The sequence below is a fragment of the Schistocerca gregaria genome, chromosome 10 (genome assembly GCF_023897955.1).
Source record: "Schistocerca gregaria isolate iqSchGreg1 chromosome 10, iqSchGreg1.2, whole genome shotgun sequence".
In the NCBI taxonomy this organism is placed as follows: domain Eukaryota; kingdom Metazoa; phylum Arthropoda; class Insecta; order Orthoptera; family Acrididae; genus Schistocerca; species Schistocerca gregaria.
Window position 1 is genome coordinate 210589118 of NC_064929.1, and position 72089 is coordinate 210661206.

The 72089-nt window shown below is 40.7% G+C and overlaps 1 long non-coding RNA gene across 1 annotated transcript; it reads left to right on the forward strand.

The window, feature by feature from the left end:
- Nucleotides 1–25348: 25348 nt before the first annotated feature.
- LOC126293605 (uncharacterized) lies at nucleotides 25349–51957 on the forward strand. The gene is made up of 3 exons (XR_007552317.1): nucleotides 25349–25414; nucleotides 47963–48111; nucleotides 51714–51957. It is a non-coding gene; the product is annotated as an uncharacterized LOC126293605 (long non-coding RNA).
- The last annotated feature ends 20132 nt before the right edge of the window (nucleotides 51958–72089 follow it).

A 72089-nucleotide genomic window follows, 5' to 3' on the forward strand; every position in this document is an offset into this window, starting at 1 on the left:
CATGTAGAGCACTAGAACAACTCATTGATTGATTGATTGATTTTTTTATTAATCCATGTAACAATTTACATTGTATGGATTTCATCAGCAAAATCATATACAATACAATATACCTACAATTTATACACATAAAATTAATATTTACACACATTTTTAAAGTATCTTACATTAGTTTTATATCCCTATGTAATTTTCTTATTTTTTTAATTATTATTGTGCTTTTATGGCCTCATTGGACCACTTCCGTCAATGTCTTTCCGGTCTTCCTAAGATTTCTCATTGTTTTTTCCTTCTTGGCTTTCCAGTATTTCTTCATTCTATCCGATCTTTGTTTTCGTTCCTCTTCTGAAAATACCCTTTTAGTTGTTTCTCTTTTATCAATTTTTGGCAAGAATCTAATATTTCTATTTTTTAATTTATTTACTTGTTTTGATTTGGTTTTCAAGTCCTCCAGCGTTATGTCTAGTTCTTTCATGTCTTCTGTTATTTCCTTTATCCAGGGAGGTTGTTGTTTTTGTTTCCAGAGTTTCTCCAAAATTTTGTGTATTAATCTGTCTTCAGGTGTTCTCAATAGATGGCCAAAAAATGATATTCTCTTCTTTCTCATGGTATCCGTTACTGGTTCTATCTCCTGATATACTACTGCATTTGGGACAATACGCTATTCTTCTGCTTTTTGGTACTTTTTATTGATGCGTGTCCTTATATTTCTATTTTTTTTCTATTTTTCTATTTTTTTCTTTCTATTTTTAGAATTTTGTCTGTGTTGTTCTTTTGATTTAGCTTAAACAGGGCTTCACTTCCATAGGTTATTTCTGGTTGGACAACAGTCTTGTAATGTTTTAATTTTGTATTTATTGACAAACATTTTTTGTCGTATGTGTTTCTGGATACTTTTTGGGCTCTTGATAATTTATTAGTTCTCTCTGTCCAGGACATTTTTTCATTTAAGTTATAGGTTATATTTTCTCCAAGGTACTTAAATTGCTTTACAATTTCTATACCAGTCCCACACATCTGTACACTATTTATTACAAGGGGGACTGTTGTCATTATTTTTGTTTTTTCAAATGAAATTGTTAATCCTACTTTTCCTGCAATATTTTGGAGATTTGTGAGTTGATCCCTAGCCTCTTCAATGTTGTTGGCCAGTAGTGCCAGATCATCTGCAAATCCCAAACAATTTAGGCTAATTTTGTCTTTATTGTACCCAATTTTTATATTTTTTATTTTCTTTATACCATTCTCTCATTATATATTCCAGAGTACAGTTGAACAGAAGGGGTGATAACACATCAACTTGTCTTAGTCCTGTTTTAATTGTGAAGGGTTCAGACATTTCACTTCTGGACTTCACCTTTGATTTAGTATTTGTTAAAGTTAAGCTTATCATCTTCACTAGTTTAGGATGTAATCCAAGATTTTGTAGTATTTTCAACATTAAAGGTCTGTGAATACTATCATATGCTTTTTTAAAGTCCACGAAAGTTATAATCATTTGTTTCTGTCTTCTTTTGTAAATATCCATTACCAATTTTAGTGTTATGATTTGTTCCGGGCAGCTGCGCCATGGTCGAAATCTTCCTTGGTAATCCCCCAATTCTTTTTCCAGATCACCTTTGCATCGATTATAAATCATTCTAGAAAATATTTTATATGTACAATCCAAGAGAGAGATTCCTCTATAGTTGTCCAGATTAGTTCTATCTCCTCTCTTGTGTAGAGGGTGTATTACTGCTGTTGTCCAATGTTCCGGCAATGTTTCATCATTCCACATTTTAATTAAACTTTGGTGAAGTGATTCTTTACTTGATTCTGATGCATTTTTCCACAGCTGTGCAAATGTTTGGTCTTCGCCACTAGCTTTATAATTTTTCAATTCTTTAATGGCTTGATTTACTTCATTAATGTTTGGTGGACCAATGTATTCTGCTGAAGTTTTAATGGGCATTTCTGTGTTTATATGAAGCCGTTCTTTTGGTTCTTCACCATTCAGTAGTTGATCGAATGCATCTGCTAGAATTTGGGCATTATCTGTATTGTTGTGTGCTATTTTTCCGGTTGTATCTTTTAGCATGAGTGTTGGTGGTTCATATTTTTGAAGTTGTTTACTAAATATTTTATAATAATCCCTTGAATTTGTCTTTTTATGATCTATTTCTATTTGTTGAATAATGCTCTTTTGATATTGTCTTTTAGTACTTCTGATTGTTTTTTGAGTTAGTTTCCTTTGTTTAGTCAATTCTTCATGTGATTTCTCTGTTTTCTGGCTTTGATGATTTAACCATCCTTGGTGTCTATTTTCAAATGCTTTATCGCATTCCTCATTCCACCATTGATGCTTTTTCCTTGGGTTTGGTGGGGCAATTTTTTCGGCTATTTCTTTTAGTTTCGGGACTATCTCTTCTAATTTATCAGTTTTCTCAATTTTTTTGAGTTAGTTCTTTATATTGACCATTGTTTATTAGTTTATGAGGGTCATATATTTTTCTCATTTTAAATTTGGATTTTGGTTTCTTTGCAGATGTGAATTTACATTTGATTTTCACCATGTAATGGTCTGACCCCATGTCTATTCCTCTAAGTACTTTAACATTTTGGATTTCTTTATGGTAATTTTTGTCCAAACAGACGTGATCTAATTGCCATTCCCCCTTTTTCCAATCTGGGTGTTTCCATGTCTTTAGTTTATTGGGTTTTCTCATAAAATAGGTCGATTTTGATATCATGTTATGGTTTCTACAGAATTCTACTAATCTTATACCATTTTTATTGGTTCGTTTTTGAGCCGGCCATTTTCCTATTATGTCTCTGTATCTCTTTTCATTGCCCAGTTGTGCATTGAAATCACCTATTAAAATTTTACTATGATTTTTGTTTATATTTGTCACTGTTTGATCTAGTAGGTCCCAGAACTCATCCATCTCTTCTCTGGTTTTTCTCCTATTGTTTTTATCATTCGTGGGAGCATGGGCGTTAATTATTGTATAGATTTTATTTGATGCTTTTACTGTCAGCGTCGAGAGCCTAGGAGATTGGGCCTGGAAATCTGTTATCGAATCAATTATTTTTAAGTTGACTATGAATCCCGTACCAAATTGTGGACAATTTTTCATCACTCTTTCTCCTGGGATGCCTTTGTATATTCTATAACCTTGAGATTCCATGAGCACCTGGTCCGAATTCCTCATCTCTTGTAGTCCTGCTATTAGGATCCCTTGTTTGTCTAGTTCATTAGTTAGAATTTTCAATTTTCCTACTTGTGCCAGGGAGTTAATCTTAAATGTTGCTAAATAATTTATTTGTTTCATTTTTAATTTCTGTTTCGGTCTTTGGCCTGTCTTGGGTATTTCTAGATGCTCCGACTCATCAAACTTATCTTTTAAGTGACTGCCCACCGTATCCGAGTGCGGTCTTCCTTGGGTAGTGCGAAGCGGTGGAGATTTCTTAAAAGATTTCCGTCCATATTTGACTATCGAAGGCATTGAGCCTTGGATGGAGCAAGCTCCGAATTACAACTATGGTTGTGAACCATAGAGGTTGAGTGTTTGGTCTGTGAGAGCTATTATATTTCACTCATATCCACCGGCAAGCCGGTGAGGAGACCCCAATCTGCCACCCGGGGACCTGCCACGTCGGAGTATCACCTCTCCGCCTGCTATGACACCGTAGTAGGTTCGTGGGTAATTTTCTTATAGCACTGTACAATTCTGGATTTCATATTATAATTATTTCTTCATGTATTACAATGCAGGCTACTTTAATTACACTACATGTTTTAATTAAGATAGTCCGTTACTGTGTAATAACTTATTTAATAATTTTTTTTTAGTTTTGTTTTGAACTGTCCAATTGTGTCAATATCTTTTATATTTTGTGGTAATTTATTATATAATTTAACAGCATTGTACAACAAGCTCTGCTGAGTTTTAACTTTATTTCTCCTCTCTAGATGCAGATTGTATTGGTTTCTAGTTTCAGTTCATTGCTAAGTGCTGTTCAAGTGTTTGGAATCTGCACGGAGGCAGATTTAATGAAGAAATCCAAGCAATTCACTACATAAGTGGGAACTCAAACAGGAACCACTGGAGGGAAGGTGAAGTTCCTTTTGAGGAGCATTATTGAGAAAATTTTGAGAACTGGCATCTGAGGCTGACTGCAGAATGATGTATTGCTGCCAATGTACATTTCGTGGAAGGATTGTGAGGATAAGATTAGAGAGATTAGGGCACTTACAGAGGCACATGCACAGTTGTTTTTTTGTCACTTTACTTGCGAGTGGAACAGGGAAGTAAATGATGAGTAGTGGTACAGGGTACCCTCTGCTACACAACATTCAGTGGCTTGTGGAGTTCATATGCAGATGTATATATGGCTGTAGATGGAAGACATCAGTTCTGAAGGGAATGAAAGTGTAATCACTCAATACCTGTTATGTGAGCAGCATCTCCACAAAGTGGGATACATATTTGATTGGTGCCTCATAGTATAGCACTTTTCATTGTGGCCAGTGTATTGCAATATCACTACCACCAGTCACTGTAGCTGGGGTTCAGAGTGCATGCCAATGTGTGGCGCTTGATTCGGAGATAGCTGGTTCATATTCTGTTTGTGGGAACAAGTTTCATCACGAGTGTTTGGTGAACAGGGGAAGCATAGATGATGATGTAAACTCCCTGATCACAAGAATTTGTGCAATGCCCTGGGTTAAATTCCAAGTCAACCCACAGTGTCTGATATACCTTTCTCACCCCCCCCCCCCCCCCCATGCACCTCTTTCCACCCTGCCCCCCCCCCCCTCTCTCTCTCTCTCTCTCTCTCTCTCTCTCTCTCTCTCTCTCTCTCTCTCTCTCTCACACACACACACACACACACACACACACACACACACACTCATCAAGAACAACAGTGTTCAAGAAGTAATTAATACAACACATTTTTTTCTTAGAGCTGGTTGGTTTATTCAGGATTCCAGTACACTATATTGTTCTCCACTCTTTTGGCTACAAAAACTGTTCTGCAACATAATCTTTGTTCAGTGCACTGCCTTATGCCACCTTACTGGGAGACCCTATTTGCTGGCACGGTACCATCCTACTGGTCAATGTCAAAGCCAACATCTTGCTGCGTCAGTAACTTCCCCATCATCCACGTACTGCTTCCCGTAGATTGCATCCTTCATTGGGCAAAACAGATGGAAGTCAAAAGGCCTGAGATCTGGTCTGTACAGTGGATGAGGAAGAACAGTCGAATGAAGTTTTGTGAGCTCCTCTCAACTGTACAGACTTAGGTGAGGCCTCGCATTGTGTCGGAGAAGGAGAAGTTAGTCTACATTTTTGTGGCACTGAACAGGGTGAAGTTGTTTCTTTCATTTCCTGAAGCTAGCACAATACACTCTAGAGTTGATCATTGCACATGAGGGAGGACAGCAAACAGAATAACCTCTTCAGAATGTAAAAAGACTGTCGGCATGACTTTACCAGCTAAGGTGGTGTGCTGCCTCTCTGTGAATTGCCTAATTGTTTCCATTTGGAAGTGACGAACCCGTGTTTCATTACATGTGATGATAATCGACATTGATTGTCATGATCAGCCTCTTAACGTGCAACGAGTTCTGCGCAGAAGACCCTTCGTTCTTCTTTGTGGTCTCCTGTTAAGTGGCAAGGAACCCAGGGGGCGCAAACCTTTGAGTACCCCACCTGGTGGATGAGTGTGTCAGTGCTACCAACAGAGACGTCCAGTTGAACAGTGAGATGTTTGATTGTCATCCATTAATCACATCAAATTAGAGTGTCTGCAGATTCCAACACTATAGGAGTCACAGCTGTGTGCAGCCGATCAGTATGCAGGAGACGAGACAGGTTTGTGTAGCATCATTGCGATGATGACAGGTGCCTCGTTCAATAACTCCCTATGTTTTTGTTCACTGCCAGGTCTCTGTAGACATTCCACAAGTGCCCATGATTGGTCTGGTTTTCTAGTAAAAGACACTCAATTACAGCTCTCTGCTTGGAATGCACCTCCATTACAGACACCGTTTCAAAGGATACGCGTAGTGCTGTCACCTATTGCAACTTCATTAAACTATAGGGACTGAAACGGAAATATTCGATGATGTCCTACAAAAAAGTCTGCATTTTTCAGCTGAAATTGGCTGAGAAAAAAAGTTCGCTGCTTTACACATTGTATGCCCCACGTACATTCATCATACCTACAACGTTGATATACCAACTTGAATCCTTGTATCAGGCACTTAGTATGTTTAGTCATTGTTTAAGTCATTCTTATCAAGATTTGAATCTGACAGTTGTGCTAACTGAAAAGAAACGTGTAACTGAATAGAAATAATGTTTCGGTGGGGTTTAGTGTAGGAGAGCTCACTGTTCAGGGTTCCTGCTTTCAGTAACACAAAGTAAGAGTGCAACATTGTGTACAGCAGTATTCTCTAGCATTTCTGACTGAGTCAGTGACTATTAAAAATATCTTGTCATTATTAAATATTTATTCACTGTCTGATGATGGAGAACAAGACAGAAAGATTTCCTCCGAGTAATGAAGATATGTCATTGAAAAAAATTAATGACTATGGATTTCATGCACCTGTGACTAATAGTAATATAAACAGATCAGATTTACAACCGCTATGGGGACTCAATAGGTATTTTTTCCAGGCTAGTGTGATATAAAATAAAAACAGATGTTTTCTCCCAATTTTTCACCTATGGTTTACACTGGTCTTTAATTTATGGAAATAGTTTGACTGTTGTGTGGAAACCTGGTTCCACATACCTCTGGAAATGTACCCAGGTCATATCGGACCAGTGTCAAGCAGAATTACTGCTGTATTGTCCTCCAAAAGTGGACCAAGACACTAGTAAGCAGGTGTCCATGTTTTGGGCCATTAGTGTGTGTAAAATAGTATGAATGAGTAGTGGTTTTTTAATTATTTTATTTTTTCTTTATCTCTGCACCTACTATTCAAATTCATTCACCACAACGTTTCATTTCTTCCTTCCAGAATTTATGTACCACCATTTTCCATTACATTCATTGAAATCTCCACAACTACTTTACAGAATATGACAGATATCACAAAAAGAAAAGCACTTTTATGTTGGTCCGCAACAATTTTTACTTATTCACATACCTGAGAGTAGCCTAGAAATGATTGATCATACTGTGAATGAGTATTTTAGCAGAATATTGGGAACAGCATTTTCTGATTTTCTTGCTTCTTTTAGGATGCACCTTTAATGCATGGCCCATCACAGACATAATGAATTCAACACTTCAATTTGAGCATTCAGTCTTTGCATTCCACAGCTCTAGCCGAGAAAGGGAACCTTTAGGGAAGTGGAGTAAGTTGAGGTATACATTTATAAAATGCTAGCAAATCATATAAACTTAATCTGTACAATTGTATTCACAGCATACTATTACTATTTGTGCCATATGTAACTTCATAAGTAGAAGGAAAATGGCTGCTTTGAAGAAACCTGCTGTTTCCTTGGTTATATTACTATGGTAGCAGACAGGAATAACAAATTTTCTTGCACCTTATTTTGTATGGCATGTAGTATGAAGCTGATGCTCCGTAAGTAACAGAGATTCTATTGAATCCAGTTCATGCTGTATACAATGACTGACAAGGCAAGTTTTTAAATAAATAATGGGTGGATTATTGTGTTACTTGTGGTATGGAGCATTTGTGAAGGTCACTATACTTCAGATTAATATTGCTGGCATAAGATGAATCCAAATGCTTTTTTTTAAATATTTTTAGTCATATTTGAATGATACTTCAGTATTTTGTTTTTAAGAGAATGTGGGCAACCTCCACTGAATGAAACATCTGCCACTAATGTGTATGTAAAAATTAATGTGGGTGACATTTTCATTAAAATATTGGATGTTTCGCTTTTTCAAAAAAAAAAAAAAAAAAAAAAAAAAAAAAAAAAAAAAAAAAAAAGAGTCTTACATCAGATGCAGTTTGAAGAGATTTCGTGTATTTAATTTGCCGCGAAAATTTTAAATTTCACATGAGATGTAGGATAATTGAAATGGCGTGGGAGTCGGGACAGGTTCCATCAGACTGGACGAAAGCAGCAATCACACCAATCTTTAAACATGGAAACAGAAAAGACTGTAACAACTACAGAGGTATCTGTTTAATCAGCGTTGTGGGTAAAATCTCAGGTATTGTTGAAAGGAACGTGTGAGTATTAGTTGAGGACAAATTGGATGAAAATCAGTGTGGATTTAGGCCTCTTAGAGGTTGCCAGGACCAGATCTTTAGCTTACGGCAAATAATGGAGAAGTGTTATGAGTGGAACAGGGAATTGTATCTATGCTTTATAGATCCAAAGAAGGCATATGACCGGGTTCCTAGAAGGAAGTTAGTGTCTGTTCTACGAGATTATGGAATAGGAGGCAAACTTTTGCAAGCAATTAAAGGTCTTTACATAGATAGTCAGGCAGCAGTTAGAGTTGACGGTAAATTGCGTTCATGATTCAGAGTAGTTTCAGGGGTAAGACAAGGTTGCAACCTGTCTCCACTGTTGTTCATATTATTTCTGGATTATATGTTGAAAACAATAGACTGGCTGGGTAAGATTAAGATATGTGAACACAAAATAAGCAGTCTTGCATATGCAGATGACTTAGTTGTGATTGCAGATTCGATTGAAAGTTTGCAAAGTAATATTTCAGAGCTAGATCAGAAACGTAAGGACTATGGTATGAAGATTAACATCTCCAAAACGAAAGTAATGGCAGTGGGAAAGAGATATAAACAGATTGAGTGTCAAATAGGAGAAACAAAGTTAGAACAGGTGGACGGTTTTAAGTACTTAGGATGCATATTTTCACAGGATGGCAACATAGTGAAAGAACTGGAAGCGAGGTGTAGCAAAGCTAATGCAGTGAGCGCTCAGCTACGATCTACTCAATTCTGTAAGAAGGAAGTCAGTATCAAGACTAAGTTATCTGTGCACCGTTCAATCTTTCGACCAACTTTGTTGTATGGGAGCGAAAGCTGGGTGGATTCAGGTTACCTTATCAATAAGGTTGAGGTTACGGATATGAAAGTAGCTAGGATGATTACAGGTACTAGCAGATGGGAACAATGGCAGGAGGGTGTCCACAATGAGGAAATCAAAGAAAAACTGGGAATGAACTCTATAGATGTAGCAGTCAGGCGAACAGGCTTAGATGGTGGGGGCATGTTACACGCATGGGAGAAGCAAGGTTACCCAAGAGACTCATGGGTTCAGCAGTAGAGGGTAGGAGGAGTCGGGGTAGACCAAGGAGAAGGTACCTGGATTCGGTTAAGAATGATTCTGAAGTAATAGGCTTAACATCAGAAGAGGCACCAATGTTGGCACTGAATAGGGGATCATGGAGGAATTTTATAAGGGGTACTATGCTCCAGACTGAACGCTGAAAGGCATAATCAGTCTTAAATGATGATGATGATGATGATGATGATGAGACGTAGTACATGAAACTGTCATTTGGAAAGATTTTCAAAAAACAAACAAAAAACAGAATAATTTTTCTGAGAGTTTCTCTGATAATATTAACTTGTTTGATTTTACTGAAGTCTAGTTCTAAGTGCTAAAAATTATGAAGTGCTTCCACTCGGCGTTTCCCTATATTGTTGACAATATCCCAGAAAATTATCCATAGTGCCACTGCAATACTTACTGTGAGCACTTTCTTGCATCTACTTGTTTGAAATAGGTTCTCAAATTGAGTCCTTTCTTCTGTGTTAAGAAATTTACTCTACTCAAGCATGTTCAGTCATCTTATTCAACAGAACTTCTAATGTGCAAAACATTATAGCAGTTTCAGGACCTGGGCTGTCTCGTGAACCAATGATTTTGTAGGATCATTATTGACACTGCGATGTGTAGACACATCCAGTCAATTGTAAGTACTGAAACTGTAGACATCACGTGATATTAAAACAGTGGCATTTCTTTCATGGTCCTCCTTACATAAAGAAGCTGTGAGTAGTTTAAAAATGCAAAGCACTGTTCCACAAGGATTATACGGGCTTTCTTAGGTCCATAAGAAAGATGTACCCCTGCGGCCCACAGTAAGTTTACAGCTAAACTATTAGCAACACACAAAGTTTGGTAACAATAAGATGCTTGCAATTTGTTAGGTCAAGCAGTACACTGTGAGAACATGAAGAGTGTAGATCTATGTCTGTCTTATATTAAAACTTCATCAGAACAGGACTCGGAAGGACTAACGGTACTGATTGATCGCCGTGTCATCCTCAACCTATAGGCGTCACTGGATGGAGGGGCATGTGGTCAGCACACCTCTCTCCTAGCCATTGTCACTTTTTGTGACCGAAGCCACTACTTCTCAATCAGTTTGCCTCACAACCGCTGAGTGCGCCCCACTTGCCAACTTGGCAGCTTGGTCAGTCACCTATATGAGTGCTAGCCAAGACCGACAGTGGTTAAATTTGGTGAGCTGACAGGACCTGGTGTTATCACTGTGGCACGACTGTTGGCATTTGTCAAACGTAAATAATTTAATTGTGAGTTCAAAATTTAGTTACAACTATCATGTTTTTTGTACAACATTGATTTGTTTTACTTCCACAACATGAACATATGTTTTCATATAATTTATGAGTTTGATATCAAGTGATAAAAGGAATCCACAATTTACACATTTGTTCTATAATGTGTTTTTGTGAAATGATATGCCTAAGAATAGAAAATAAAATAAATTGGAGAAACATTTAACACACTTTTCAATGATCCTCAAAATAGTGTACAGGTGAACTCGTTGTATGTTATTTTCGGTGTCATTCAAAAATGTACCAAATGTTTCTCATCTGTTTTATTTCTTGCTTTTAAAAACATCATTTTATAAAATGTTCAACCCTTTTTTCCAAAAAAAAAAAAAAAAAAAAAAAAATAACATAGCTCTGCCAACTGTTTGTGAAGTATTTAAAATTTCCTTCAAAGCAGTAATTAGGTTTTGTAATCACCCTGTTTTCTTTTTTTCCCCAAAACTAGACATCACACTGTTCAATTTAAAATGCTATTTATCTATTTCCCACTCTTCAGTTGGCTATGCAAATATGGACAAAACTTGAATCTCAGATCACTAATTAAGTTATTCTTAATTACTCTCATTGATTTCAAGCAAGTCAATGGTTACAGAATAAATATGAACTCTTTTGTGCATTCATTTGATCCTTCCTGGCAGAATAAAACTATGTGATGGAACGAGACTTGAACCTAGGACCTTTGCCTTTCATGAGTGCTAGTCCCACAAGGTACGCATAAGAACGTTTTGGTAAGTTTGGAAAGTAGGAGATGAGGTACTGGCAGAAGTAAAGTTGTGAGGGTGACTTTTGGATTGTGCGAGGATACCTCAGTCAGCAGAGTGAGTTTCAATTAAACTAGATGCCATTCTGGTCAACTTGATATTTCCAGTTCTCACTCCTCATTTAGCCATGAAAATTTGGACAAAACCTGTTGTGTAGTTTCTAGGGAGTCTTGTTTCTGATCCACTCAAACATTTGACCAAAACTTACACAACACTGTTTTCTGTTAATATTTGTATTTAATTTGTTAATATTTGTATTTTGTGTATCACCATATGAACCATGGAAATGCAAATGTAAATGTAAATGTAAATTGACTCTCTGTATAAATTCTTTTTAAAAAAATGAGGAAACTTGTTTTATTCATTGATTACGTCAATTTTAAACAATAACTGATAACACAGAAATAACAATAAAATTTAAAAATTAATTAGTATTGTCAAAACATAAAAAAGACCGCCACATTATTAATAGTTTTTGCAAAGCAGTTATTCACTTCCCGTGGAACACTAGTGTTCAGAGCAACACAGTTTGGTGCACTCCGCTCTAAAGAGCAGTTTGGAGCCTTAGCACTCTTATAGGGATCATATCTTCTTCTGTAGGCGATGGAATTACGGTCCCTTCAATGGTTTTCATTTGACAGCCTCTGACTTGTTTCTTTTTGGACACAAATTGCAGTATTGCTGATGTACACACACAGAAATAAAAGTGAAGATATTATCTGTACAGTTAGAGGGAATGGCAGAATAAAATTACAGAAGGCTGTCCACCAAATTAAGTATAATAGACAAACATTTTAAAATGCATAAAAGACTCAAAATACAATGTTGTATCTAAGCCAGATCACCACATACGATCTTGGTATAATGATGAAAATTTTACATGAAAGCTTGCTCTAAATAATGGCACACACAGTCTGCTCTTGCCAATATGACAGTTATAACTTACCGGCAAATATCATTACACATAACCAATATCGAAGCAATTTGTAAATGTGAAAAATGACCAAACACTTTCACAAATTCTCAAAATAATTTGGATTATGCACTCAGAACAGATTTATGACGACAACATTAACCACAAAAGGCAAGGCTTCAAACAAAATCACTGCAAGAGGAAGCCAGATTGAGACACAAGCCCTCGAGCAGAAAATATGCCACAGTTTGTTTCGATTATAAGCGATCACGTCACTAGGCAACAGGTACAATGTAGACTAAATTTCTTTTATTTCTGACTATGATCACAAATTTTACGTCCTTGGACTTCCAGTTCATTCAGTGATGATTTTCCTCAGATCTGCAGCAAAACATGGGAAATAACACAAATACAACTAGTGGATTGTCTGCATCTTAAAACAATAAAACATGTTGTAATGAAAGATTACTGGCATACATGTGAAAAATATGTACTTTAAATATGATGGGGCATAACTGTTTTAAAACATGTTGTAATACAGGGTGTTTATAAATGAATATTGGGGTTTTAACACTTTATAATATTTATTACATTAAACTTATAGTTATAAATGATATGTCAAATCAAAGAGCAACTCAAACAGTTTTACCAAGAACCTTATAAATGTTCAATGTGAGCACTGGCATAGTGAAGTACGCGATTGGTTGAACTTCACTGTACCCAAGCACTGGATAGGCCACAAGGGGCCCAATGACAAGGCTTGCTATGCATGGCCTCCATGTTCACCCAACCTAACACCATGCGATTTTTTCCTTTGGGGCTTCATCAAGGTTGGCGTGTATGTGTCTCCACTACCAACAGACCTCCCCAAATTAAGAAACTGAATTGAAGTAGCTGTTGCTACAATCACTGAAGACACACTTATGAACGTTTGGGAAGAACCCGGCTATAGACTTGACGTGTGCTGTGTGACAAATGGTGCTCACTTTGAACATTTATAAGGTTCTTGGTAAAACTGTTTGAGCTGCTCTTTCTTTTTCCTTATCATTTATAACTGTAAGTTTAATACAATAAATATTATAAAGTATTAAAACCCCAATATTCATTTATAAACATCCTGTATAATGAAGCAGTGGCAACACCGTCAAAAGGTGCTTAGTATGATTGCACCTATTTGAAATGTGGTATGTACTAGGCCACAGTGTTGTTAACAGTGCTACTCTTCATAAGAAATCCACTAGTGTAGGTGTACACATATTTGTCAATTATATGATTTTATTATACGGCATAAAGAAAAGAATACAACAGGTAAAGTTTACAGAGGGCTTACCACATGTGTAAATCATTACAGAGATAAAATTCAATAAATTAAAAACATGATTGAAGTAAAATTTAAATTTTTAAAAGTAATATGCTTAAGCAACAATAATTCTGGCAAAGTCTTGTGGTGAATTTAAATAAAAATATAATGACATACACAAGAACAAGCTTTTGGAGCCAACAGGATAATACAAAAATGATAAAATAAATAGGGAAAGAAGCCAAATGGATGAAACAACAGACTGTAGCAAGTAATTGATGCCCATTGCTGACACAGTCACCAGAAATAGTAAGTGGAATTTAACCACCAGAGGCCCTCTCGTGCCTCGTTTTATGTTGTTTAAGGTGCAGACAATCGACTAATTGTATTTGTGTTTTTCCCCAAGTTTTGCTGCAGATCTGAAGACGGTCATTGCTGAATGAAACTGGTAGTCTAAGGACTCAATAATTTTCTGATCATAGACAGAAATAAAAGAAATTTATTCTACACTCTTTGGATCACTGTTCCATTAGTGATCATGTCACTGCACTGAATAAACAACACACAGTACTGACGAACAGTGATAATTTTGTAACAGGACAGCATGCACTCAATAATCATTAGTTGCTCAAGCACTAAGTGGAACTGTATGTACACAGAAATATCTGGTCTCTAGCACGAGCACACTACCGATTGTGTCAAGGAGATAATTAACAGCAACTTGAGCTCAATGTATCACCCCAAGCTGTGCCTTCCAGGAACAGACAGGGCAGACAGCTCTACAACAAAAAGAGCCGTAGCTCCACTGCTCAGCAAGCACACACTCTTCACTGGCCACTGAGAGTGTACAGTGGCTACCCACATGTTTCGTCAAACTCGTGCTACTAGATGGTGCTTCCTGGTACCTCTGATGTGCAGTCTTGTGCACTATTCTCTCATGGCTTTCTGGACCAGACAGGACAGAGAGCACCAAAGCAAACAGCACCAGGCATGCCGTACTGCAGCAAATTGGTCGACACCCTCCTCTAATGGTTGCCAACTCAACCACAGCTGCCCACTGTAAAAAAACCGATACTGGTATTTTACGTATTTTTCATTTTTAGTGATAACTGGCTGTCAAACTGCTGTACCAATTTGCCATAGCAGTGGTGAACCTTTGATTTTAGATAAAACTTTCTTTAAAACACGAGTTTGGTAGGGTGCCCTGTGACTTCTGAAAGACTGATATTGTCTTTGAAATTTATTATTTCTGGGGGAAGGAGACAACTTTCAGATCAACACATTATATAACTAACATTTATAAATAGATTGCACAATAAATATTTGCCATTGGCTTAATTCATTATTGAAATTTTAAATATTGTTGTGTATTTATTTATGGTAATGTTATACATTGTGCACTACCTAGATTGTTTGAATTTTTTGAAAGAGCATTTTTGGTTTTCTCAGAAAAAAATCAAATATTTCAAATTCTCATTAAAACGTAAAAAAATGGCTTTTCCATTCAAAATAGTTAAAGAAAAAGAATGGTGCAAAGTTACACAAAAGCTTATAGTTTGTCTGCCATTTCTATGAAATTATAAAAGAGAAAGGAAGCTATGGTAAGAGTGATAAATTTAAAAAATTAACAATTTATTCATAATTTATAATGAAAATAGAAATAACTTATTTGCTGCCTGTATCTACAAAATATCCCCAAAATATCCCTTCATCTGCTTACATCCCTCAGAAGTGGAAAACTTAACACGAAAAACAGAGTTCTCAAATCTGAGTTTTCACCCCTTACCACTGACTGTTCGTATGCCCAAATAGTAGGGTGATCCTCAATTACAATTTACTTTTCAACAGAGATTTAAAAAATTAGAATCAGTTGGAGGATATTGGTGGATATTTTCATAATGTTCAAACCCCCATTACTTTTTGAGAAACACAGTGAACGGTGGATGCACTTCATTTTCTTTTATTTACCTATTTTATCTTATATTCCAATTCTACAAATCTCGAAACATATAATGCAAAAGTCTGAGGGAGTGGTAGAGTTTTTCAACTTCTGTGTGATGTCTCCATTTATCGCTAGAAAATAATGGCAATAAAAAACTAAAAATCGGTTATTTCAAAAACTGGCTATATTGAGCAGTTTTAACAGTTGTGCATTAAACTGGAGACGAAAAAGATCCACGTAACTGAAAACCAGTCATTTCAGCGATAAACCGCCATCCCTTTTTCCCAGGCACACGTCCGAGTCCATCCGGTCTGCTGGGTCAGTGGTGCCTCTGGGTTCCTCGTGACGTGCCCCATCCTCCGTCACAGCGGTCTGCGGCTTCCCTCCTGATCTCTGGATGGTGCTGGTGACACCTCGTGCCTGTGCCTGTTGCCGCTGCATTCGTGTTACAGTGCCGGTGCTGCCACCTCTTCAGTTGTGGGGCCTTTTAACTCACTGCAAACGGTTATGTCTACAGACAGCACTCTACAAAGTCATGATGTAAGTGGCCGTGTGACGTGGGGTATTGTAGTGATGCGGCATCCATGTGTCTGCAATGTCTTTTCTCACTCCATTCGGCGTTTTCCAGAGCCTCTTGAGGGCAACTTTGTCAAACACTTGACTGACAGTTTGTCCCAGAGGAACAAATTCTTTATACCCCTACTGTCGAAAAAGCATATCAGCACTGTTTTGATCTTCAGTTTGCTCATTCGAGCTTTTCTGTTCGAAGAGATGTCTCGGTGTGCCACTCCTCACTTTCCCGCTCTCTCTCAGAATTGTACTCAAAAATCCGTGTTTCGTCAGCTGTGGTCATTGGCAGTCCTCTCTAGAAGATCGATGCGTATGTTTCTTTGATTGTCCTGCCAGTTGTGAGGTTTTGCAGCATCATTTTAGCACAAACCTTTCCTATGTGCAAGTCTTCGGTCAAAATTTGATGTGTGGTGAAAGTGTTTAAATTTAACAGGTACCCATCATCCTTATTGTTAAACGTTGGTCTGATCTCAAAGGAGCATACGGATGTTGGACATTTTTCATCGGTTTTTGAAGCAAAAGACATCATCGAGAGAGGTTCACCTTCGACATGTTCTCACCCTTTCAAAAATCATTTGTGCCGGCAAAAACCCGTGCTCCCGATAAGGAAGGTTTCCCGAAGCCTTGTCTCGACTTCTCCAAGGCCACGCTGGTGGATTCCCCAAGTTTAGTGCAAAACTTGACGGTATGATTTAGCTCTACATTCTGCTGTTACATTTTCGGAACACGTTACAAAAATACAACTCCATTGATGACACACTCAAAAATCACCTGATGGCTGTAAGGAGCTGAAATTCGGCCTGAGCATCTAGAAGGGATGAACATACCGGACTACATAAGTAGAATAACATAGCGTTGCCACATTGTGTTGCCTGTCTCATTATTTTCCTCACTCACCTTGTATCCTAGCTTTTGGAACCAATACTTTCTTCCTCGGAGGAGAGAGGGTTAGAGCGGGAACGATGAAAATGGAGTGCAATGGGCTCAGAGCCATCTGCAGTGAGGGCAAGGGTAAGCACTGGTCACATCCTGGGGCTTGAGTTTGCTGGCCTCCCTTTCTAACCTTCCCACTGGATCCCTCTACCCTTCCTGAGGATATTCCTAAAGGTAGGGTAATGTCTTCACTTTTACTTCAGTGCCTGCCTATCAGCAGTACTTAACATTTCATCTGTTGAAGAAAGTTCTGCTTAGCAACTCTGTCTCATATTTATTAGTTTTCTGTTACAGGGAGGAGACAACGGTCTTAATATGATTTAATAAAAAATTAATGTAAAATACTTTTTATGCTTAGAGTATAATTCTTGGTATTCTGTTTGGCAAGATGATGATTGTCAGTTGTTTTCTACAACCACCTTCAGATTGTTCAAAAAGCAAAAACCAAGTGCATGTGCATTGAAAAACATGATTAACTACAGTCATGCAGTGAAATATATTCATACTTTGGGCCAACAAGGTTATGACAATATGTAGTTTACAATTTCTTTACCACTTAGCCAGGTCGTAAACCGTAATCTCGCAAGATGGTGTTTATGAGTTACATTTGGAATGTCTTATGAGACAAGTTGGACTTGTGACATTTTGCTTCTAACCTTCAACTTGTGCACATTTTATGCAGATGACTATTTTATAAGCTATGTTGCATTATTCCTTTGTAGGCCAGGCTATGGAACAGCTAACAGTACTTGTACCGTTGCATATACTGTTCTCACTATAATACCTTCTGTAAAATTGCAAATAAAGTTTTACTAATGCTACTGGCAATTTTCTTTCTTTATATCTTCATCTTGCAGGATTATGGTTTAAAACCTGGTTCCCTCATGAAGAACTTTTTAACTACATTCTGTCATAATCTTGTTGGCCCACAATACGAATGCATAATTCCAGTTAATGATGTCTTACAGGACACGTGCACCGCTATTTCACAGTCTGAATGATCTGATGATGATTGAAGTAAACAACTGAAACTAGTCATCATTATGTAATTGTATAATGAAAATTGTGGTCTAGGCATTAAGAAGTATTTTGCATTAAAAATTTTTATGTTGTAATAAGTTTTCTATAATTTCCTGAAATACATGAATCACTGCAATACAGCAAATAGCTTATGCATCTATTCTCATAGTCCAGTGTAAGCTGAAACTAAACAAAAACCATAACCTTTTGCCAGTTAACTGTATCCTACATCTACATCTCTTTCAATACTATGCAAACCACTGTGAAGAGCATGGCAGAGGGTACATCCCATTGTATCAGTTACTAGGGCTTTCTCCCATTTGATACACGTATGGAGTGCAGGAGGAATGATTGTTTAAATGCCTTCGTGCATGCAGTAATTAATCTAATCTCGTCCTCACGATAGCTACAGGAGCAATACATATAGGGTTGTAGTATATTCCTAGAGCCATCAATGAAGGTGAGTTCTCGTAACTTCGAAAATAGATTTTCTCCGGATAATTTACGTCTAACTTCAATAGGCTTCCAGTTCAGTTCCTTCAATACATCTGTGACGTTCTCCCACAGACCGAACAAATCTGTAACCAATCATGCTGCCCTTCTCTGTATACATTCAATATCTCACATTAATCCTATTCAGTACAGGTCCCACACACTCATGCAACATCCAATCATGCTGCCCTTCTCTGTATACATTCAATATCTCACATTAATCCTATTCAGTACAGGTCCCACACACTCAAGCAATAACCCATCATGCTGCCCTTCTCTGTTTACATTCAATATCTCACGTTAATCCTATTCAGTATAGGTCCCACACACTTAAGCAATATTCTAGAACCAGTTGCACGAGTAATTTGTATGCAATATCCTTTGTAGACTGATTGCACTTCTCAGTATTCGTCCAATAAAGTGAAGTCTACCACCTGCTGTACCGACAACTGAGCCTATGTGATCATTACATTTCATATCCCTACAAAATGTTACACCCAGGTGTGGTACAAGTTGACCAATTCCAGCTGTTACTGACTGATACTACTTTCATACTATGCTCTGTTTTCTCATTGTGTGAAGTGCACAATTTTACATTCCTGAACATCTGAAGCAAGTTGGCAATCTCTGCACCACTTTGAAATCGCTTCCAGATCTGACTGAATACTTGAGCAGCTTCTTTCACACGGTACTTCATTATATATAACTGCATCATCTACAAAAAGTCTGACATTAATATTAATGATGTCTGCAAAGTCATTAATATATGATATGAACAGCAAGGGTCTCAACACATTTCCCTGGGGTACATCTGAAGCTACTTCTTTCTACATCTGTCAATGATTCTCCATCTGAGCTAATATGATGCACCCTCTCTAGGAAAAAAAAAAAAAAAAATTCATTTCCATCACAAATTTCACTTGATTTCCATACAGTTGTATATACATAACAAATTTAGGTGTGGTACTGAGTCAAATGCTTTTCAGAAACTAATAATACAGAGTCCATCTGGCTACATTGACACAAGGTTTTCAGTATGCTGTGTTAGAAATGAGAGTTTAGCACAATCGATGTTTTCAGAAGCCGTGCTGACCAGCGTGTAGCACACCATTCTGTTCGAGATAACTCATTAGTTTCATCTCGGCACATATTGTAAGATTCTACAACAAACTAATGTCAAGAATAATGGACAACAGTTTTATTTATCATTTCTGCTTTCCTCCTTATAGATGGGCGTCATCTGTACTTTCTTGAAGCTACTACACACATTTTTTTGTTGAAGGGATCTATGAAAGATTATAGCTGAAATAAGGAGTAACTCTGCTGCAAATTCAGTATACAATCTGTTGCGAGTTCCATCATACCCTGGAGCTTTGTTGAGTTTTCAATGTTTTAGTTGTTTCCTGATGCTACATCTACTATGCTCACCTTTCAATGGTATGAGAACTGAATTGGGCCAATACCCTTGGGTTTTCCTTTGTAAAGGCACATTTGAAAATGGAGTTAAGCATTTCTGCTTTGTTTTGGTACCCACAATTTTAGTTTCAGTCTCATTGGTAACTTACTGAACACTAACTTTGGTGCCACTAACAGCCTTCTCAATCAGTATTTCTTTGGATTTAATGGAATGTCCACAAAACTATTTATACAGAACAATCAGTATTAAACTGTAAATAATTAGGCTTCACTGTCCAAAGTAATCCTCAAATAATTTCTTCTCACTATGTTATTATACAAGGTCATTGAGGAATGTGAAGCATCACCTCTGAGGTCAGAAAACTGACAATATCTAGAACAGTGATGTTCATTTGATCAGATCATTTTGTCTCATAGGTACTGCCTTGAAACATAACCTTTGGGAATGTGGAACGAGTTGAGGTATACGTTAACACAACACGAGCAAATCGTGGACATTTAGTGACTATGCAACACTGACAATACAGTACCACTTTACCACTTAATGGTATTCGAGTCTGTGGCAGTTAAATTTAATTGAGTAAATAAAAAAAAAGTTGTCAGTTTGAAAAAAGCTGTGGTACCTCCTCAGTTTTGCTAAATGAATGCTATTTATGTCCTACTAGTTAGGCTTAATATTTACTGTACTAATAACCATTCTATTTTTCGAAGAGAATACTTACATCCACCCTTTTGCTGAGTTCTGCTCGCAGTACATTACCACTTGTTATGCTGCTCTACAATGAACAATGTAGCTATCAGAACTATTAGTTCCTCAACAGATTTTAGATATGTTACAGAAAGAGTGGATAATGGGGCAAGTTTTTATTCTTTAATTGGTGGAAATTCCCAGTTTCTCGCTCTCTGTTGTCTGGGAGCCTGATGCGTAACTCATCACCAGAGAACATAACTCTGTTCTGATATGAGGACAAGGAAGTAAAGTCAATACGAAAATTAATTTTGTTTCTTGTACTGTGAGTGTGTATATCACAGTTCAGTTGTAACTGATTTTTATGAGATGTAGCTATAAAATAACAGGACTACTGTCGTAAAATACTTTATTTGAAAAACTTACATATTTAGTTACCTCACTGTCAATGTACTTCCCTCCACTATTCCTAGAATCCTCTGTGCAGATTTTCCACTGATGGAAACAGTGCCATAATTATTTTTATGTGAACTTGAGCTCTCAGTTTAAACGACTTCAATTGCCACCAACATTTTATTGGCATAATAAACAGCCCTTAATGTCAGTGAGATGAGGAATAGAAGGAGGGAGAGGGGGTGGGGGGTTGAAAATGGACATAGAGAGTGGGAAGGAGGAGACTGACAGAAAGAGGGGGCAGAGTAGGAGGTGAGGGGAGGAGGAGATGAACAGGAGGAGGTGGGTGAAAGAGAGAGTAGGAGGAGGAGGAGATAGACAGAGATAGGGGGAAACGGAGAGTTTCCATAGATATTTAGCAACAGCAAGGCATTGCCGGATTCACTCGTAATATAAACAGGAAACATTGTTTCCAAACATTCAGACAGACATGGGGTATGTATATTTGTAAACAATAAATTATAAATTTTCTGTCAAAACTAACTGCAAGAAAGGAAATGCTGTGCTCTGAGATGTGCAGTTTCATTTTCTTTCTCACTCTCAGTGTGACCTCAGGGCATTTAAACCGCCCGGCAAACTGTTTCTCCCACGTATATTATGTATAATTTTAAACAAAAATTGTATACACAGTAATGTACTGTTTTGTTTTCTTCATCAGAGTTGGTTTCAACATAGAACACGAAAACTGTTTTTATGGCTTATCAGCTCATGATTACAATACAGCTGGAGAATCTGAACTGTCCAAAACTTGGTAATCCTATCTGTCTGCAGGTTAAAACGGTGCAACAGCTGGAGAGGACTATCTCATACCCTGTATACAATGATCCTAGTCAATTTATCCATTCATTTTAAGCAATTTCAGTTCCCAGCCATAGTTTTGTTTGCAATAACAATATAAATATGGCTCAAGGTCAAAGAGAGGGTGGAAGAAGAGACAGACAGAGAATGGGGGGACACAGGATATTAATTTCATACTCTTTCCTTTTTATCTGTTCGTACAAAAAACTATCCAAATACTTTTAAGTAACTTTTCACACAGATGGAAGTACAAGGCCTTTGCCTTGAAAAGGAAAAGTTTTAAGTCCCACAAAGTTACATGAAAAAAAGATGCATAACGAACAAATTATCTGTATGGGGCAGAAATTAGTAGGTGTTATCTACATGTAAAGGCAAAAAAGTGATTAAAGTTTCAGAAAAATTTCACGATTTGTTAAAGAGAAAGAGTTTCACAAACTGAGCAATTCAATAACACATTGGCTCACCTCTGGCCCTTATGCAAGCAGTTATTCAGCTTGACACTGACTAACAGAGTTACTGTATGCCCTACTGCGGGGTGTCATGACAAATCTGTCCAACTGGCGCATTACATCATCAAATTCCAGAGCTAGGTGGAGGGCCCTGCCCATAGTTCTCCTCACGTCCTCAGTTGTGGAGAGATCCGGTGACCTTGCTGGCCAAGGTCGGGTGTGGCACGTACGAAGGCAAGCAGTAGAAACTCTCGCCGTGTATCGGTGGGGCAGAAATTGCTGAAATGTTAGCCCAGGACGGGATGTCACGAAGAGCAACAAAACGGGCCACAGAGTCGTCGACGAACCGCAATGCCACGAGAATGCCCCCGATGACAGTGAAAGGGGTCATGCTATGAAACGAAATGGCGCTCCACACCATCAGACCTCACTGTCGGGGCGTATGGCGGTTGGTACCCCACTGCGGTCCTGAGCGTACATTTCAGTAAGATAATTCCCGGCTGCACACGGCGAGAGTTTCTACTGCTTGTCTTCGTGCTTGCCAAACCCTATCTCGGCCAGCGAGGTCGCCAGATCTCATCCCAACTGAAAACGTATGGGGCATTCAGGGCACCGCCCTCCAACCAGCTTGGGATTTTGACGGTGTAGCTGCTAGCATAAGGACCAGAGGTGAACCAACGCGTTACTGACGTGATCGGTTTGTAAAGCTCTTTTTCTTGAATAAATCGTCCAATTTTTCTGAAACGGTAACCATTTGTGTATGTACATGTAGATCACACCTACTAATTTCTGTCCCATATGCATATATGTTTCGTGGTGCGTCGTTTTTAATTTTTTGGCTGAATGTTTTCACATGGACGTCTCTGGTTCGGAAGGAAACTGAAGCCAGATTCTGTGCCATCAGCCTTTCATTTTCCACTGGATTTAGCACGTAAAATAAGTGGAAGCCACCAATTCGGAGAAATACGCAACAAAAATCTACGTAACAAACTGAAGAATAAGGTGCATTTCATTTCTGCTGTTATCGACATGTGACTGAAATTAAATTCAGTTTATATGAAAATCGGTTAAATAAGGAATTGCGATACTAGAACCCGACTTTGACCTGTGAATATGCGACAATGTCGTAAACAACACGCAAACTATAACGTTTCGATTCCAAGAATTTGGAAAATCGGTGGGAAAAATAGTTCGAACTACGGCTATTACGACCAATAACGCATAAATAAGAGGACAAGATAAAGAAGTGTGTATCGTAACAAGTAGTTCTATAGATGTAACAGATATAGCTAGGCACAGTTCGGTCTAAAAAATTATTTATCGTAAATAAATGATAGCTTAGTGGACAGTACATTTCAGCAAGGTAACCGAGGTTGGAACTGCGATGCGCCGTTCCGAATACGTATTTACTTAGCAGTAGTCATCGAAATAGTTATCAAAAAAGAACTGTTTACCTCAAGAAATCGAAGCTAGTGTTGGAAAAAATTCTATTTAGACATACATCTTAGGCACAGACTGTGATAAACAATTAGTAATAATGTGTGTATCATGAGTAAATCAAAACAGTTACAACAAAAAGAAAAGAATTAGAACAATTTATGGTGAAGGAAATGAAAGTCGTAAAATACAGCACTATAGCTGCGGTGGAGGTCAAGTTCAACACTAAGAATTAAAAAAAAAAAGAAAACGGAAGATGTTAAGAAAGACTGATAACTCCACTAAATAATATAATTTCCTCGGAGACAGAAGAGACAGTATTTGGTTCCTGATCCAAGGCACAGATAAAAATATATAATTTCTCTCGAAACCAACGATAATATGACAACAAACTACGCTATAAAATGCAGCTCAAACTGCGTACCAAATGACGTCACAGCGGCTATTATGATTACTGTTACATTGCATCGCAAATTCTTCTTGAACTGAGGATCAATAAGAAGCACCGTGACGAAGAAGAACTGCTATTTTCCAAGACACCATTACGAGGATGGGCGGCATAAATTAGACGGCCGCAGTACTCGCAGATATTCCTACCTTCTATTCTGTCAGACACTATTCAATCATTGCTGCGCAATAAGAATGACTTTTTTCTCACTAAATATCCACCACTTCTTTTGGTGTTCCTCCGCTTTTACTGCCCCTTATAGTTTACTATCAATCTTTATGTCCTTATCCGTCAATTACGCATAAATTCGATCATCTCCTTAAGGTTTTAATGTTCGGCTAACGTTGCGGGATTTTATTCTTGATGACGAATGCTACGAGCTTGTTCCTTGCCTCATTATCTTTTCTGCACTGAAATAATATATGGTTCGTATCTCCCTGAGTAGTATCATCACAATGACTGGCTGGTGTTTGGTTTAAATGAAGTCGCTATAAATCCTCTAGGAATTCGCACGATTGAGCATTACTCAATGTCGTTGTTGCTTGTCGGGCTCAATAAACCTTCTGAAATCGAGGTCGCTTCGGAATTCGTGGTTGTATTTGCGCATATTCCTGTAATTTGGTCCATTCTTCCTGCCAGGATTCGAATGCCCTTTTTCGAAAAAGTTGTCAATATTCTGTATAGGGAAGCTTGCTCGTAGAGTGCTTTGCTAGTTGACCCGCTTCTTCATTGCCTCTGTGTTCGACACGGCAGAGATAAAGGGAGTGAGCGGTCCACGAATATCTGTGGTCTAAGAGCAACGGTGACAGTTGAATACAGAGATTTGGCTTATCCTTTGGTGTATACGTTCCCTGGACTCGGACCGAGTAGAAAAGAACGGGAAAAGAAAGGACGATGTCGGCTACTGGAGCCGTTTGCCTGGTGGTGGCGGTGTGCGCGATGTACGCTACGGCCGAAGAGGTGGACCCCAGCCTGGAGTGGTCGCCGACCCGCGTGCTGCGCGGGGGCGGAGGCCGCAGCGAGCGCGCCGTGCTGGGACTGCTGGCCGGCGGGGGCGTGCCGGACAGCGAGCTGCAGCTGGAGGCGGAGGCGGAGGCGGAGGCGCGCGTCGCCAAGCGGCAGGCGGCCGGCCTGGACTGGCAGCTGCTGGCCGAGGAGGGCGGAGGGGAGGCCAGGACCCGCGTCAAGCGCGCCCAGGTCAGGCCCAGACTGCATTAGCTTTTCGTTCCATCCTCGTACATGTGGAACATGCCATTTTTTTAAATTTTTTATATAAAAAGCTGAAATAACAACACTAATAGTATGAATATATATATACAATATATCATTTGTTTCTATTAAAAAATTCGTCAATGTTGTTTCTATTAAAAAATTCGTCAATGGAGTAGAAGGAGTTGGCCACTAGCAAGTCTTTCAGGCTCCTTTTAAACTGATCTTTATTTGCAACTAAATTTTTTATGCTTGTTGGCAAATTATTGAAGATGAGTGTTCCTGAGTAGTGGACCCCTTTTTGAACTAAAGTAAGTGCTTTTAAGTCCTTGTGCAGATCATTTTTGTTCCTGGTATTGTATGTATGAACTGAGCTGTTTGTTGGTAAAAGAGATATATTATTTAGGATAAATTTCATTAAGGAGTAAATATACTGAGAAGCAGTAGTTAGTATACCCAGTTCTTTGAAGAGGTTTCTACAGGACGTCCATGAATTCACTCCACAAATAATACATATTACACGCTTTTGCTCTCTGAAAACCTTTGTTTGACTTGAAGAGTTACCTCAAAATATTATACCATATGACATTATGGAATGAAAGTATGAAAGCTTTTTCATTTCTATATCGCCTATGTCTGCTAACACTCGAATTGCAAATACAGATTTGTTAAGGCGTTTCTGCAGTTCTGTGGTGTGCTCCTCCCAAATGAATTTATTATCTAGTTGTAATCCCAGGAATTTAAGACTGTCAACCTCTTCTATCTGTTCTTCTTCTTACTTTATGCATATGCTGGGTGGAAACCTCTTACAGGTTCTGAACTGCATGTAGTGAGTCTTTTCAAAGTTTAATGTCAGTGAGTTGGCTTTAAACCATTTATTAATATCCATGAAAATATCATTAGCAGACCTTTCTAGAGCTACACTCGGCATACTATTTATTTAATACTTGTGTCATCTGCAAACAAAACGAACTCTGCTTCTGGCAGTGTAAATGATGAGAGATCATTAATGTACACAAGGAAAAGCAATAGCCCTAAGGTGGATCCTTGTGGGACACCACATGTAATTTCTTCCCATTCTGATGATGACTGATGACTTAATTCACTAGTCCCTTACACTGACACCCTTTGTTTCCTGTTAGCGAGGTATGACTTGAACCATTTTGCAGCACTGCCCGTGACACCATAGAATTCTAATTATTTAAAAGTATGTTGTGGTTCACACAATCGAATGCCTTTGACAAATTACAGAAAATACCTGCTGCTTGTAACATCGTGTCGTGTGCTGCACTACTCGACAAGTCGTTGGAAGTCCCCTGCAGAAATGCTGAGCAGTGCTTCCTTTACAGCCGACCATAATTGCGAAAGTGTGCACGCACTGGCTCCTCCATTATGTCTCATAAATGTTATATGGTATTCATCCGAGGCAGCCTGGGCGATCAAATTGTCCGGAATGCGGAATGTTCTTCAAACCAATCGTGAACAATTGGGGCTGGTGACACGGCAGAACATAAACATTTCTAGTTAATGACTAGTTCAGCTGGACCAGAGGACCCAGTCCATACCGTGTAAACACAGCCCACATCGTTATGAAGCCACCACCAGCTTGCACAGTGCCTCGTTGACAACTTGCGTCCGTGCTTTCGTGGTGTCTGCGCCACACTGGAACCCCACCAACAACTCTAGCCAACTGAAATCGAAATTCAGCTGACCAGGCTACGTTTTCCAGTTGCCTGCGGGACGACCAGTATGGTACATTTTGCCACACTGCCCTAACAGATACTTTCATCGTACGTCCCACATTGATTTCTGCGGTTATTTCACCCAGAGTTCCTTGTCTGTTAACCACTGACAAATCTACGAAATGGAACATCTTATACGTCTCCTGGTACCATTCCGCGTTCAAAGTCTGTTAATTCCCGTCGTGGGCCCATAATCACGTCGCAAACCTTTTCACGTGGATCAGCTCAATACAAATCACCGCACCGCCGGGTCTTGTTTAGCAGGGGATACACCTCGCCGGCTTTGACCAATGACGTCAGAATTGGTCAGAGAGCATGTATTTCAAAGCTGAAAGAGTTGAGAAGAATGTTCAGAAACAAAGGAGTGCAAGAGAGAAAAACTGTACTTCACATATATATAAGGGCCAGTAGTATTTTCACGTTAACGATATCGCGTGTTTGTATCTTAGTATTTCTCCGCAAAATACAATGGAAAGAAATGAATGAAATATATTATTAGCAAAGAATGCATCACGTTACATGTATGTCAGTTGTATCTCGAAACTCTTTCGAGCTGTATTGCTTAAGTGCAGTTCGGGATACAAGTTCAGCGTACGTCGATTTCTTCGTTTCAACTACCATTGCTGTCCTGCTGTTCACTTGAACTATGTATCCCCTGCTTCACTAAACCGTAAATGAAGCACCGGATACAAATTAAAAGCTCATTCGAAGTATGTTGCTTAGGTACAGTATGGAATACGAGTTTGTCGTAAGTCGACTTCTTCGTTTTCACTAGCATTACTGTCCTGTTCTTCACTTGAACGATGTACCCTCCGCTTCAGTAAACCCTAAATGGAACACGGGATACAAATTGTAGATGTGTTGTTTATTTCATCTCCGCTTTTAGTAAGTCTTTTCTTACGTACATATCACTACTACTGATGACAGAAGGACCTACGTATGTAATACATGTATACCAGACTGCCGTTGACCTCTATATATGTATACTGGTAACGAAAAGGTGAAAATAGACATACGTTACATTAAAAAAAAATGGTTCAAATGGCTCTGAGCACTATGGGACTTAACATCTATGGTCATCAGTCCCCTAGAACTTAGAACTACTTAAACCTAACTAACCTAAGGACATCACACAACATCCAGTCATCACGAGGCAGAGAAAATCCCTGACTCCGCCGAGAATCGAACCCGGGAACCCGGGCTCGGGATACATTTGCAACTTGTACCTCAATTGAACTACACGGAGACAAGAAGACGACACATGTACAATTTGTATCTCGTACTTCACTATCGGGTACAGTTTTCTTGTTGCCTTGGACGCTAATAGTATCCCATTCGTTACTTGAGCAATATAGCTGTACGCAACATTTGTATCTTGCTCGCCAATTGACATATATAGTGTCAGTGTAAAGGAGAGGTGAAGGACGGGGTACAAATCTTAGTTGTGTCGTCTGTGTAAAGGCGAAGTGAAGGACGGGATCAAATTTTAGTTGTGTCGGGGGTTTCGACTGTTATATAGCAAGTACACATTCGAAAATGTCGCACTGATATTAGTGCTGGGAAACGAAAGAAGATCTACAGCTGAGAAATTTCTATTACGTACTTCACAACACGAAAATACACATATTGGTGGAATAAAACAGTGAAATATCAAAATAGTGAAATACCGTGGAAGAATCAAATGGAAAAGTTATTTTAATGTACAGTGATAGCGCTTATCCGGAACACAGAACTGTTTTATTATCTATGCCTCGAAGTGAAGACATTACTATCTATGACTAATGTATGACGTCATTGGTCAAAGCCGAAGGGTTGTATCCCCTGCTTCACTAGGCCCGCACCGCCAGTGCACCTTGTGTACGCGATATTATCGCCTTCTGATTACGTGCATTTCGCTACATGACTTTTGTCACCTCATTATATAACACACACATATTACTGCCTTATGTCTGGTTTATTCATCCATTTAAACAAAACACTTTGTGGGCATGGCCGTGTACGGTTAAATTTTACTTGCGGCAGCAGCGGCGTTGTCTGCTGACGCTGGCTTTTTCTACCAACCAGAATTCGTTCAAAATTACAGGATATACTCACTGGGGTATTGTGCTTATTTTAACACAAGGATTTTCTTAGTCTTTAAATCTCAGAGAAATTAGCCTTACATACATAGAAAAGTGTGGACAGTTTCCTTATGTCCACTTTTTACAAAAATAATTATAATCTTAAAACTAACCAATACTTTTAGAAATCCATTGCTTGAAGTAGTTAGAAATGCAAGTAATTTTTTTTTCAAGTTTTTATTCCCAATAGTTTTGATAAAAGGTGCCTGTTACATGAATAAATTTTCCACCCTCTCTGGAGCCCCATATCGATGCTGTGTGCTGTTGTTGACAGTTCGTTTCCCTTGGCCGCAACCAGTCGGTTGGTAGTATAAAGCAGCCAATGACAATTGCTGAATCTAATGATTTGTTTCACTGGGAAATATGAATTGATAACTTTTGTTTTCGACATTGGTTGCACGGGAGAGGCAATTATTGATCTGGCTATTATGGATTTTAAGTTGATTACAGTTTTCGTATACATTTCTTGTTTGTATGTTTCTCGGCTCGGAATGTGACAAGATTTCTGGGGATGCTGTGTCATATTACAGTATTATAGTTTGGTTGTGAGTTAGCAATGCCAATGAATCTGACGACAGGAAAACTGGCTCTGGTGGCGGACTGGTCTGTTGCGTGGCCCAGTGTTGGTTCCGAAAACTTAGTCTGGCACTTTACAAAAGTCCCAATTTCCAAGATTGTGGTTACGCAGATTCCTCAGAGCACATTCTATTTCATATGACGTTCTTTACAACATATTCCATTATGCCGCCACATAATTTCTTGTACTCCATACGACGTTTATCAAACTCAGTTTTCTCATTTGTGCCGCCATCCTGTCCGATACTTTACAGAGTGGCAGTGTTTCTCTACTGGTCATAGATTGGTCACGCGTCAGCTTCGCGTAACCAGTGCGATGGTACTTTCAGGTAACCAAATAGAGGTAAAATTTAAACAATTCCGTTCTTCGTTATTACCGTTAAAATTTGACGGCATTTTTCTGTTGCGACCTAATGGCATAGCTTCAATTGCTGCGAGTGAAATGAACTGCAATTAAATTTACGGTCTTGATTGTCTCGAATTAGGATGTTGTGTTTAGGTTCGAATGGGGCAGATTGGATGTAAAGTTGGCGAAGATAACGAATGTGAAAGCCAAAAGACTTAGTTGTGGTGGCAGACTGCTATGTAGCATAGCGCAAGGTCCCGGTTAGGTTGACATGTGAAAGTTTGTGAGTTGGTTATGTCATCGAATGTGAAAGCTAAAATACCACGTTCTGGTGAGAGACTGATCTGTGCCTTAAGCTCGACGCCAATGTTACGTTGGAATGTGAGCTGCATTCGCAAAAATTACATTAATAATCTTTGTTACCACATATATTTAACTGTTTTTTCCAAATATGTCGCGAATTACGAAGTTGTGACTTAAAATGCTACTAGCGAAACGAGCAACAATTGAATTTATAATCTGGTCACAAATATTTTACTGTTTTTTTCCGAATTTGTCATGTTTTCTTGCGAATGTGTCGCGAATTACGAGATTATTGTTAGCACAAGTTAAATTAAATTCATAATCTTGGTTGACAAAATGTTTGCCTGTTTCTTTCATACCTGCTATGGTTTTGGACGTTGTGACAAATTCCTTCGAAACATGTCGTCTGTCCGCTGCTCTGTCACTGGATGCGTAGAACTAAGGTCTCAATCGTACATGTACGATGATAATTTAAGGTCGTGCACGAACACACGATCCACCCTTCTGCTCGGACGTCTATTGTACGATCTTTTGAAACACTTACTATTGTTTCGATTTCATCTTTTTTATTATTTTAAGTTTTGTGGTTTTTTAAAATTGTTCACAGTTTATTTCACAAACTCGATTTTTATCAGGCTACATACCATTCTGACCAGCTGGAGGATTCCCCAATATCCAGCCGGGGGATTCCCCAATTTTATAACGCAGCAGCTTCATTAGTCAACTTACATTATTCTCCAAGATGACTCCCCAGGAATTCACCGTACTGTTGCTTTGCATCCTGCGCAGTGCTCATACGTAAGAGAAAACGATTACAGTTAACTTGTTGGCTCAGGTTATGTTAATGAGTGATTTATAAAAAAAATGCCTCTGAGCACAATGGGACTCAACTGCTGTGGTCATTAGTCCCTAGAACTTAGAACTACTTAAACCTAACTAACCTAAGGACATCACACACATCCATGCCCGAGGCAGGATTCGAACCTGCAATCGTAGCAGTCGCACGAGTGATTTATAAGGCGTTAAGTAGTGCAAAATTTTATCAGTGGGAACAGAAGACAGTGATAGTGGTCCTAGTACTCAAAAGTAATCTACAGAGGGCATGTTTAAATGTAAGAGGCGAAAACAAAAATATTAAAAAATCTGGGAAACTAGTCGTGAATTTAAAGTTTCATGTTTGCTGATGAATCGAACTCTGAAAGGGTTAAATGCAGAATCCGTAATGTAACTTTAGTGTCTGAATTGGAATGTGTTAAAAAAATTCTAAAAGTGAAAATATTCTCAAAAAAGTGCCATCTAAGAGCCATACAATTCTCAGTACATTTGTGAAATGAGCTACAAGTGATGCGTCTTTAAATAATCAGTCTCACATTACTGAAAAAACAAAAATCGGCAGAATTCGTGGCAAAACACAGTCATCGTTTTATTGTTGTAGATCAACTGGAGGGCATAGTTAAAAGTTGCTTTCCTGATTCTAAATTCACCGACGCTATACATTTTCGTCGCACCAAATGTTCCAACATCGTAAAGGATGTGATAGTAGAGACTCATAAGAATGAACTTGCAGAAAAACTGAGACATAAAACATTCAGCGTTTTTACCGATGAGTCAACAGACGCCGTATGTCGTAGTTAGATATTTTGATAAAGACGCAAATAAAATTGAGAGTAAATTTTTCAATCTTTGTGAAATTTTTAAGCGGGGTAAATATGATAAGGTAAATGAAGGTGCAACAAGTAAAAAGTTTGTTCTAATCCAATACTTTCATTTTATGAGTGCAATGTTGCTGCAAACAATATTACATGATTTGCGTTTGATGGTTGTTATTCTATGATGCGCTCAAGGAACTCTGTTGCTACTTGGTAAACAGAAAAACATCAAGGACTAATTATTCTCAAATGTATGTGTCGCTCGCTTCACATATGTGTCAGTGAACTTGTAAATGTCTTTCCTGACTTTGTGATAACCTAGCTAGGAACATTTACAACCATTTTAAGGCAAGTGCAAGGAGAGAGACACAACTGCATGAAGTTCAAGAGTTCTAGATACCAAATTCATAAATTGTTGCATCCATCACAGAAAAGATGGCTATCTTTACGGGCCTTTGTAGTCATAATTTTAGAACAGTGATTTTTTATTTTAAGTAACTAGAGGAGAGGCTGACTGCCGCAGAAGAAACTTACTGATCACTCAGTGACAATTTTTAAAAATTATTTTATTAGTTTTGGCCGACATTTTACCAAAATTCACAGATTTAAATAAGTATTTCCAGAGTGGCAAAGGTGTTATTATTGACTTACATGAACAGATGGTAGAAGGTTACAAGGAAATGTTGCTTTGCTACATGGATGGGGAGTATGTTCTAACCAATAAACTGACACTGACCCCCAACAACAGGCCAAAGTTTCTTCCTAACAGCCAAATGAATTTAGGAAGTGAAGATCAATTCAGCAACCAGAAATATACAGGGTGTATCAAAAAGAATCATCCGATTTGGCACGTCTATATTTCTGAAATTAATAAACGTATATAATGTATTTTGTTTTTTGGTGAACGGGAAACTCAAAAAGATTTTTTTCATAGCTTTTCAAATTGTTCAGTATGGCTCCCTTGACATCACGGCATACTTCAATCCGGTATTCAAATTGTTCCTATACTGCAGGGATCACGTCTTGAGTTACACCTTCCACAGCTGCTGTTATGTGATGTCTCAGTTCATTCATTGTTATTGGTAACGGAGGCACATAAACAGTCTTTTATAAACCCCCACAAGAAATAATTACATACAGTCAGGTCCGGTGACCTTGGAGGCCAGTAACGTAAGGCATCCAGCATCCAGCATCCAAATGATCCACATTTGGTCTAGTGCGACCGATCCATCGTTCAGTAGTCCTTTGATTTAAAAACTCTCGCACTTCCAGACGCCAGTGTGGCGGTGCCCCATCCTGTTGGTAAATGGAGTCTCCAACTGCCCGAAAAGGAAGTTCTCAAGCATATCGAGATATGTGCTTCCTGTAACAGTGTTCTCGGTAAAGAAAAATGGAAGCTGCACAAAACAGATTAAATTTTAGAGAGTTCCACTCCTGTTGTACAACTTCATGTGGTTGTTCCGTACCCCATATTCTCATATTATGACGGTTCACCTTTCCATTTAATTGGAATGTTGCCTCGTCGCTAAACACTAAGCGTGGAAAAAATGTCATCCTCCATCTTGCCAAGAACGAAATTACAGAACTCCACTCGTTGTTTTTGTCACCTTCTCAAAGACTTGCAGTAGCCGAATTTTGTATGGTTTCATGTGTAAACGTCCACGCAACACACGCCAGACGGACATTGGGGGGGGGGGGGGGGGCATGTTAAGCTGACGAGCTGCATGGCGAACGGATTTCTGCGGACTCCTTGTGGAACTATGGCGGATGCGCTCGATGTCTGTGTCAGACGCTCGGGAAAGGCCCGGCTGTTTGCCTCTACACAAACAGCCTGTTTCCCGGAATTGCTCATGCTATCGTCTAATGCTCTGTGCTGTAGGAGCATCCACACCGTACCTAGTACGAAAGTCACGCTGAACAGTTATTATTGACCCGCAATGCGCAAAACGTAGCACACAAAACGCTTCCTGTTGTCCCGACATCATTTTTACTAGAACTGAAGTGGGCGAACACTGATGTTGCCTAGCGGGAGCCATTTAAAACTCGAGAGTTTTCTCTTTCCAACAGTACGTTGTTCACCCACATATCTCAAATAACACAATAGTTATGATTTTTTTTAAAAATCGGATGGTTCTTTTTGATAGACGCTGTATAATGAATGGGATGTCGTGAAATACTTTTATCGCAGGCGGGATGTCCAGAACTGAAATGATGATGATTTATTGCCACTGCTTGCAGTTTTCACACCTAAAAGGACTCTTTCAAACAAAGAAAGAGAAAAGCTCCCTGTCTTATACCTGTTATGTGAAAGGAGAGATGATTATAAGCATCTACAACAAATCGATGATGACTGGAAGAAACTTCCTATCGTAAAAATAGACGAAATGTTAAGAACTTTTCTAAAGTTGGCGTATTGTGGGGCATCGTACTCAACATAAGAACTTTATTTAGCAATAGAGTTCCCAGCCCCACCAGAGCTCGCCCTATCGTGCTTATCCATTACATATTCAAGTGCTGACTGCGAAGGAGTTTTTAGTATGATGAATCTTATAAAAGTGAAAAATAGGAATAGGCTCGCTACTTCTACATTGAATGGATGTTTGCTTGCTAGCCAGTGTGTGAGGAGCAGCAGCTCATCCACTGTGTGAGGAGCAGCAGCTCATGCAAAAAAAAAAAAAGCCATCCACTTTCAGTTCTTCTGATCCTAACCCTCCACAGGAGGAAGAAGATGATGTGATGATGCATTCCATTTTTAGGTTTAGGTAAGCAAATAACTTCGTTGTTTCTCTACATAATTTTATGAACCATATTATTTAATTGTTATAAATTCTTTCCTAATTAAAAATTTAAAAATCAATCGCATTAAAACGTGGAGAAGTAAGTGTGAAATAATCGGACGCGCCTATTTTTTATGTGGTACCACTATAAAGCCCCGTCCGAGGCCAGTCACGACCACTCCCCAATACACTGCAACGATCATAATAGCGCTGTAATTCCGTTTTTCTTGGCGGTAAGCATGTAAGTGAGAAAAGTTCAGAAAAAAGGATTAAAATTAGCTCACATTTGTTGGCCGTCGCCAAGTGCTTTCATTATGAAATATTGGATGATTATAGATTAGGTAATTTGCGCTGACTTTTAAGCAGAAGCGCGTTTTTGACGCATCTCATTATTTTTGACCTCTCATCTCCTGAAGTATTTGCTGTACGGTGATAATATGTTGTGGGTGTATCCGGTGATATAGGTACATACTACATACAAAATGTGTTGCGAATGGCATTAGTGGTAAGAAGTGATAAATGAAAGCATCACGGCTGATTCTCAAGTTTCACTGCACGCGCAATGCAAGCAGATGGTAGTTTTTGATACGTTTAAGTGTCTATCTCCCCTACCTCCCTCCTCTCCCCTCCCCTCCCCACAGAAGAATCTGCCGTACAGTGATATAATTTAGGACGTGCACTCAGCAATATATGTACATACTGTCTGGAAAGTGTGTTGGCGTGTTCAGAATAGCATCAATAACAACGAAGTAAAAAATTACATCATCTTGGCAGATGCTGAAGAAGTTTGACCACATGAACAGCGCACATGTAGTTGTAGTAATCGATAAACTTTTTCCTTCTATCATTTTGTGGGAGCTGTCGGCGAGAAAAGATTTCGTAAAGGTTTGAAGCTGTACGTGAAGTCTGTTGGAAGTCTGTAATTGTATCATTTTCGAGTAACAGATGAACAAAGTTGGAATACTTTAGCACCGTCAGCTTCGAGGCAAATGCTTTGTCTGTAATGATAATATTCATTTCATCGTGTTAAACTTAGGTTACTCTTAATGAGTAGATTACGACAGCGTGTTAAATTCGTAAATTCGGTCAATAATTACGCGAAATATCGAAAATGAACTTTTTGTTACCCATGGAAGCCGTTAGATCGGACACTCAAAAACCGGTTTTAGATTGTAGATGTGTATATTCCCTTAACGAAATTTATGGTAATTTCGATGTAGTTATGCGATCCAGTAACGCTGAAAGGTTGTCAACGCTGCCCTTCATACCTCACGGCGTGCGCTGATAGCATTGCTGCGCCGAACACGTGAATTTTGGATAAGAAATAGAGTTCGAGGATCTAGAGGAATTTGCAGTACTAGCCGTCTGTTTCGACCAGTAAAATAAAGTAGTATGGAACGGATGGCTGGAAGATCCTGAAGGGCAGGCTCAGCTGCCTATTAGGAAAGGTTTTCCCTATCCTTCGCGCCCGCAGACACCTTTCGAAGTGAAGTATAATCTGTATTAGCAAGAGGATCCGTTAAGTGTAGCTGACGGTGATGTAAGTGTGTGAAGTGTAGTATCATGTCCGTGTTTGAGATGATGGGAAGAGGGAGGCTTTTGAAATCCGCTATCGTGACAGCCGGCTCTTCGCGAATAGCACCGAGGGGCCGCCGAGCGTTTAAGTTCCCATCCGACAAACCGGGTCACCATCAACCGAATCAGATACCCTCACTTCGGGAGACACTACCGAGAGGTTTGGAATGTAGCTCAGGATTTCGGCGCAAAGACTGGCGATCAGCAACTTTACACCACCAGCTCTGCTCGCCTTGCCGGCCAAATACGAAGGTTGGAACTTAAATAGTGGCAACTATTTTTCACAACCGAAAGATTTACGTGTTTGCGCCTGTTACGCCGGCCGTTGTGGCCAAGCGGTTCTATGCGCTTCAGTCTGGTACCGCGCCACCGCTACGGTCGCAGGTTCGAATCCTGCCTCGGGCATGGATGTGTGTGATGTCCTTAGGTTAGTTAGGTTCAAGTAGTTCTAAGTTCTAGGAGACTGCTAACCTCAGATGTTAAGTCCAATAGTGCTCAGAGCCATTTGAACCATTTTTGCACCTGTTACTGTGCTCCAAAGTAGTCACCAGCGTTATGTAGAAGTCGTTGCCAGCGATGTTGAAGCCGTAGTATACCGTCAGCAGAGACTGGTTCGTCGATGGTGCGAATGCAGCGGTCTACTGCCTGTCGAATCTTCAAATGGCTCTAAGCATTATGGGACTTAACATCTGAGGTCATCAGTCCCCTAGACATACCTAAACCTAGCTAACCTAAGGACATCACACACAGCCATGCCCGAGGCAGGATTCGAACCTGCAACCGTAGCGGCAGCGCGGTTGCGAACTGAAGCGCCTAGAATCGCTCGGCCACAACGGCCGGCTCTGTCGAATCCCTGGAACAGTTCTGAAGCGAATGCCACGAAGTGGTTCCTTCATCTTCGGAATCAAATCAAAGTCACAAGGACTTAAGTCGTATTACTGTTAGTTTTTGGAGCATCACCTACGACCAGCTTTGCGAAACAAGCGGCGACACTTTCTACGCAACCCACCCATGATTTTGCACGACAATGCTCGGACGCGTACAGCGCAAGCTGTGACTGCTCTGTTCGGTCGATGGGACTGGGAAGTACTGCACCGTCCACCACACTCCCAGGACTTAAGTCCTTGCGACTGTGATTAGTTCCGAATATGAATGAACCACTTCGTTGCATTCACTTCAGAACTGTTCCAGAGATTCGACAGGCGGTAGACCGCTCCATTCGCGACATCAACAGAACAGGCTCTGCTAACGGTATACTACGCCTTCCACATCGCTGGCAACGGGTTCTACACAACGCTGGTGACTACTTTGATGGACAGTAACAGGTGCAAACATGTAACTCTTTTGTACAGGTTGTGAATAAATAGTGGCCACTGTTTAAGTTCCAACCCTCGTAGGAACTTTTTGAGAAAAGCATATTTGTCCTGTCAGCTAGACAGTTGTATGCTTATGCCCTACCGGTTTCGATTATTACAATCGTCTGTACTGTTGCTGGTAACTGTGACATCTTGGTGCGTATTTTAAGGTGCATTTTGATAAAAGTGCAGCTTTTCCTTTGCGTGCTGCACATAATGAAGATGAGAACTGAACACAGTGAATCGTCAATCAGGTATGGATAGACAGTCACGTTGTTCGTTCGTAATTTTGCATACTTCGTAAATGAAATAGGCTGCTACTTTGCTTCACTCGCAACAGTTTGAGCTGAGCTATTGGGTCTCGCCATAACCAGCAACAGGAGATCGCGACGCATCGAAACGTATAGGATATGACTGTAAACATGTGTGCTGCTCAGGTTCCGTCCTAACCGCAACTGGGAAAATTCGAAATATCTGGAAAATGCACCGAATGTCATTGGCTACCGTGTACTGTCACCCGGTTGGCTACCAATTCGTCCAGCGATAAGGAGTTGCAGAGCGCATTTCAGTTATACTCCTAAAGCCTATTTTGCGATACTATCTTCGATTTATTTGCAGTAAGTATGATTTCTTTAGTTCCAACTGTACGTCACTGTTTATATGTTTTTTATATGTTTATTTATTAGCCAAGCATGCAGTTGTTTCTAGAGCTGTGCAAATGTAAATTGACACTCTGTATAAATTGTTGTATATTTTCTTTTACGTATATTTAGCAGTTATACATATAGAGACTTGGGAGGGTCATTATGTTTAATAGGCTGAAGTTCTCCTTACAGGTTTCTCTAGGACCCGATCCTTGTATACATCTAATTGTTTTTTTTTTTTTTTTTTTGCCATTTGAATACACAGTTTGTACCTGTTGAATTACCCCATAACAGAATCCCATATTGTATCTGTGACTGAAAAAATGCATAGTAGCAGAGCATCAGCAAACTTTTACTGACAGAATATCTTAGTTTATACAGCAGGAATATCACGCGTGCAAGTTTGCCTTTGAGAGAGCTTATATGATCATCCCATGAGAGTCTTTAGTCTATTTTTAGTCCCAATAGTTTGACACTGTGGTTTTCTTCTTGCCGTACCTTCAGATTAAAATAAATTTCCTTTGTTTCTGTTACCGCTGTAGAATTCTTTTTGTAAAATCTTTACTCGATTCGTATTCTTTCTGATGAATGTGTCCCTTAATAATCTGTGAATACGGGAGTCTTCTTCTCCCGAGGAAGTAAATTTCGTAACTAAAACTGACTGTTTTATTTATTTTCCAAAATATCGCTACGGATGTGATGTGTTAGTCGCCGTGTTCTTTACGTCGCCTGACGCTTGTTGACTCCGTCACTGGTCAAAACGTGCCGTCTGACATCGGAAGGTGTCACTAGTATCACAATTTTCGTCTACTCCGAATTTGCGATGGCCTGCTAGATGTCGGCTTCGACCAATGACGTGATGGTAGTGCCTGCTCTGACATGCCGATGCACATTTGGAACTGTGTTGCCCCATGCCCTGCAGCGTTGTTCATTTTCATATTTTCGCTGGTTCTGAAACAATTTTTTAAGCTCTGCTATGAATCAGAAAAACATTGTGCTCTGCCTGAAAAACTCTTCTGTAGTTTTTATTTTGTCGTTAATTTTAACATTTCGTCGAGTGAAATACGAAGTCAGCTGGCGCGCCTCATTTTGCCACATTTTTTTTGGGATGCCGGGGGTGTCTGTCGGCTGTGGCATCCTGGAAGTGCATGTCACTGTCCCGAATTCGGTTGAGGAGATTACGTGAGGGTTTTCTTGAAAATTTGGATCCTCTCCCAACTCTTGCTGAGATGCGGTCCAAACCCTCCTCCCCCTTTCCCCCATATTTGACATTTATCCTGCCGCCTGGTGAAATACGTAAAAATGAATGTTTTAAAATTTGTTTTAACATTGATTGACACACTTTAATAAAACCATGTTTTATTTACAAAGTGCATTAAACAGTTTCTTTTAGCATCTGATTAAAAACACTTTATTTTAAAGATGCCAATCCTGAAGAGTATTCTGCCGGAAAGCACAGATAGAGACGGACAAACATACTCTGCGGCATATAATGTTAGACGTTTAGAAGTAACCCTAAAACACTGACCTTGTATTGGTATATTATATATATACATATTTTAAATGTCGGAGAACCTTTACTTGCCTTTGCAGATGAAGTACAACATTGTTTGTACCTTCCTTTGCTTCGTATGATTGCGTGGCTTTTCCGTCTCTTGATTTATATGATCACTAAGAGAACTCTTGGTGAACTTCAGCTTAGCTTCCTTCCACAAACGGTTCACTTTTTGCTCGCACACGTGTTTCAACTTGTCGCGTTGTAACGGTTTTGATACAAATTTGTGTGGAACAGAGTCACGACTGACTCGCTGACGGACTTGGCGGGCAGCAGGGAAGCCGCCAGACAATATCTCGTGCGGCGCGTGTCTCATACCGGGGAACCCTCTGTACCCACACGTGTAGCGTATTCAGTTCACTTCGAAGAGCCCATAAAGACAGATGGACACTTCAATTATGTCTGCGCTCAGGATTAATTATACAAAAAGTTATCCGTTATACTAATGCATGGTCTCTGAATTAAGAAGTTGTCTTGGGATTTTCATTTTCTCCTTCCCCCCTTTAAATGAGACTTGGTGAAATTTTGCCAGGCACCTCTCCAATCCCATCGTTTTGAGCTGACGTAATTAATTGGGAACTACAGGGTGATGGACAAAAATATTGCTCAGATTCAGGATTTTTTTTTTCTCCATACTGGAATGTTGTAGACGAATGGGGTTTGCTGCAACGAATAAAACACACGTAGAAGTTTTTATTGAAAAATATTGATATTTTCACTGTGTAACTTGTATTTTCCCGAAGCAGCTCTGAAAGGCGTTAGATCGACGGTTGTTATAAGTACGGTTGTGGTTATCTGAAACATGCAACTAACACATCACCCTCATCCTTACAGCTGTAATTTTAGTTCATCGTAAGGACTTGGAAAAAAATACCCCAAAATTTTTTAAAAAACTGGCCATTTTTGGACATTTGACCGAAAAAATATCAACATAAAAAATGGCTTCAAGGGAGAGCAAAAATCATTAAAACTGGATGAAAATTGTAGCGTATACGACGACAACCATGCCGAAAAACGTGGTTTTGAGAGAAAAGGCATTTAAAATTTCATAAGTATTTATCATATAAAAAACGGACAAAACTTGAAACTTACTGGATATCATCGACGCGTGGTCCAGAACAACTATCGCCCCGGCTAATGGATGGTCGCTTCGTGCTACTTTGACCTGATAAGCCTTCATTTTCGTCCTTAAAGCTCTTTTCGTCGCTGATCGCATCGCCGCTGGCTTCTCTTATCTTCACAACATCGGCGCATTGATTTTGACTTGGAGGGCATTTGCCACGTGCATTAATGCAGTATGGCCTACATTGAATAGACATACGGCCAAGTCTGAAGAAGACAGTTTCGCTTCGGCTGGGTGTTAGTTTTGGAGCGTATCTCCAAATGAAACTATTGAAATTTTCGTTCTCGTTTTGAAAAAAACCGCCCAAAGAACGCTCCAGCAAATCAGGTTTAGTCAAATACAGTAGGTATAAATAGGGGTGATGGTATCGGTAACGACTTGTGGTAATGGTGTTTTGTGTTTATAACTTTTCAATTCACTGTTTGCTTTAGCCCACAGAATCGTTACTTTTTGGAGTTTGAGTATAATATTTTGGGGAATAATTCTGCAATGTACATACATTCGAATTCGACAGTAAAAAAAATTTCGTCACTCTGTCTTCCCCCCTTAGTGCACGTCTTCTTAGATATCCGATATTGCGCACTAGCTTCTTCGAAAGGTGTAATAACATGTTGTAGCAATTGTTTCTATTTACGGCCTACTCTTGAAATTTACAAACATAATTTGTACGAGCGTAACAGTATGGTATGTTCTACTTGAGCTATATAGTTAAATTTCAGTATGGGTTGCTAGCTTCATTTATTAACCACAAAAGTGTTTTTCTTTTCAATTAGTTCCGAGTAACGTTGTCTCCACGCTAGTAGTAGAGTTTTATTTTTTCTGTTCTGACGGATACAGTTACATTTTTGTTTGTGATACATAAGCTCTGCGTACGCTGACGAGCCGAAACGTTGTGACCACCTCCTTAACAGCACGTTGGTTCACCTTCGAGACGCAAAACAACAGCGATTCTGCTATGGATTCGACAGGCCCTCTGCAGGCTTCTCGGGCTGTGTGGCTCCAGACGCCTGCGCTCATGTCGTGCAGTTTCCGTAGAGTTAGAGCCAGTGGTTTGTGGCCGAGCTCGTGCTACCCGATACTGTCCCAGACGTCTTCGTGCAGGTTGACGTCAGGCGACTTCGGTTGCTGTAGCGGCAGCAGCGTTTAGGATAGGGAAACTTAGTTTTGTTTGATATTTGGACCACGAGTTGCAGCCATGTGCGGGCTGGATTGCACTAAGTTATGCGTGCCAGCAGTGCGAAGGCAAATGAAGGCCACAGGGGCGTAGAGCTGCCAGAAAGGGCATACAGAGCAGTTTCCATGGCGCAAGTCAGAGGCAGAAGTGGGCACTGCCCAACCTAAGTGCTGTGCATACGTGACGCAAAGCGGCGTACTTGGCAAAACAGAGGCGCACAGCCGAGTATAAATAGGTGCCGTCTTCTAAAGAGATTCACTGAAGTGTGACAGCTCTCCTGGACGGCGGGGCATGTCACACAACCGGCTACACGTAGAGCAGACGGGGCGCCAGCATTCCAGTCCACGGCAGGTCACTGGTTCGACCCTCTGAGGCCTACGCAGGGTCCGCAGCTAGCCAGCGGCTGGCCACTCTTCGGCTCACTGCTGCAGGCAGTCGTATCGGCTGCCGACACACGCCGGATACTTCCTGAGGCGAGGGCCGCAGATTCGGATTCGGATCGCGGGTGGTCGTAGCCACCGCGTTCTCAGCTGCGCCAGCGAGGAAGAAGCAGCAGCGGGGCCGGCCTACGGCTCGCGGCAAAGCAGCGCGGAAACAATGGGGGCGGTGGTTGCTGAGTTGGCTGCTGGTGCACTCACGCTGATGTAATTAGAACTCTGCAGCTGGCGTACAAGGCCGGCACGACCCAGCGTTCCGCTGCACAGGCCGCTGGGCTGCTTCCTCAGCATTGCTGGGCCCTGTGACGCAGACCGAGGTGAACGGAGCGCTGTAGTGGAAACGAATGAATCATTCGGAAAGTTCTCGCCGAGTTTTAATACGGCACCTCCTAGCACACACCGACTACAGTCGCCGAGACATCGACGTCACTTCACTATGGTGCTCCTCAAACCACCGTGGCAGGATTCTGGCCTCCTGGCACGGACAATTGGCCTGCTGGAAGATGCCATCACCGTCAGGGGGGCATCCAGCGTGAAGAGATGCACCTGATCTGCACTAATACTCACCAAGTCCACAGCTGTTATGGTGCCTTCGATTACCACCACGGGCCCTATGGAAGCCTGCACGACTGTCCACCGTAGCGTAGTGTGTAAGGATTGTAGCAGGGAAGGCGAATGGTCGACTTAGGTTCAGTGGGAGGTTTTTAGGGAAGTTAGGTACAGGACGCTAGAGCGACCAATTGTTGAGCACTGTTAGAGTGTATGGCATCCGCTGCAGGTCGGATTAAAAGAATACATCGAAGCAATTCAGGGGTGGGCTACTAGATTTGCTACCGGTAGGTTCCGCCGACGTGCAAGTGGTACAGATATGCTTCGGGAGCGCAACTGGTAATTGCTGGTGGGAAGAAGACATTCATTTCGAAGAACACTACCGACAAACTTTAAGAGAACCGGCATTCGAAGCTGACTGAACAATTCTACCGCCGCCAACGTACATTTCGCGAAGGAGCACCAAGAAAGGTAACAGAAATTAAAGCTCTTACGAAGGCATATAGATAGTGTAAGTTCAGTCGTAGGTAAAGCGGGCGGCTGAGTTCATTTTATTGGCAGGATAACAGGGAACTTCATAGATCTAGAAAGGAGATTGCTTGCAAAAGATTCGTGCGACTCATCCTAGAAGATTGCTCAAATGTGTGGCAACTGTACCAAGTAGGACTGCAAAGGAGGCTGTTTAAGAAACTTGTTTTTCCCGTCAAAACAGTGCTCATTTTTTGTGGAAACCCGCATTACATGAGGAATCTAAGAGCGTAACACAGTCCCCTACGTATCATATTCATAGGAACCAGGAAGACAAGTTTAGCATAATTATACGTGGCACAGAGTCATTTAAGCAGTCATCAGTTCTGCACTTCGTACACGAAATCTAAATCTATGGTGCAATGGGAAGTGCCCTCTGCCATACACTGGAGAGTGCCTTGTAGAGTATAAATGTAGACGTAGACGTATACGAGGTGATGTCGGTGCTTTTTCGCTCAGTGCACTGATGCTGTCGGTTATCGGAAACCTTACGCCTCTACTTCCGTTGCGACTGACGAGAACACCGCAAGTGCTGTAACCCCATTTCCCAGTGACTTCGCTAAGTAGACCCAAAATATGCGAACACGTCTCTCGGCTTATCCGTGGATACTCGGCCGTTTCTGAGGAAACGACTGTCAGAGATTCCGACGTACTTTAGATGCATTTTAGCGCAGTTTAGGCTCAGCCCAGTGGCTAGCGTCACAGCCTCTTACTTTTGCGGTCCCTTTCCGAAACCCAGTTACTGTTTTTTTCTAATTTGTTTATTTCTTTTCGTGTATGTCCATAGAAAGTTACTACAGGAATGTTTTGTCTCAAGTTAGGGGCTACAAGGGCGTTATATTAACCGTAAAATTACATCTAGGTTTGTCAGGGCGCTCAAAAAAAGTCTAGAATACTTTGAGAGGAGGTAGTACTCATCGAAACAAGAAAAATAAGTCCAGTAAACATGGATACCGAAATACATACTTTCTGCCATAAACGCGTGTTTACAGGACGTGTTCAACGTGGCGTCCATTCATAACAATGCACCCCTCTGCTCTCCGGCACAAGGAATGACTCACCCTTTGAAGTATACCCGATTGTTGTTGTACCAGCTGGCACACGTCGAAGACGTGACCCTGTGGTGTCGACACATTGTTGACTGTCGTGGCGTAGACCAATTCCTTCAAGTTTCCCCATAACCAAATGTCTTGGGGACTGAGGTCTGGGAAAGAGCAGGCTAAGGTGTGGGGCTGCCCCCCCCCCCCCCCCCCCCTCCCAAACCAGCGGTCCTGAAACGCCTGCATCAGATGTTCGCACACTGACGAAAGTGTGCTGGTGGACCATCATTTACGAACTACATTTATATTTCCTATTTCCAATAAAACAATACCAATCGCCCTTACTTAGGGTCGGCCGTAGTGGCCGTGCGGTTCTTGGCGCTACAGTCTGGAGCCGAGGGACCGCTACGGTCGCAGGTTCGAATCCTGCCTCGGGCATGGATGTGTGTGATGTCCTTAGGTTAGTTAGGTTTAAGTAGTTCTAAGTTCTAGGCGACTGATGACCTCAGAAGTTAAGTCGCATAGTGCTCAGAGCCATTTGAACGTTACTTAGGTTTTATTTTTAGGCTACCAGTTTCGACGATACACTACGTAATCTTCAAGCCTGCTTCAATCGAGTAACCTTCGTGTTACAGAATACAGCAGGAATTGTAACTGGTCTCGTAACGATTATTACGGGCATACGTGCTCCTTGGACAACTGTTGTTTTCTTGGATATTGACCAGCTATAGTCCCGTACTCCAGACAGAAGATACATTTGCGTTTGCTGCTGCAGTGGCACACCCTCCAGCTAGGTAGGAGATACATTAATGAGAAAGTCGAGGCAACGGGTCCCAGTGAAACCGCGTGGTAGTACGTATGGCCCTATTACTCTGTCGCCAAATACGCCCGACTAAGACTCAGTGTTGAGTGCGTCTTTCCCGAATTGCTTGGGCATTTACATCTGCTCATGCATGCTGATTATGGAAATTCACAACACCATCTCTCGTGAAGGTGCCTCATCAGTAAATAAAATGTTGGCTGGGAACAGTGGACCTGCAGCACACTTCTGCAACAGCCATTGAGAGAACCGCCGTCTGCCGTGACGATCCAGGGCCTGAACGAGGTGTAGATGGGCGCAGCAATCTTAATGAGATACCGCCAGATACGAGAGTGAGAGACGCGTTCTGCTGCTGCTGATCGTCGCACGCTGGTCCCAGGGGTTTCTTCCATCCTCCGTGTCAGGCGGCGCATTCCACTGTCAGTCTACCGAGGTGCGAGGGCTCCTCTCAGGTCCTGGAAAAGTCTGCCGAACAGTTTATCAGAGGGCACTCTGCGTTGTGGACATTTTTTCAGCGTAGAGGGAATGGGCTCGCAGGCTACCTCCATTTGCTAAACCGTAGCACAATATCATATCCGCCATTTCACTGGTCGAGTAGTAGACTTCCATTTCTAAAAGTGGTAGAAGAGAGAAAATGTAAATGTATTGCACCATTTGTACGTACAAACATCAATAAAAGTAAACACATAAGTAAATCCGCGTGTGGAAGATGGTAAAACACTATGATACATACCCAGGGCTGACAGCACTGTACAATAAGAGTCATAGACACGACGAAAACTGACGTACCCTCGAACGCATAACTGACAGCAGGCCACCTAATGGTAGGCAGAGCACCGTGAGTAAGACAGCACAATACGCTGGCGACACATTTGGCGGAGCACCAGCGCAAGCGTCGCGCAGCGCCTCCTATAAACACGTGTCTACCTCGGACCCGGACCCATCTTTATTGGACTTATTTTTCTTGCTTCGATGAGTACTGCCACCTCTCAAAGTATCTGGCTTTTTTTTGAACACCCTGTATGATACATGTGTGTACGGTATTTTCAGGAGTTGCAACATTTTTGAAGTTCTTATATTCTTGTATTTCGTTCTGGTATCAGTTGCCATATTTTGTTCTTATGTCTGCTCTCGAGGAAGATTTGGTTCATTCCCTTTATGATACCGTTTGTGAAAACATTCGAAACAGAAGTTTCAACAGCACGAGCACTGCGCCAAGCGGGTTTACCACAGAGACACATCTTCGTATGGATGTGACGTGGGAAAGAAACGTCGTTAACATTGCTGAAGATTTCACCCGTTGGCAACAATTTCGCGGAAAACCACGCATAACGGACAACTTTTCCGAAAAATGTCGCTTGCTATTGATTGAGAAACAAGACACGATAGAGAAATTGCAAAGGGAACAATATGACATAAATTTTCCATTCACTTATTTTTCCCTTTTTTAAAATTCATTGATGAGACATGCCGTCACTTAACGAATAAGAACAACGTTATTTAAGTATCCACTGGAAAACATACGCATAGTATTCTTTTAAGGACCGGGAAGATGAACGAAAAAAAAAAAAAAACAATGAAATAGCCGCCGGAGTGGCCGTGCGGTTCTAGGCGCTACAGTCTGGAGCCGGGCGACCGCTCCGGCCGCAGGTTCGAATCCTGCCTCGGGCATGGATGTGTGTGATGTCCTTAGATTAGTTACGTTTAATTATTTCTAAGTTCTAGGCGACTGATGACCTCAGAAGTTAAGTCGCATAGTGCTCAGAGCCATTTGAACCATTTTTGAACCAATACAATACAATGAAATAAAATAAAATAGAATAAAAATGCAGTAATCGGGTTTCGAACACGGGATGCAAAAGTGAAAAGCTGCGACGCTAGCCACTTTGCGACTAGTTGGGCTGAGCTTATCGCGCGCTAAAAGGCATTGGAATTCGTCGGAAACTTTGGCGACGGTCGTTTCCTCAGAAGCGGTCAAGTATCTACGGATAAACTGAGACACTTGTTCGGTTGTCTTGACCCCTTTTCCACTGAGTGAAGTTTCTGAGAAATCGGGTTACAGCACCTGACGTGTTCTCCTCGTAAATTGTGAAGATAAGAACGTATTGCTGCACCAGGATTTGAGGCCACTGCTTCCGCGCTGGTGTGCATTTGACGCTGCGGACACGGTGGGAGCCGTCATTTCGATAATACTGCTAAAAACCGGTGTTTATTGTTTTGCAGTTGGTGGTGAACTCGGAAGAGGATGCAGGCGACATCGAGGCGATGCAAGAGGAGTCGGCCAACGAGGGCGGCTTCGACGTCAGCGTCGGTGGCGACGGCGCGGAGGAGGGGCAGGCGGAGTGGGTGGAGCGGCGCGGCGTCCCCGCCAGGTGGGCGGCTGTCCAGGGCTCCAGGCGTCCTGGAACACAGCCACGGGTAGTGGGGGGCCGCGAGTCATCTGCGTGTCGCTCGCACTGCATTGAAAGACGACTGGAGCGAGTCTCGGCGCACTGTAACACAGTGCCTGCAATGCCCCTTTCTTTAGTTAAACTTAATAACTCTCTATTGCAATATGCTGACATGCATGTGAAGGGTCAGCCAAAAGTCCCTTAGCAGCTGAAAATGCACTAATCCGCAGACTTATTTATTTCGAAAGGCTCACATGTAGTGTAAAATATACATTTGTATATGCCTACAACTAGAAGATAGAAAGACAAAACTAACTAAATGTCAATATCTAAGTTCTTGAGCCGTATAAGAGCTGTATCGTCAGGTTTCATGAGGTCGCTGCAACTCCCCTGTTAGGAACGCAAGGGGTATTCATCCCTAATGTGCTTGACTGTCTGGTTCGGAGCCCCACAGTCACAAACCGGAGACGGTGCAGCACACCATTTGTAAAGTGAATCTCGCTCCCCGGCCGAGCCCAGTGCGAGTTCTGTTCAGTTAGACCCACACCTTCCTGTATCACAGTTATACTTTCGGAACCACTCACGCTTTGCAGGATTTTCAATAAGTTGGAGCTTCTGACCAAACAGGTGTCTCACCTCGATATTTCTGGCATCTGGCTGTTCTATTTGGTTTCTTAAACGGAATCTATTTCGTCGTAGGGGTAATTCCAGATTCTCCTGTAGATTGCAGTATTCTGTAAGCGAGGCCTCACTTTTGTGGATTCCTTGTTCATACGTGTTCCTCACCAGAGATAGTCAAGAAATAGGTGTTGGCTGGATTGTCCCAGTTATTAACTGCGTAGTGTGGTCCAACTGGACACCTCATAAGCCGCACCAGGGCGCAGTACTGGCTGCTGGCAAGACCAGGGCAATGGATGACATGCTCCCCATGTTGTTTCACAAAATGTTTTACTAATATTGTTACGAGTTTTTATCTTGGCCGTATTTGCAAGATGTCTTTTACATGAAAGGATGCGGTCAAGGGCGACACCTACGTACTTACGATACTCGTATGGCGAATGGAATGTGTACTGGGATGCGGTAGACAAATGGGGTTTACTGCAACGAATAAAGAGTACATAGAAGTTTACATTCGTATTTTTTATTGATAACTGTCTAACTGAGATTTTCTCGAGGCAGCTCTGAAAGGAGATAGATCGACGGTTGTCGCTGTAACTCCCGTTGTGGTTATCTGAAACATGAAAACAACATATGTCCTTGAGCCTTACATATGTAATTTCACTTCATCATAGGGATTTGCAAACAAAAAAAATGGCCATTTTTTGAACCTTCTTTTTTGGCTGAAAAAGTACTAAATATTAGCATAAAAAATATCGGCTACGGTGACCTGAAGAGAATTCAATTAGATTCAACAAAACTTGAAACTTCGGGAAATCATCGATACCAGGTCCATAATGGCTACCGCGCTGGCTAGTGGATGGCATTTCAACGCCGACTTTGATATGAAGAGGATTTGCCAAGTACACTTACGCAGTGTGGACATAAGGCCAAATTTGAAGCAATTTTGCCAATTTCGCTTCGGCTGGATGTTATTTTTGGAGCGTATCTACAAATGAGGCTATTGAAACTTTCGGTCACATTTTGAGTAGAACCGCCCAAGCAACGATCCAGCAAATCAGGTTTACTAAAATCGGTATAAATAGAAGTGATGGCGTCGGTAACGAGTGGTGGCAACGGCGTTTTGTGTTTATAACTTTCCAGTTTGCTTTAGCGCGCTTCCAACTGGACAAGGATTGCTCACCAGCAGCACGGAAGTGATGTTGAGGATAAAGTAGAGTGGCGCAAATAGCAGCAGAGTCGACGTTAGCACGAATAGCTTTGCCATATACAAAAATGGTTCAAATGGCTCTAAAGATTATGGCACTTAAAATCTGAGGTCATCAGTCCCCTAGAACTTTTAGAACTACTTAAACCGAACTAACCTAAGCACATCACATACAGCCATGCCCGAGGCAGGATTCGAACCTGCGACCGTAGCAGTTGCGCGGTTCCGGACTGAAGCGCCTAGAACCGCTCGGCGACCGCGGCCGGCCTTGCCATATACGGCTGACAGCGCCTGCCAGGGGTCAACATAAGAAAAGTATGAGTCTACTACGTGTTCGAGACACTGATACACGTTTGCACTATTAGTATCGGCCCTACACATCTGATTGACGCAACGAAGGAGTGTGAGCGCAGAACCGGTTCTGTAAAGTTGAGGCGTGCTGTCCACCCTCGGCTTCAAACGCTCACAGAATCGTTACCTTTGGAAGTTCGCGCATAGTATTTTGGGCAATAATTCTTCAATGTATTTACATTCGAATTCCGTAATAAAAAATTCGAGTTTTTTGGACCGTCACCTTGTCGTTCCCCTTTAGCCAATTCTGATTGCCGGCCGCTGTGGCCGAGCAGTTCTAGGCGCTTCAGTCCGGAACCGCTACGGTTGCAGGTTCGAATCCTGCCTGGGACATGGATGTGTGTGATGTCCTTAGGTTAGTTAGGTTTAAGTAGTTCTAAGTTCTAGGGGACTGATGACCTCAGATGCTAAGTCCCATAGTGCTCAGAACCATTTGAAGCAATTCCGATTGAAGACGATCCAACGGTGTATCAAGTACTTGACGTGATGCTCTGCAACTGTAAAATCTGGTTGCGGAAACAAGGACGACCGGCGTTAAGTAGTGCAAGTGTGTGCAGCCACTGCGCTAGCCGTGCCTACACAGATGGGATACACCTCCCAGACTGACATCGAAGACGAGATCGAAAACTTACATAAAAACGGTAAATAAACGTAAAATATCCTTTCCGCTGTTATCGTTCATTTTTATAGAAGTACTTCTAATGCTAGTTTTTGGGGTAATGTCTTCCTGTCATTAATTTTCAGCCAGTGAGTGAGCATCATTTCGGCGAATAATTCGATCTTTAAATAGCTTTGCCCAATTTCATAAAAAACAATGTATTTTTGTTGCTGTTTCTCCCGTCTTCTGTAAATTATTTAAATTGCATTTTGCTTTTATTCTACGTTGCTACATTACTCGTAGTTTTTCTTTTTTTTTAAGAAATGGTAACATACGATCAATAGTTGCAAAATATTAGGTCAATTTTTTCAATCCTAGCTGAATACATATTTTTGTTTCTTGAAAAGTAAAACTGGACCAAAGTAGATCATTTTATCGTTTGGACCAAAGCAGTGCGTAAATTCTTAATTTAGCGCGAATATGAACCCAATTGGACACTTATCCGTTATTGACACTAAAACTTTTGAAACTTTTGAAAAATAGTGGCAATGTAAACTGATATCTTTTTGTAGCGTTTTTTTTTTTTTTTCTAAGTAGGCTGGCTATTGCAATATAGACATTCCTTCCAGCGGTAGACCATTACAGAGTTTTGATCTAGTTTCGTAGCTACATTTGGTTCGTTAGCTCTATTCTAGATGAGTATTGGTGTTGACTGGAATGGTGCGAGCACGGTTAGCGTGTAAATCTTTTGTATTGTGATCACGTGCCAAGCAGAAATGCAGTCTTTAAGTATGATTGTTGTGATTCCAGCGTTGCAGGAGACGAAGGTAAAGAAGAGAAGTGCAGCGATGACGAAGAGGAGAGGGAAGTGGCGCTGGGCAAAAGCGATGCGAAACCGCCGAAGTAGCGAGACACGGCGGAGTTTCCCGGAGCGCCCAGCCGCGGCCGGGGCGCACCCGCGCTCCCTGCGGCGGGCAGAACTTATGTTAATGTTGATCAGTTGTTGCAACGCTGTTTCTCACTTTCGATTACAATAAACGAGTTAGTGTGGACGTCACGCATAGAAGCACTGCCAACGTTTAAAATTGTGACATGACGAAGGCGGCGTGCAACAGACGTCACGTTGGTGTTGAATGTACGAATACGCAAAAGACTTATCATTTCTGTGCCGAGGCAAAAAGTAAGCCTGCGTCCTGTACATAATGAAATATCGTACGTCAGGTTCCTCATTGTTGATCGTCGTTTGTTTGTGAGAAGGTAGCGTTGCGCGTCGTGTGAGGAGGGGAATCGCCCGCCGCCGCGGAATCCCGGGCCGGCCTCACGGCGGCGCTGTCGCTGGAGTGCGGAATCTGCGGGTTCGGGAGGACGCCACTCAGCACCGAGCAGGATCGTAACAGCCCCGCGTGGCTAGCCCCCCGACGGCACAGCCACATCGTTCACTCGGCCGTGCAGGACTACCGGCAGCAGCTCGACCTTTGGAAGTGGGTTGGTTTGCAGCGAAACAAACAAGTATCGACACGGCCCCGGTCACATACTGTATGGCTGGCAAAATTACTGATTTTTGAGTTGATATGCGAACGAGACATACATTGTTCTTTATGTGGAAATGAGGCAAAAACAATTAAGAACGCGATTAATTATACCACATCACCAGAACATTAGTAAACGTAGCTGCTGACGTCTTTGAAAAAATGCGTATTTTCTTGTGTGTGAACTGTTAGGAACGCCTTGGGCATTTTCAAATGAACACTAGTTCTCCAGTAAAGCATGTTGAAATTTCCAAATAATATTTTTTTTTGACTAACACTGAATCACGCACATCACAGCCGGTTATATTCACACAATTTTCTGTTACCGGCATAACTTGGAGAACAAATTGAGTGACTTGAATTTTTTTTAATAGAATTCCTTTTGAAAAGACCTCCAGTTTAAAATCATTATCCGTCACGACATGCACTAAGTAATGGCACTGCACACACAGATCTATACACATAGTAAAAGTATAGTCTTCTTTCACTGTTTTTACACAATTCTTCTGTTAAGATATTGAATTAACTTTATCTTTCAGTTCCTGAACGCTGCAGTATCAAAGCCTTTTTAAATCCTCATTATAGCTGGCTGCACCAATCTTGATGCTTTACTGCAATTCTGCTGCCTCATTTCTTTCTTCTGGTCCCATTGTGGATGGTCCAGCATCTGAGGATAGGCAGGCTGGACACACCTGGAAAATGCCTGGCGTGACATTTCAACCAAGCCTATGTTTTGAAAATGGAGCACTTACAGTTTTTCCGTCTACGGGAGATGCTTCCCACAAAATGTCGCTAGCTTTGAAATGCCTGCGACATGCGCGAGAAACGAGCAGTTAAGTATATTAATCGGTATGCATGTGTAAGCATGCGCACGTAATGTGTCTCATAACGCAATCCATAAAAACGGTTCTTCTGGTGATGAAAAGGGAGGGTCAAGTGTTTTGGACAGTCCTTGGGCTAGGGACGGTTTGTATAACCAACAGAGTGATCGCCTCAGTGTCACTATCCTACAGTTCAGGGTCGAAGTTTGATACTACACACTTCCTCCTCCTTGGAAAATGGAGCAAATCTGTTGGTTCTTTCTGCATTTGATGTGGTCTACGGTGGGTTTGATGGGACGTATGAAGGCACCAATAGTTCACGGGCTGTTCATTGGAAAACTGGAAAAAACATATTTTATTTCTTAATATATTTTCACTTACAACAGCGGACCAAAACCCAGTCGATGATTCAGAGACTGGCATGCACAGCAAATGGTTGTAATTTTTACGATGTATTCCTAAGATTCCGTTCTCGATCAAACTAGAATTTTTTTGATGTGTTTACTCGTTTCCGAGACACAGAGCTTCAAATTTGCCCTACTTGTAAACGTAAAATGCAGTGTAAGACGAAAACGTTCTTTACGAAGTGACGTAGCAGGAAGGAATGTTTTTTGGCATAATATCCTGTAGACTGGCAATGGCAAGGAAAGCGTTTCTGAAGAAGAGAAATTTGTTAACATCGAGTATAGATTTAAGTGTCAGGAAGTCGTTTCTGAAAGTATTTGTATGGAGTGTAGCCATGTATGGAAGTGAAACATGGACGATAAATAGTTTGGACAAGAAGAGAATAGAGCTTTCGAAATGTGGTGCTACAGAAGAATGCTGAAGATTAGATGGGTAGATCATATAACAAATAAGGAGGTATTGAATAGGATTGCGGAGATGAGAAATTTGCGGCACAACTTGACTAGAAGAAGGGATCGGTTGGTAGGACATGTTATGAGGCATCAAGGGATCACCAATTTAGTATTGGAGGGTAAAAATCTCTTCAATACACTAAACAGATTGAGAAGGATGTAGGTTGCAGTAGGTACTGGGAGATGAAGGAGCTTGCACAGGATAGACTAGCATGGAGAGCTGCATCAAACCAGTCTCAGGACTGAAGACCACAACAACAACATCCTGTTTGAGGTAAAAAATTAGTCTTGCGTTATCTCAGTTTCACATAAGTAGATGATATAAATTTTACTGGCCTGTTTTCATATGGGTTACATGCCCTGCAGCAGCCGGGAAAAGGAAGGAACCAGCGGAAAAATGCTCCTATCGGAGCACAAAAAATGCTAAATGTTCTCACTTATTCAGAAGACTGCCTAAAAGTGGGTAGAAGGTACCTCATTTCACCTTCCTTAGCCTCTTTAAAAATTTTCCCAGAAATTTAGTCATGTGAACACATTTGTGCATTTTTTAACATGCAACTCCCTTGAAACCCCCAAGCTCCCATAACTGTAACTCGCTTACACCCACTAGTCTATCGCTGTAAGTTGCTCCCAGTCGGCCTTTCTCACTCACTCGCTCATTCAGCACCACTCACTGCCATTACCTCTCTGTCACTGTCTCTTGTATCACAGCCACGGTGCCCTTCGTTGTGCCCCCTACTGCAGTCTCCTCTCCCTGTCACTGTCTCCCTCTTGCCCTCTCTCACTGCTACTCTCTCATTCCTTCCTTACCACTGCTGCTGTCTCTTCTCACGTTCACTATCTCTCTCTTCCTCATTGTCATTGTCATGTACTCCGTCTCTCATTTTCACTGGCTCTCATCCACTTCCACTTTCTCCTTCTCCTTGTTGGTCTCCCACTGGCACACTCTCCCTCACTCTTTTCCTAGCGAAGTCCTGTCACTGCCAACTACGACTGTGTCTCTCTCTTTCTCTCACACTGCCTTCGTTTTCTTCATTCTTTCTATAACACAACCACTGTCTAATGTCTTCCAGTATTTATTACTTTTCCTTCTCTTTGCCGTTCCACTCTCTTCTTCTCTCTCAGCTTAAAGAAGCAAAATATGTCAGCGTGCCAACATTTTTGGGAAATTTTTGAAAGGTGCTGATATAGGTAGAATGAGGCAGCTGGTACTCCACTTCTCAGACAGAGTCTTTAAAACAAACCGGAAAATATTCACATTTTTTGTGCTCCAGCAGCAGCATTTTTCTGCTGGTGTAGCAATATTCGACGTGTCTTCCTAATGTGCAAGACTGATTTCAACCAAACATGGTACCCAATTCATTTACTGTCTGTCTGGAAAGAATTTCGATGGTGGTGAGAACCAACCCACGCCCTTCCCCCCCTCCCCCCCCCCCATCAAAGGGATGGAGGTGTGGGTGAATAAGCACATAATATCAAACCTTTACGTGACTTTTTTCTCGGTCACGACCACTGCAAAGTGATACGGGAAAAAAGTTTGTCGCTTTCTACATTTTTGCTGTTCGTGCAGTAAAACTGCCACTTGAAGCACAATGTGTTAATCTATGACTTCTTTACTGCTAACTGTATTCGTGACACATTTTGCAGACAGTATTCATATATACCACTGAATGTATCAGAAATATTGCGCCATTGTACGACACATTAAGTCTGCTGCATGGGAGGAAAGCAAATGAAACAGACCAGTTCATTCTTACTTTCAGCAGACAGAAAACAAGGTAAGCTTACAGACATTAATGATGTATTCTTACGTCAATAATTCATTCTATCGTCGCATGGATTTGTTTCCGAAATATAGCACCTAAAAATACAGAACTTGATCGCTTTAGTATGTAATAGCAGACGGGGGTAATGATGCACTGAAAGAATACAGGTGTGCACCTCCGTGAAAAAGAAGCTGGGTGAAGCTAAAATGAAGAATAAAGTAAGCAGTGAATTAGAAACAACAGACTTGGCTGTAGAATAAGTGTGGGAGAACTGTAAAGGAGGAACAGAAAAGCAGAAGAGAAGAGGAAACACCGGGGTATTGGAGGCTTGCAGCGCTTGTAACGAAGTGGATTTACAAGATTACGACAGCCAGTTCCAGTGGCGGCTTCTTATGATGTCCTGATGTGCTACAGCGTACTACAAACATCACACCAAAATTACGCGATTTCGCTTCGGATGCGAGCCGGAAACCACTCTAAAATTATACCATTACTTTTCAAACGCGGGACAGAAATCGCACTAAAATTAAGTCATTTCTCTCGAAATGCGTGCTCGTGTGCTAATATAAAAGACGAAAACATGTTCAGCAGCGTTCTCTCCGCAATAACTAGAATCCAGTGTCGAGTGCTGTACCGACGGTCACCGCACTACGATGAACTCACACGTCAGAGATGCGACGCAACTGTCCGGTTTCTGCTCTGCTTGCTCTGTTGTGACGTCATCCCTTCCGGCACTGCAACTGCTCCGTCGCTCACAGCGACAGGTCAATCTATTTTTCTTTGAAATTGCCTGCAGCGTACTGTGAAAGCACAGAGCATGATCACTTTTTTCAAGAGCTATTGTCTTGACGTCACTGTGGATGAGTGGTTCAAACCACAGACTGGTAGCGTGCGGACCTCGTTTCGGCTGCTGATAACAATATTTTTTCATTGTGTCTTATCCTCGCAATTTGCCTCTAATTAATTACATAATTTAAAAACCACAGTTCACTTTACATAACGTAACATTAGTATATTCGATTTAGCTACGATTACTGCCGTTGTAAGTAAAAAGTCTATGTAGGCTAGATATGAGAAAATTCAGTATGAACGTGTTTTCTTTAAGTGATCTGCTCTGAAGAGACCCTTTCCCTGTACATCTTTGGAAGAGACAATGTAGATGAACTTCACATGTAAATGTAACAGTGTAGGGGCGTGGAACGAGGTTTACCAATTTGGCTTGAGTAACTCTGAAAATTTCGAAATACTTGCAAAATATGTTGATCAACTTCTTAACTGTCCAGAAACAATCCATAAGCTTGAATACTGAAACACTCGCGAAAATCTAGAAGTAGATTTATCCTCAACTATTAGAAAAAATGAAAAAGTTATTAAAACCTTGTAAAGTTAGTGGAGGAGACTATTACAACTGAGCTTTTTGTACTAGTCTCTGCGAGAAACAAAAACTTGGAAAACAGAAAAGCATCCAGGAGAGTGGAAGGTGGCCTTGATACATCCGCTTCATAAAAAAAGGTAATAAACAAGATTTTAAAAACAACGGAGAAATTTCTTTGCAGCAAGTTGCATATAACATATTTTCAAAATTATACTAAGTAACAGAGTAGAAGCAACACTACAGAGTAATTCAGGTGAATATCAGGGTGGTTTTAGGTTGGAAATTCAGGTGAATATCAAGGTGGTTTTAGGAAGGACAGATCGTGTTATGAACAAATATTCAATCTCAAGTCAATCACTCGCAACAGGTTGCTGGTTTCAAAAGGTCAGTATTTTTCTTTGAAACTTATTACAGCATACTGTACGAGTGTAGAGTATGAGGGATTTTTAAATTGCCATTGTCAGGTTTCCATCGTGGGCGATTAATCCAGGCCATAGGCTGGTAGTTCTGAAAACTGGGTTCGATTGCTGTAGATACCAACAGTTGGTTCTCGAGAATGTTAATGTATTAATTATATATTGAAACAGTTCAATTTATTTACATAAAATTAAGAGATTAAATCTAGTTATAATTCTACCATTATAAGTAAACAAATTGTAGCACATTGGTATAATTTTGCACTAACCACCATTGACCAGTTCACTGCGCCTCATTCCTTGCTTATCAGTCCACCTAATTTTCAACGTTCGTCTGTAGCACCACATCTCAAATGCTTCGATTCTCCTCTGTTTCGGTTTCCCCACAGTCCATGTTTCACTACCATACAATGTTAAGGCCTGTGTTTGATGCTAGTTGACTGCTCTTGGCCAGGAATGCCCTTTTTTCCAGTGATGGTCTGCTTCTAATATTCTCCTTTTTCATTCCCCATGGGTTATTTCGCTGCCCAGGTAGCAGAATACCTTAACCTCATCTACACTCCTGGAAATTGAAATAAGAACACCGTGAATTCATTGTCCCAGGCAGGTGAAACTTTATTGACACATTCCTGGGGTCAGATACATCACATGATCACACTGACAGAACCACAGGCACATAGACACAGGCAGCAGAGCATGCACAATGTTGGCACTAGTACAGTGTATATCCACCTTTCGCAGCAATGCAGGCTGCTATTCTCCCATGGAGACGATCGTAGAGATGCTGGATGTAGTCCTGTGGAATGGCTTGCCATGCCATTTCCACCTGGCACCTCAGTTGGACCAGCGTTCGTGCTGGACGTAAAGTCATGTGAGTGGCACTAAATTGCATATAATTTATCAGATTTTACACAACTGTTACTTAAGATGGAAGCACTTTTCTCTAGCAAAAGGAACATTTAGTCACAAAATACTACCGGCGCACAACACTGACGTATGTCTTCTATTAAAATAGTTCATCTAAATCGTCCGAAATAATTTGGCTTCATACATCAGCAAATAAGAAATTGATATTACGTGACGTGCTGTGAACACTATTTTTAAAGATTCAATCTGAGTTGAATTTTGTCTTTTAAAGTAGATTCGGGACCACCGGTGCACATTTAGTTCCATTCATTTATATCTAACACCATTTATGTTTGTTAAAATTCTCGATTCAAAACTGCCGCGGAGATATTTTTGCTAAGATGGCGGCAGAGAGCGATAATCAATTTGTCTATTGTTATTTCCCAATCCTATTATATCGAGGTAATATATTTAGATAAAACTCTTTAAACATTTTATCTCTATTCTTTAGCATTTAAAATAATTTTGAATGATAAATACCGTCATATTTTTTAGACCAGCTACTAGTAAACTCCGCTGTAAGTTACTAGCACTAACGGCTGCGCTCCTAATTGCGGAGCTGAAAATTAACAGTTAAAAACATTAATTAGATTGGATTACAATAGAAATAAATACAAACCCACGTCTAGACAGTAGCGACTATTTTTCAAATAATAATCAACAATATATAGTTACAGGTTTTCTCTTTACAGACAAATGCTTACCCAGGATCTGAACTGTAAAAATAAAACAGTAAACCAATGAAAAACTTCTTTTAATAAACATTTTAAATACAAGAGTGCATTTGTACAATCCGAGAAAACATGCAGCATTTCTTATTAAATAAAACAGTCAACTAGTGAAAACTGCGAATATCTTCTAGGTTCATCCGTTAGCACAGGAAGAACAACTGAACCACAATTATCACAGATAACAGAAAAAGATTATAACTGTCGTTGTCCATGAGTGTAGTTCTCTGATAATTGTAATTCACGCAGAAATTAAATTATTACAGAAATAATGAAATAATTATCGTCATTTTTACACTATACAGTCCTTTTATAGTAGTATCGATAATATTTGTTGAAGTTTGTTCACTTAGTTCATTTTAACATCTTGTGGCTAGAACATATTGTCGTGGATATTACACTGAATAGAAACCGTCGTAAAACAGTACGTTTCCCGACATGGGTTGCTGACCTAAATGTTTGAACCCATTCTCCTCTACAAGTCCTAGAAGTTTTTAACGGTAATTGTCGAACACCCTGAATAGTATTATGCATTTGAAAGATAAAAAATGGCTCTGAGCACTATGGAACTCAACATCTGAGGTCATCAGTCCCCTAGAACTTGGAACTACTTAAACCTAACTAACCTAAGGACATCACACACATCCATGCCCGAGGCAGGATTCGAACCTGCGACCGTAGCAGTCCCACGGTCCCGAACTGCAGCGCCCAGAACCGCAAGACCACCGCGGCCGGCTCATTTGAAAGATATTTAAGAACCATATATATATGTGTCTTAAAATACAATACTATAGTACATTCTTAAATACAAAAGGTGTTTAAGAAGAAGCCTTAAACATTTAATTTACAAAGTGGATGAGTTAAGTGATGAGCTTTCGGAGTGTTCTGAGACAGCTAAGGTGGTGACTACTTTGTGTTGAATGGCGTTCATGGGATGTGCTGGGAAAGTAATCCACACTTCAATCTACTGCCTTTCTTGCGTTTATCAACTTTAGAAACCATTTGTAACACTCCGAGTTGTAATTTCGTTATTCGATCGTCGTCAAAACAGTCTGAGGACGGAATTAACGCACTGAAAAGTGACGCAGAAATGGCACCAGTTACTTCGTGGTAAACTGGGTCTGGTTTTCTTCCTTTCGTTTTAAGTAATGTGTTGATTTCTAAAATGTTTCAGCGTGCAACGTCCGTAATGATAGAAACAGGTATACCTTCGTATGAAAGGACACAAACTACAACAAACGCCAGATAGACAAAATTGTAAACGCTAACAATGCTTCTCAATCAGCCTGTAATATAAGCAGTTTTACAATTTTTTTTTGGAAAAATTAATGCAGCAGTCAACGTAAATCTTCTTGCACAGTATTCATTGATCCTTGGACAACATTTTCTGACTTTTTAAAAAGAAATACAGTGATCATTAAGCCCCCCACCAGGGGAGTTACAGCTGCTCTGTTCAAAATGAGGTTTGTCCATGAGGCAACTACTGCAGTCTGTAAGTCTTATCTGAAGTAATAATAACAAAAAAAAGAAACAATTTTATTAATCTATAGGATATTGCACGCGGAGTAATGGCACAGTTTCGTTTTTTGAAATTTGAAAAAATAATAAAACGGCGGTCGTTTGAAGCAAAGACGTTGGTCAAGTCGTTTTTTTATCAAGCTTTTTGCAACAACTAAAATAATCTAAAATAAAAAATAGCCTATTACTGCTTGCAGACAGCTCGAGGAGTAATTCAGCCAAATTTCAGATATATGAGTCTACCCGTAATCCATTCTGCCGCTTGGAATACACTGCAGTGTGAGAGTGGTCTACTGTCCAGAAAGAAGTGAGATGAAAGTGAGATTGAGAGGCACCTTCCTTTTTTACGAAAAATCCGGTATGTAGCAACAGAGTTAAGTGACAAGCACTGATAATAGAATTCGTTAACGATTAAGAGAAATTACATGCTGTAAGTTTGGGACAAATGTCGTACTAGAACGAAATCTGCCAGGAAGTTTCAAATTTCGTACTGTACATTCTCTACACTCCTAAGCACCGAAACAAACATTTCAAAGCGTCTACATTTATTTCCTCGAAAAGTTAATATTTAGTAACATATCAAACAGTATTCCGTCATCTATCAGGATTACATCCGGGATATTCTTAATTCTCGTTCCGCTATTTGGGCTGACAACCTCTCAGCCATTCTCAAGGTGAGTCGCATGCAGGATTTTTAAATTACTTTATACAATACTGTGAAGTAATCATGTGCGAGTATCCCACTGAACTGTGTGTAAAGTGATTTAAAAATCTTGTAAGCAACTCACCTTGAGACAAGTTGTAAGGTTGTCAGCCCAAATATAGGACCAACTTTTAGGCCCTAACTATATTCAGAATGCGCGCCCGAAATATTCGATCCTAAGGGCAAAATTAAAGAAACAAGTAATACAATATTTCGAAGCCAGTAAGCCTTTTAACTTTGTCCTTTGTTTAATTTTTTCATTCTAAGTGCCAATTAACATAGAAAATTATTTTTCTCATAAAGTAGATCTGACTTTTTCAGTGCTGAAACAATTTACATTAAAAACACCTTTATCTGTTTACATTCTTATTTATGCATAATGTTGTGGGCTATTAATTCGTCAGAGTACTGTAAAACGTAAATAAATACCTTTTTACTTCCAATTATTTCATATTTTTTGCGGTAGAGCACTAGCATAAAAAAAATCACGCTCGCATGCAAGTAATATCTAATATATTTTTCTTGCGCTAAGTTCACAGGTCGGGCCTGCTGGTCTAGCGGTACAATATGTGCCCCACAGCCGAGAGGTCAGCGGATCGAATCTCGGTTGAAGCATAATTTTTTTTTTTTATCTGTCTGCCAATTACGTAACCTTTACCTCTCAAAGACGTGCAAACCACGCTTAACGATACATAGATAATATGGCGATAGATTTTATACCATACGCGTTTGAAATATAATTAGTTAAAATATTCTTCAGCACCGTATATTACAGTATTCATACAGTTTACAAAGACGGGTATTTTAAGAATTTTAATAATTCCTGTCGGGTGCAACAACCAATATACAGAAAAACGGACTCTCCTTTTCCGGACGGACCCTGCCTGACAGCTTTGGAATGGGAAAACAAATCGTGCATGCTATCGCGTGTCTAAGGCAAGAGTTTGAAGCGGCCAGGGTTACAGATGTTGTGAGGAGGTGGCGGCATGCAAGGTTGTAGCGGCATCTCTTCGCTATCCCTGGTACTAGTTTGGAACGAACGCGCGCGTCGAAAGTGATGCCATCTTTTGGAGTTCCCGGTACTAGTTGCGACTGCGCAGATATGCCACCTCCTTGCATCTTCTACAACCCTGGCACCACATCGTCTCACGCTAGCTGACGTCGACCGAGATGGAACGAACGCCCGCCGCCATTGTGATTCTTCTTAAGAAAATAAACAGCTAATCAAAACTGTAGTAGATAACTTCTTTACAGAACTCGATATTTTTCACGTTAATATTGCCAGAGGAGGAAGATGTGGCAGGTGAGAGGTAAAAAATTTTCTGCGACGAGGCTTCGAACGCAGAACCCCCTAGTTGAAGATCTAATACTCCAGAACTAAGCTACACACGCACGACCGACTGACATCAGTCCCCGCTGTATACAGGGTGTTACAAAAAGGTACGGCCAAACTTTCAGGAAACATTCTTCACACACAAATAAAGAAAAGATGTTATGTGGACATGTGTCCGGAAACGCTTAATTTTCATGTTAGAGCTCATTTTAGTTTCGTCAGCATGTTCTTCCACCTACGCTCAATGGAGCACGTTATGATACTGCTGCTAGAACATGTGCCTTTACAAGTACGACACAACATGTGGTTCATGCACGATGGAGCTTGTAACATTATGTGATTGCCTTATCATTTTAAATCATTCACTAATCGAGCAGTCGCTCGGCAACAGCTACAGTTAGCAAATAATGTTGCGAGAATGTAAAAGGTGAACGACCTGTGACGTAACTTGTTTATTGTCGAAGCGCCGTCAGAGATGCAATGAGTTATTGACTTTGAAAACCGCGGCGCGAAAAACGGACAGAAGAAGAACACTTTTACACATTTTTATTTTATGTACGAGATATTCTCGATGAACAGTTACTTATTCTTCTCTTGTCTCTTGTAACTTGTGTCGGACGCGCATGTCTTGGCGCCGTATTATTATTATCGTTAAAAATAATATTATTTTAGTGTAAAGTAAAAGTGCAATACTGCATAGCAGTAAATTTATTGTGCGACGTGTATGTGAAAACGTCAAAGGAATTATTGTCATTACGAGAAGAGAAGTGCCAGTCAAAACGGCATCCATGTTAAAATTCTTCATTGTAGTGTAAGTTCATCTATTAATTGCCATAAATTCAGATTTAAATGGATTTGGTGTATGGACTATTTATTTAGTGTAGAATCTATGTCTAACTCCTTCATGAAGGTATTTAATTTTCTTTATGTTTCTGCCAAATAGAGAGTTCACAGTCACGAATTCTTTCGTCGAAATCGGACGGAAGTTGTATGCGGCGAAATATTTTCTCCGCGCCACATTCTACTGGTAAATGCATGATAAACTACGGTCCCTTAGGAAATTCATGTTGAGCTATCCAAAAGTAATTATATTTTGAATAGGCATTTACTCTCTCCGCAATGCAACTTCCTACTGATCAGATGATCCAACAAGAGGCAGCAGCACACGGTCGGCGTTTGCAAATATATTTCCACCGCTCCTGGAAGCTACGGAGATACCGTAATGTCTGAACTCGGTAGCATTAGGCGTACCCTTCAGCAAGAATTACCAAATTGGAAATTACCAAATTGGAAGCAAGAGGTAACGGAACAGCTAAATAACCTGAAGGCACAAGTGAGTAGTAGTTCCCGAATACAGAGACCGAATTATCCTAACTCGTTAGCCTCAGAGGAAGAAGATGAATTATTTCGGCAATTCCGAGTACCTGTTGTATCTAATGAACGCACTTCACCTCCACAAATTCCAGTTAGTCACCGAAGCCAAGAATCTGATTCAGTAATAAAAATGATGAAGGAAGAAAGCATGATAAAGCATCGAGTTTTTCAAACATTTTACCCGGAAAAACGAAATATCCACCCAATTGTTTTTCTTCGTGGATTCTCTGGCATTTTTCCAAATTCGTGGACAGATAGACAGCGTATCCAATTTGTTACCGGATATATAGGTGACGAATCGGCAATATGGGGAACCGAAATGGTTGATAAGTGTCAAACGTATTAGGAATTTGAGAACTGTTTCCTCAGCAAATTTTGCAGCGAAGGTGTCCAGAAGCGCCTTCGTAAAGAAGTCTATAATGCAGAACAATTTGACCCCAGGAATAGTAGCCTGAGAAAGTACTTCGAAAAAATCTCGGCAAAATCAGGTATTGGGAAAACCTTATCAATAGTAAAGATGTAATTATGATTCTCAAGTCTAAATTACCCATTTCGATTCGTGAAAAGCTGATAGCCATACCAGATGATAATCCATATACCTTTCTGTCGATATTAGTTTCACTAGACCTGATCTATGAGGACATGAGAGCTAACAAACCGCGGATTCCTCCGCACAGTTCTTGGCCACAACATTACGAGAGTAACGGCTATGAAAAGCCAGGGAACGGTTACAAAAATAATAACGATTGGCAAAACGGAAATAAAGGCAATGGGTATCCGCACAAAAGGAATAGACATAATCAACACAACCGATTCAATCCCGTGTATAACACGACTGGTAACCAGTACGGCAATCAACCGTACAAGCAGAAGTTTGGAAATGGCTTCAGTCAAAAAGGTTGGCAACAGCAGAGCGGATCGCAAGGGAGTGCACCGTACTCGCGCAGCCAACACTCAAATTACGAGCAGCAACAAACAGCTGATAACGCCCACTCATACCAATACAACTCCGCGCCTGGTAAAAATCAAGCGCAGAGAATGTACAGAAACACACAGTTTAACGGCAAACCGCAGTGTGAAGGTGGATTTCAGAGTAACAATTCCGGAAATAATAATAGTAATAAAAATCATCAGACCCCGCGAAGGCATTACAATCCCCCTGTATTTTTCGCAAATGCGGAAGACAGTAACATGTATTGGACACCAGAACAAAACGCAGCAACATTTTGACACAAGGTTTGTGCATAACAGTAATTTTGTTCCTCAGTGTTCTCATAATGTCAGATTGGTCGAACATTCTAATGATGAAGGCCAATCAAAACCACACAAACGGGAAAACTAAGTTCAACATCTGAAAGCTCCCTAAGTAATGCTGCGAGACAGAATTGGGGCGACCACTTCGACGAAGAGACTAACCATGACGGACTTGTACTGAGATACAGTGACGGGATTGACATGAGACAAGAATTATTACAAGAGGAAGAGACGACTGACGGCGATGAACCGATAGATGTCCAAGTGCAAGCTATGACCAAACTTCCTATAGCCGGAATTTTGACCACTGTAATCCTAGATACAGGTGCAAATATTAATACTATATCATTATGTTTCTATAAGCAAATTAGTACATTAATTAAAATTCCAACATTACTCGTCCAAGGATGTTCAAGGTCAATTCATTTCCTAAGTGTAACAACACAAGCGCTAGTTTAGACGCCAGAATAAGACAAGCTCTAACGTTGACCACCCAAGCCAATTTACGCAAGAAGGCGCAACCGAAGGCGGTGATGTGATTACGTGCAGTGCATCGGAAACCAAGTGTGTTAGCTGCTTTGCAAATTGCGAGCGCTAGCCTACCTTAAAAGCTTCAAAATCGGCTGGAAAATGTGGAGGTAGCGATGGTTTCAATGGAGTCTCTGTCCCTGATAATCCTCGTCCCTCAGCACCAGCTCAGCAAAGCACAAAATACCACAACACCATCGACGCAACGTGTTCACTGAACCGTGCACGGAGAAGCTGAAATACCGCGAGGAGGCTAGTGAGCGCCTCGAGTTGCGATTCAGCTCTAACAATCAGCCAGGGCCAACGTCTATCGACGCAACAAAAGCGTTAAATTTAAAGTGATGTACTTGCACAACACTCCCGCTGCAGTTCGACGAAACGGACTTTCCATGAAAGCCGCTCCAAAAATAAAAGTCTCTTATATGAGTTCACAACATATCACATACTATGCTAATGTTATATCGCGTGAAGGAAATGCGAACAGCCAAACCACACGCGAATAGTGACAAAGTCAAATTCCTATGAATCCCAAGTCCTAAAATGAGATATAAGCTTAGTTCTTAGACTAATGGGTATTTATATTTTTTGTTACATGTCACGTGTGTACGTGACGTGCGAGTGAGACAAGCCCGCCAGAGCTGATGAAAAGTTTTCTACTTGGAGAACGCAAAGTAGCGATCCAACTCCTCAAGGGATAAGCTTCACCTGGAGAAGAATCAAATTTTAACTTACCTGTCAAATACACAAACAATGAAAGCGTAAAAATCATGACAACTAGTGAGCAATGGAAAATGGACACGTGTGAGAAATTCCATGTGTGAGAATTACATGTATATAAAAATGGACATGTGTGAGAAATTCCATGTGTGAGAATTGTGTGTGTATTAAAAGATGAATCCTGTGTTTTCTTTCAGGAACAAAGAGCCTATGAGCTCTGGACAATGACTTGAGGCCACAAAGATGGTCGTCATGAACTCTGTAAAAAAAAAAAGACTGTAATGAGTATAACGTATAATCTCCGTTGTAAAGTTTGTAGATTTACTGTCTTAGTTTTTAAACTTTTTTGTGTATCTTTACCTTAAGAATTGTCTTAGTCTATTAATGAGAGATCACCATATTTGTGTAATCCTAATAATCAAATGACAGCAATACTGTGTTTGATCAATGTAAATCTGTAAAGTACTCAATCCCATAATGTTAACGGCGACATGTGAATCTTGGTAATCTCCTTGATTTCCAAGATTCCCATGGAAGGCAATGTAACATTATGTGATTGCCTTATCATTTTAAATCATTCACTAATCGAGCAGTCGCTCGGCAACAGCTACAGTTAGCAGATAATGTTGCAAGAATGTAAAAGGTGAACGACCTGTGACGTAACTTGTTTATTGTCGAAGCGCCGTCAGAGATGCAGTGAGTTATTGACTTTGAAAACCGCGGCGCGAAAAACGGACAGAAGAAGAACACTTTTACACATTTTTATTTTATGTACGAGATATTCTCGATGAACAGTTTACTTATTTTTCTCTTGTCTCTTGTAACTTGTGTCGGACGCTCATGTCTTGGCGCCATATTATTATTATCGTTAAAAATAATATTATTTTAGTGTAAAGTAAAAGTGCAATACTGCATAGCAGTAAATTTATTGTGCGACGTATATATGAAAACGTCAAAGGAATTATTGTCATTACCAGAAGAGAAGTGCCAGTCAAACCGGCATCCATGTTAAAAGTCTTCATTGTAGTTTAAGTTCATCTATTAATTGCCATAAATTCAGATTTAAATGGAATTGGTGTATGGACTATTTATTTAGTGTAGAATCTATGTCTCACTCCTTCATGAAGGTATTTAATTTTCTTTATGTTTCTGCCAAATAGAGAGTACACAGTCACGAATTCTTTCGTCGAAATCGGACGGAAGTTGTATGCGGCGAAATGTTTTCTCCGCGCCACATTCTACTGGTAAATGCATGATAAACTACGGTCCCTTAGGAAATTCATGTTGAGCTATCCAAAAGTAATTATATTTTGAATAGGCATTTACTCTCTTTGCAATGCAACTTCCTACTGATCAGACGATCCAACAAGAGGCAGCCGCACACGGTCGGCGTTTGCAAATATATTTCCACCGCTGATTATAGCTAAATGTTGCAGCACAAAAGAAACATATTGTTATAATTAGCGAGTACGAACGGGGACGTTTATAACGTATGTTTATGTATACACATTACGTAAACATATCGTTATAAGCTCCTGCGCATTTCAGTGGAAGTGTTCACACGCTTCTCAACAACAGATTCGGTGACCGATGGATTGGTAGAGGCGGACCAATTCCATGGCCTCCACGCTCTCCTGACCTCAACCCTCTTGACTTTCATTTATGGGGGCATTTGAATGCTCTTGTCTACGCAACCCCGGTACCAAATGTAGAGACTCTTTGTGCTCGTATTGTGTGGACGGCTGTGATACAATACGCCATTCTCCAGGGCTGCATCAGCGCATAAGGGATTCTATGCGACGGAGGGTGGATGCATGTATCCTCGCTAACGGAGGACATTTTGAACATTTCCTGTAAGAAAGTGTTTGAAGTCACGCTGGTACGTTCTGTTGCTGTGTGTTTCCATTCCATGAATAATGTGATTTGAAGAGAAGTAATAAAATGAGCTCTAACATAGAAAGGAAGCGTTTCCGGACACATGTCCACATAACATATTTTCTTTCTTTGTGTGTGAGGAATGTTTCCTGAAAGTTTGGCATTACCTTTCTGTAACACCCTGTATATAATATTCACTCTGTCACCAAAGGATATGGTAATGCTTCATCTTCGTGGCACTGTACTCCAAACACTCACTTTTTTGTGCAATTCAGGGGGAGGGGGGATTCGTGCAGTTGATGTGGTTTTTCGTAACCCAGATGAGTTAATACTGCGGAGGCGCCGTGCCTCTTCATTCCCATGTGGCGTTGCTGTGGACATGAACCGTCGTTTTCAGGAAATTACCTCTGAACAGCACGAATTCTGACCAAATGCGTGAAGTGTTTCAACATTTGGGCAATAGTACAAACCGCACTGGATTAACTGTTTTGTTGGTCGAACTAAGCGTCATACGATGAGCTGTTTTACAATATATATGTCTACGTGGTTAACCGTGAATGATGAGGCACGGAAATTAAACATTATGTGCGTTACAAATATTTAATACCGTATTATTCGACAGAACAGCTACTGGCTTGCTTGCGACCCGCACACACATTCCGCTGCTCGACTCTCTTCGTTACCGTCGCTCGCCTACGCCACTAGCCGCACGATGTGGCTGGACGCAAGGGAAGCAAGTCTGCAGCCGCGCTGAAGCTTCTTATCGACGTGATGGGGAATAACCGCGTCCGCAAACGACAGCCGAAGCGTACACATCTTGCGCGACTGGGAGCATGTCTACCTAGTCGAGGAGAAGTGGGTGAAGGAAGAAAGAGCCGCGCTCCGACAGGCGGAAGACAAGGATCAACAGCCTACTTCGAAAACCTGAAGTCCCCGTATTCCAATAGAACGAGAGGCCATCAAACCATCTGAGAGATCGACGGAGGATGGTAAACAACCATATACGTTTATGTCTATTTTATTCATGAATTTGAAAAAGGTACATAATATCAGAGAGCAGAAAAGGTTGCGTCAAGCAATGTCCTTAACATTTTACAAGTACTTCGTAGACCATAAGCACAAGGTGTTGCCACCAAGCGGCTCCTCCGTGCTTCAGAGGCCCTGTTGTGAGGCGCCGTCGGTAGATGTCGGGCGCGGTATACTACTCCACGTGCTCAACGTACTTAATGCTTACTAAACTTGCCGCGCAATGAAAATATGTTCCAAATAGTGTTTCGTAAAGTATTTTTTACGGAGGAGACGTCATCTAAAAGGAACTTTTATTTTACATGAGACTGCTCTTATGAAAGCGAAATACGGAACGCGCCCTTCGCTTGTATTTTGTACGGAAAAGAGGTACTTCACCACTCTTATTACTTTCAACGGCTGTGTCAGTTCATGTGACCGAAAAATGCTGTGCAATCATCATAAAGTATTGGCATTGATTTGTAGTTTCATAACTTGTGGAAATACGACACATACGGAAACATTAATGCGTTACGAAAATAGCAGACGTCAAAACAGTTAAGACGAGCGGAAATCACTAAAACAGTAGTTAACCTTTACACGATGTTTAAAAAAAATGGCTCTGAGCACTATGGGACTTAACATCTGAGGTCATCAGTCTCCTAGAACTTAGAACTACTTAAACATAACTAACCTAAGGACATCACACACATCCATGCCCGAGGCAGCACGATATTTCAGGAAGGATGATAAACATTCCTCAATTTGAAAAATAGTGTACGCAATGTGTCCTTCCATTCAAATACTTATCCCTTCCTCATCTTGAAACATAAGCCCTAATCTTCCTTTTGATTTCGAAACTAATCAGGATGATTAACTGTCGTCTTCTGACCATTTAACAAAATTTGCAATAATTTGACGTTAAAGAACTCGCTATTATTAGTTCAATCCATTGGTAGGAATATGTATTGTTAATTCATGTAGCTGCAATTAGGGCTTTTCATTTGCAGAGAATTGAGTAGAAAGCCAACGTGCAGACGTGGAATGGGTCTTTCAGGATGACATGAAGAGCACAGGGTGCATCCAACTGCAGGTGGTGGCTCACGTCGGTACCAATGATGTGTGTCACTTTGGATCAGAAGAGATGCTCTCTGGTTTCGAGCGGCTAACAGAAGTGGTAAAGGCTGCCAGTCTTGCTTGCAAGATGAAAGCAGAACTGCCCGTTTGCAGCATAGTCGACAGGGCCGATTGCGGGCCTCTGGTACAGAGCAGAGTGGAGGGTCTGAATCAGAGGCTCAGCGATTCTGCGACCGTGTGGGCTGCAGAGTCCTCGATTTGCGCGAGAGGGTGGTTGGGTTTCGGGTTCCGCAGAATAGGTGAGGAGTCCACTATACGCAGGAGGCGGCTACACGGGTAGCAGGGACTGTGTGGTGGGGACAGGGCGGCTTTTTGGGTTAGAGGGTCTCGGGAAAACACAAGAAGGGCTTCAGTCACAAAGGGTGCAGGCCGAGCACAGGAATGACGTAGCCACGGGAACCATCGGTATAACCGTTGTAAATTGTCGTAGCTGTGTTGGGAAAGCACCAGAGCTCCAAACGCTAATAGAAAACACTTGTGCTGAAATCGTTATAGGCACTGAAAGCTGGCTAAAGAAGAAACCTGACGGTGTTCCGAAAGGATAGGCTAAACACGGTTGGCGATGGTGTGTTTGTACTTGTTAGAAGTAGTTTATCTCATCGCGAAATTGAAGTAGATAGTTCCTGCGAGCTATTATGGGCAGAGGTCATTGTTTGCAGTCAGAATAAAATAATAACTGGATCTTTTTACCGACTTAGCGACCTCCCAATTCAGATGATACAATTGCTGAAAAGATTCAAAGAAAACTTGGTGGTCAATTTACCCTCGATATGTTGGCGAAAATACATGTTTAATTGCGGAGTTACGCAGCAAACATCAGCCGAAATTGTACTAAAGGCATTCTCTGAAAATTATTTCGAGAAATTAGCTCACGAGCCCACGAGAATATTAAACGGTTGTGAACACACGCTTGACCCCTTAGCAACAAATAATCCTGAGTTAATAATGAGCATCATAACAGATACAGGGCTTTGTGAACACAGGGTTGTCGTAGCGAGACTGAATATTGTAAACCCCAAATCCTCGAAAAATAAACGAAAAATATACCTATTCAAAAAAGCATATAAAAATTCAGTTGACTGCTTCCTGAGAGACAATCTCCACTGCTTCCAAACTAACAATATAAGTGTACACCAAATGGGGCTTGAATTCTAAGAAATAATATAGGCAAAAATTGAAACATTTTGTTACACAAAACAGGTCGGAACACTGTTGCAGAAACAACGAAAAAAATTTGCGAAATTTAAACAGTGACAAAATCTCGAAGATTGGCGATCTTTTACAAATGCTCGAAATTTAGTGTGGACTTCACTGCGAGATGCTTACAACAGTTTCCACAATGAA